Below are 61,781 nucleotides of genomic sequence, written 5' to 3'. Positions count from 1 at the left end.
GCCTTACACTGAGGCAGTGGGAGTTACAAAGTTCTCTCTGTTGGATAGATCTTAGAATAAGAACATTTCTCCCACACAGAACCAGTGTTAAGATAAGGGTGAGATTTGCACAGTCCTCAAAAGCCTAATTAACTCATGATGTTCTGGAAACAGCACCAGTAACAATATATCTCAATTCAGAAAGCATTTATTGAGCTCCTCCTCTGAAGCAGGAGCTATGGAAAGTGCTGGAGATTTAAAGGGCCGTGGGTGACTTCCCCTGCCCTTGTGTGATGATTTAGAAACTTTGGGGCACCAGCCCCTTATCTTTGCCATTATTTCTACAGAAAGGTGAATTCTCAGTCACGGCACACAGGGTGTGGGCCATGTCTGGAACATACTGACCTTTCTTCCTCTGGTTCCCTTTTCTCACCCTCCCATCTGCAGCCATTCCTTTAACTGAGCGCAGCCACTTGGCCTCCTAGTTCCTGCCAAGAAAGAAATTCAGGAGCTTGGCCTACCCAGTGCACTGAATTGAAGCCCTGAGTTTGACTCTTAGATAGCCATTTGGCTGTAGGGCAGTCACATAGCATCTCTGAAACTCAGGAATCAATTACATCCTAGATTACCTCACAGAGTTCTTGGGGAATATTAAATGATATGTATGTGCTTCATAAACAGTAAAGCATTACATAATGCAAAACAATTGTGCTGATCCTCATAGAGTTGATTAGTCGGATGGGGCCTTAGAGATCTCCTATTGCCACCCAATATTTACTGTGTGCCAGGCTTTCTTCTACGCATTTCACATGTAGTAGTCTGTTTAATCTGCAGAGCAGCCCAGTGGGGTAGTACTATTATTATCCTCAACTTACACATGAGGAGCAGAGAAGTTAAATGACTTGTCCAGTGTCACATTGTAAGTAGCAGAGCTGAGATTCAAAGACAGGCAGTCAGGCAGGCAGTTAATCACCAAACCAAGCTGCCTCCTGTGTGCTCTGTTACCGCCCTCTGATACTCCTCTGGGAGCACTCGACAGGATTATGATTGCTTGCCTTAGTGATAAATAAGCTACTGGAAGGCAGGAACTGTACCTCATTACACACACACACACACACACACACACACACACACACACACACACACACACACACACATACCCCCCCCCCCCCCACAGTGCCTGCCACATGGTTGGAGCTCAGTAAATGTTTGTCGAATGCATAAATGTACTCAGGAGAGACACATAGCAAGTCTGATACTATCTACTATGTTTTTCCTTCATCTTTTCTTGGCTAACTATGCTCATTTTCTTCAGCCATTACCAGTAGGAGGTTCTTTGGCATTTCTCACTCACTATCCTAATTGCCCTCCCCTGCACTTTCTCAACTTTAACAACGACCCACCTAAACTGGTAGAAGTGAACACTGTACTTGGAGAATATTCTCACCAGCACTGGGTATGACTACCCTTTCCTGCCCGCACAGTGTATGTTCCTTGTCCTGGACTCTCTCAGGAGCCTACTCCTGCCCCTGAACTATTTGCCTGGGCAGGTTCTTGACCATGAAGCCAAGTGCCCAATGTGAACCTTAAGCCTTTACTGGTAGTCTAGACTGGTAAGGGGAATCCATTAAACGGTACCTCCCCTCTCCTTCCTTCACTTTTCCTTTCCTGGGAGGAGCTTAAGAACTTAGGGATTTCCTAAGTTCTTACGGGAGAAAAGAGGTTATAGCTGGTGAGGAAGCTGGGGCAGGAGAATGCTTCTTCTAATCTGGAATCCAGAGAATTTGTCAATTTTGCTTCATGGCATGACTAAAATGAGTTTTCTTGTAGGGAAAAAAAATCAGCATAATTGGCCTCATCTACTGGACTATATTTAAGGGGATAATGGGACAAGATGTTTGATTTTAGATATGTTTTGAAAAATCCTGTATTATAGTGGACAAAAAATATTTGCAGTGTGTCTGTTGAGTTCCTCAAATTGGAAAAGTACAGACTCTGGTTCTCATCACAGACTAAAAAGACTGACGAAAAGCGAGATTCGATTGTTAGATAAACTGGCAACCACATACACAATAAATTCTCTATTCCAATCAGGGTTTTTATCTTTTGTTGTTTCGGTTAGACATTACTCTGGGGAACTAAGTGCCCCACTGGACACTCAGAGATCTGTTCTTTGAGTCGGGGTCAACGCCACCAGCTCCCAGAGACACTCCCCTCTGTGGGTCCGCGACCCCTCTGCTGGGGAGCGGTGCCGCGCCTGCGGGAGCGCGCGTCCGAGGAGCCGTCGGCGAGTGGAAGTGGAGGAACGAAAGCGACCTGGGGGAGCTAGCGAGGCCTCACGTGCGCGCTCCCGCCATCCAGCCCGCGTGCTCGCGCGCCCGTTCGCCCGCCCGCCCTCCCGGGAAGTCTCGCGATGCCGTAGCCCGGTGCTCCCGCTGCAGGAGGCGCAGGCTGTTGCTGTGGTTGCCTGAGTTGCTGCTGAGGCGGCGGCGACGGTGGCGGAGGCGGTGGCGGCGGCGGCGCTGGTGGAGGTGTCGGCTCTTGGGCGGATGTTGACATTGTGTTGTTGTTATTGCTGACGGTAATGGCGGCGGCGACGGCCGGGACCCCATCTCCTCTGTAGCCGACGCCGAGACAGCCCGGAGTGAACTCCGCGGCCTCGGAGCCCGCGGCAGCGACTCCCTTCAGCCTCCGCCGCCTTGCCAGCCCGTATCCCGGCCTCAGCCCCTGGACAGGCCCCTTCGGGCAGGGGGCCTCGGAGGCTCAGGATGGCGGATTTCGACGAGATCTATGAGGAGGAGGAGGACGAGGAGCGGGCCTTGGAGGAGCAGCTGCTCAAGTACTCGCCGGACCCGGTGGTGGTCCGCGGCTCCGGTCACGTCACCGTGTAAGGCCCGGAGGAGGGCGAGGGCGAGGACGGGAGGTGCAGGGCTGGGGCGGGCCCTTACTCCGCGGGGGCCCTCTCGCCGCGGTGTGCGTCTGGTGTCGGAGGCCTGCGGGAGGAGTAGGCGACCAGGAAGTGAAAACTTGCTTTATTTTCATTGGTTTCGGTCTCTGAAGTGGGGACAGACGCTGCCCTCCCTTCCCCCGCACCCCTCTTAGTAGGCCCTTCGGGCCTGGGCGCCTTGACGGATCCCAGAAGGAAGGTTATTCTTCAGGGTCTGCCCTTCCGGCCACTCCTTCAGCCTTGGGGTGGAAATACGCATTTCTGAGGTGTCTCCCCCTGTTTTCTCATCCAGTTACCCTGTGCTTCTGTCTCCTCGTCTGTGCCTTTAAGCCTAGTGACATATGGCTCAGAGGCCAGATGTGGGCCGGGTGAGACCCCAGTGACGATCGGTAATGAGTGGTTCCCTGTCCTTGTGTATTTCACACACCCACAGGTCTTCCCAGTTTCTTGCAGAGTCAGTTTCTGCGGAACTAGTGCAAGTTCCTGTAATTGTATATGATAAAAAGTATAGATGAACATATATATTTAAGATGCAGAACGATGTATGCTTACACATAATTAAAAAAAAAAATCTATGTGATGGGCACACACCGCTCAGGTTACTGGGGGTTCTCAGTAATCTAAGTCCCTCCTTTGGGCATGAACTCTGGGATGGCTTCTTCATTTGATAAGGGTTCCTGTAAGTCCAACTGGCAGCATTTTAAAAGCGCAATATTATTCAAACAATAAGGAAGGAGAGCTTTCTGAAAGGTCATGACTAATAAAGGAATGTGAAGACTTGAACCAAATAATGAGCTGTCCGGAAGCAGGAAGTTTTGTAATGTTTCTCTGAGAAGTCCAGAGTTTTGTACAACTTGAAGTATTTATACTGTTTTTCATTTTAGATCTCTGTTCAAATCCTAGGTCAAACTTCATGCTTGTCAGATATCTCCCCACTTCACCTTTTTAGTAAAATAAAAGGGCCAGCAAGTCTGAGACTGCCTGGAACACTTTTCATTATATTTTTGGTTTAGGGTGAGTGGGTCTTGCAGTGAATAACTTTCAGTGAAACAGTAAGACTTTTCATATAAGACCGTCAGCAAAACCCTTGCATTTCTCAATACATGATGTGATCAGCCATATTGTTGTTTGGGTGTGCTTATGTAATGCTTTGATTTCTTTAGCACCTGTTAGTTTATATTCAGGTGACTTAACCAGGGTGAAAACGCTGCCTAAGTGCTGTCACAGTGCCATGAGAAGACAATGGAATTTATCACCACAATAACAGTTACTTAGTATTTTAACTGTTATCACCAGCAGAATTAAGACATGTAACCAAATATAGTGGGATATTAAATCTTTTTTTAACACATATCACAGAAATTTTTAAGTCTTCAGAGCCTGCCATTTAAGTTTTGTTTGACTATTAGGACCTTTTTACATTCTTTTAAACCTAAGGAGTGCTTAAAGAAGAGTTTTCAAACTTTATCATGTTGTCTGCCCACCCTGCCCCTTACATTCCTCTTGTCAAAAAAAAAAGCTGGCAATATTTTATTTAAAAAGGTGCAACTATAGTTATAATGTTTCCTCTGTTTAAGGGAAAGAAAAGCTAAGTACTTTCTTGGGCATGATGGAAAATATAATAGGCGAAGTGCTCAGAACCAAATAGGTGATTAGCAAATTTGATTTTAGTTGGCTGCTTAGAGAAGTTAACAGAGTGGAGAGAATTAGTGGTGGTTCTCAATGTTAGTTGCCCATTAGAATCACCTGGGGAGCTTTAAAAAAAAAAAAAGCCGTGTCTTTGCCCCAGTTGAAAGCCAGTTATCTAAGTGAGTGTCCCAGGCTTGCATAGCTTGTTTAAAAAGTTCCACAGGTGATTCAAATATGTACCCAGGATTGAAAACCATTATTCCAGAGTATAAGAGGAACTATATGCCACCAGTAAACAGTATGCCTTTCTACGAGGGGAGTTAATTTTTCTGCGATCTCCCTCAGCAACTTCTCTTTCTTTCCTGTTACCTTGGTTCCAGGCTCTGGGTTCAGATCTATCCTCTGCCACTTTTTGGGTAAATTATTTATATCTAAGACTCTTCATTTAAGATGGGGATAGTTATAGTCCCTCACTGTTAAAATTATTAAGGATTAATTGAGAAAATACATGCAAAGAATTCATCACATTGTATGGTAATGTGCTCAATAGATATTAGCCTTTATTATCATTCACACACACAGTGTTCCACTTTGAGAAACATAGGAGTAAAGCACAGTACTAAGCAATCCGAACTGCCGTTTTCAAACCTAATAGTGATTCACTTTAGTCTTGTTTTTCCATTTCTAGACAATTTGTATGAGGTTAAATTATTGTGTGAAATATTTCAGTGAGGATTAATAAGAATCTTTCTGCATTGAAAACCTAATCCTGTTTTGTGGTGCCATATATAAATATAGTAACTAATGCAAAACTTTTTTTACATGACTCTGTCATACATAATTCACAGGCTTACTATGCCAGTAGGAACCCCGTTAACACCTATAAAGGTTTCTGAAATTGGTGTTTATGGGTTGCTATACCTGTTGAGCATATTCAGTTTTTCTTGCCTTTAAGTACAAATGGGGGGACTTCTCTGGCGGTCCAGTGGTTAAGACTTCGCCTTCCAATGCAGGGGGTGTGGGTTCGATCCCTGGTTGGGGAGCTAAGATCCCATATGCCTTGCGGCCAAAAAACCAAAATATAAAATAGAAGCAATATTGTAACAAATTCAATAAAGACTTGAAAAATGGTCCACATCAAAAAAAAAAATCTTAAGTATAAATGGGAAGAGCTATTAAAATAGTTATAATAAGACTGGTTAAGCTTATCACTGCAGCTGCCCTACCCCCTACCCATTTATTTAAACTAAGGAACTGTTCAGAGCCCTTTTCCCTTGAAAGGCAATTATAGTGTAATGTATAGAATCATCTGTAATACAGATCAATCTGAAAAGATATAGATCCATCCATATGTGTTTTTCACAGATTTCACTTTTGAGTAGACGCTTATAGTTGAATATTTCTACTCTTTTCTCCCCCTATGATTTACTACATCGTATTATACTATTACTCTCATTTTAGACATCACTATATTCTCATATGATGTAATTTGGCACGTCATTATAGTGACGTGAGAAATTAAGTCACCTTCCATTTTCTACTACACAGGCAGGTCTTGGTTAGTTTTGTGGCATAATCAGATTTTGGGAACATAAGTATTTAAAATGTATAATTTGCCTAAACGAAGCCTGCTTTAATGTAGTTTCTAATAAAATATTTTCATGTTGACCCCAAATCAGGCTTAAACTGTGTACCTCCATTAAGATCAGTATTCTTTCTTGATATTCTTCTAGATGAGTATAATAATTTCCTTCATTTTTGGATTTGCATGTAGCAATATGAAACAGGGTGGCAGCTCCAACAGGAAGAAATCTTGTGCAGAAGCATATTTTGAGGAAAGTGGCATTTGAAGGAAGAGAGGGAAATGATAAGTTCCTGTTATTGCATAATGTTTATGTACATGTAATTTAAAAGGCTTGAACTCCCACTTCAATTAAAAGTAGATTTCCTGTGTGTGTGTGTGTTTGTGTGTGTGTGTGTGTTTGTGTATGTGTGTGTGTGTGTGTGTGTGTGTGTGTGTGTATTATTATGTAATGAAGATGAGGGGAAAAAACTGATTAACTTATTAGGTGGTATTGGCCAAATTTGTTAATATTTTTAAATTATGGTGTTCTTTGCCCCTTAGAATAAATTTGTGTAAAATATAATGATCATTTGTTGAAGAGTTTAATTTTTTACAATGATGATAGTGATGTGTTAATATAAAAATTAGAATTTAAAACTGGTTTTAGGCCAGTATTTCCTATCTAAACTATCATTATAACTGACATTAGTTCCTGTCTCATTTCATGCCCTCCCATATCAGAATCAAACCTGGAGCTTTCATAGGGCATGTATAATCTTTGACTTCTAAAATAAGCCCAGTCATAGAGCCAACTTATTTTACTGGGGTTTGTTTCTAATTTCACTAAATTATTGTGTCTTCGGGTACTTTCTTCTGAGGTATAATCTTCCTGTCATGTCCACAAATAATTCCTCATCCTTTACCAGTTTTTATCAATGGCTGTGGGACATCATTCTCTTTGTCTTCATCTCAGTTAAGCTGTGAAAATTGAAAGATTTAGAAATGTGACTTGAAAAAATATGGGAACACTTGGGATACAATAGGATCTTTGCATAGGAGACATCACAGGAACACTTTAGTGTATACTGACCTTTCAGATGGTAGAGTTAAAAAAAAATTGTCTTGAAATGTATTGGACCAAGACTGCTTCTAGATGCTGTGGTTAGCAACAAGAGACCTGAATATGATTTGCCCAAATAACAGATTCACTTTAGTTTAACAGTTTGTTTTAAACTTTATAACTCCCACCTCCTCTCTTCCACCCGACATAATTCCATTTTTAAAGATTAAATTTGTTGTTTGGAGATTTTTGAAGATCTTATTGATATTTCTGCACAAAACTGGATAGTTCTTTGAGGGCAGGAATTATGCTTCTTGGTTTTTATTTCTCCATTGCTTCATATAGTGTCTGGAATGTTATAGGTCCTGAAATGTTCTCTAAATAAATGAGGTGATTGCATACATCTTTGGATCTTGTTAGAATTGTCAAAGGAATAACTGTTTTTTTTGTTTTTTCTGTACCTACCAATGAAGGCAAACAATATTTTACAATAGAACTCTTATGAAATCACATTTATAAGATAAGTGGCCAGTCTTATTTCATTGATTTATTTACTGGCCGTGTTGTGCGGCTTGCAGGAGCTTAGTTCCCTGACCAGGGATTGAACCCGTGCCCTCGGCAGTGAAAGCACAGAGTCTTAACCACTGGACCGCCAGGAAATTCTCTGGCTTCTCTTTTTTTTTTGTTGTAATGTATATATTCGTTTATTAAAAATCCATGCACAACCATATTCATTTTTGTAAAAACACATACAAATGAAAAGATGCATGTTAAATACATTTAATTGATTGCCTAAGAGGAGAGGAAGAAAATACGAGCAATGTAAATAGGAATAAAAGGAAATTAATTCCCATGTCATATACCTATCATTTTAAAATAACAATAAAATAAGAATGCCAGGGAATTGAGAAGCCAGGATACCAAAGGCAGAGAAGAATAGGGGTTGATGCCCAAGTCTGGGCTTCTATTTGCTCCACATGATTCACAGGGCAGGCTGATGTCTTTTCTTAAAAAACAAAGTTTGGTGAATGTGAGGAAATTGTCACCTAAAGTAGATATTTTTTTCCCAGAGAATTTTCTTACTCCGTATAATTTGAGAGGAAATTAGTTTGATTTAGAACATAGCATTGAATGTATCTCTGATAATATGAAGGAAAAAAAATGCTAAATGTTTTAACTGGATTAACTGCCAAAAATTCTCAATGGGTAAACTTTCTTGAAGAAATGAGAAATATGGTAGTAAACTGAAGTTTCAAAATTTTACTGTATTTGAATTTGAAATTCACATGATATTCCAGTCCAAACAGTTCAATGTGGAATTTCTGCCTGCCAACAGATGTGAAATTAACCAGTACTTAAGATTTTATGTGTCTAGCTAAGTGGAATATAGGAACTAAATGGTGGGACGTAAATGATATGAAATTATTTATGATGGTAAATAATCAAATACTAAATATTATTATTCTAAATAACATTACTCTAAATAATAATGTTATATGAGAGCTGCTCTTGAATTCCAACTTGAGTTTATATTCCTAGCAGGTTAAACACCTAGGATATTAGACTAACTATATACTCAGAAGGGAATCTTTTAAGTCTCTCTAGTATCTATGTCTGGCTTAGCTTTCAAATCTGTTATAAAGCTACTTAAGATTTCATTCACGATAAAATTAAGCTTTAAAATATAACAGCAACAGATGCTGTTAGGTATCCTTACTCCAGTATCTTCTGTGTAAGATTTGTTGGTGACTTTTCATAATTTGTTTCAGAATCCACTTGTAAAATCAGATCTTATACCAGTGTTTCCGTGTTCATGCAGTCTAGCTTAATCCCAGTACAATATTTTTTAAACTTGCCTAATCATCAGAATCACTAAGGACATTTTAAAAAATATACATTTCGAGTTCTTACCCAAGACATCCCCAATCAGAATCTTTAGGGGAAGACTAGGAATTTTTATTTTTAATAAGACCTTGGGTGATTCTTATATCAGATGCATTTGGAAAACAATAGATGGTACTGTGGAAAGAGTGTGGTCTTGGATGTCAGGCAGATTGATTTCAGTTCTCAGAAACTTCCTAACTGTAACCATTAACCTTTCTGAACTTTAGTTTTCTCATCTGCAAAAGGGATATCTACCTCAGAGATTAGGTGTGACAGTCAGAAATAATTTATCTGATTACCTGGACCCATAGTAGGCATTCAGCAAATAATTACCATATATTTTGATATTTATCCCTTCATGCATATTTTTTGGTTAATCTTTACTGTTTTCTTGGAAATCAGTCTGAAATGTGACATATGCTTTCCTGCTTTAAAGCAAGATCCTGAGCATAAATCAGAATTATCTGATTGAGTAGGGGAAACATTTAATCAAAAGAAGATACTAACAGATTGGTGCACAGTGATGTTCTTCGAGGCTGTTGAGGTATTTTGGGGTTTGAGGATCTTCTCTGAATGACACTTTCTTTTGAATTTCACATGTGAGAGATTTTACTTTCTGTTTACATTCTTCTTTTCTTTCTAATTGATCAGCTGTAGGTTGGAAATGAGACAACCAACCTTATTAGAGCTATGTGTGAAGTAAGAGAAGTTGGTTCTGAGTGCTAGACTTAGATGCTTGAATTTTAATACTTGGGTTTTAAGATACTTGTTTGCTCAGAGTATTTTTGACTAATCATTATCAACTGTCTTATTGAGGTTTCCTGATAAGTAATTTAACAAGTATTTATTAAATTTTATGCTAAATGTCATGTGAGTCTCTGGGTATATAGTTACGAATGAAACATGCATAGTTCCTCTGCCCTCCTGGAGCTTACAACTAATAGACAAATTATGTCTGAGAAAATTGCTGTGAAGGAGACCATTAGAGTCTCTGATAGAAAATAATGTGATTAGGGAGAACCCCTCTGAGAAGGAAACATTTAGGAAGGGTGAAAGAGTCCTGTGAAGAGCACTGCAAGTCTGGAGAACAGCAAAATAAGTGCAGCTTCCCTGAGGAACTGAAAGGATACTACTGTATTGTGGCTAGAATGTAGGAAACAAAGGAGATAGTGCCTTGAAATGAGATTGGCGAGCTCAGGTAGGGGCCAGAAAGGATTGCAGAGAGATTAGAGTGAAACTAGGAAGAGTAGTTAGGAGCTCTTGGAACAGTAAAGATGAAATGATAGTGGCCTGGTCTAGGGTGATGGACTTTAGATAAAGGAGGTATTTCAGTTCTAACTGTAAACCATCAAATTTAGCAACTTTCCTATGAGGTATGGCAGAACTCTCATTGGCCACTTTTGCCATCTCATTCCCCAATTGTGGTATTTTTTGTTTTGTTTTTGGTTTTTGTTTTGGCTTTGTGGAGGGTGAGGTCAAAGAACTGTGGCTGCCCTTACTGTTGACTGGAGACTGTCTTGATGACATACCTACATTTCCTGTTCTGCTGCCACATGGCAGCTAGTATGCCAAGAGAACAGCATGTGGCAGAAGTGGAGAGGGGCTTTCCCACAAGATCGTGGATTTTGAATTGAGGACCTTTGTACCCTTTAGCTACAAGATGTGTGATGTTTGACAATGATCTGTTCATTAGGAGGAAAACACTATGCTTTTTACATGTTTACACTTAAAACTGAATTGTCTACCTAAGGATTGAAATTTTCTCAAAGATCTGGAAAAATGATTTTCTTCTTCTTGAGCTCTTTTCCATCCTACATCTAGTAAGTGAAGTTTACTTAGGGTAGAGTTGGTTGGACTTTGTGTTAACTTACCTTTGTTCTTTTGATTGATAAGAAGTGAATGTTTATGTGTATCTCTATTTGTCTGTCTGTATGCTTCCTGCAAGAGCACCTTGTTTTATTCTCTTTGATCTTGCATTGTATTGATAATTACAATGGAGTCCTTGATTAGTGCAGTGAAGGAGTTCCTGTGTATCCAGCCTTCTTTCTCTGCCCTTTCTAAACTATTCAATTATAAATGTTACTTGAAATTGATATGTTGGTAGTCTGTACTATAAACCAATTCAACTATATATTATTTCTTAAATGAACATAATTTATTGTATTGCTCATAGTATTTATATAAATATGAAGAATATTCTACAATATATATAAATTAGATATATAAGGTCTTTTTTCCTTGGTCTGGTACAGGTAATGTAAAGTAGTTGAGTTGGATTAGTTGAATCTCTAAATCATCAGACGTTAATACCATGAAGTTTAATCAGTATACATTTACATAACTTTATTGCTTTATATGTAATCGTCTCTTAATACTTGAAAATACCTTAATAATTGAAACTTAGTAAAATTCTAATGCTAGAATATTATAGAACTGTGTATAATTATGAGGTTATGATAGACTGATTGTAATACATGATTTAAATAAATTTTTGATTTCACTAGTTTATGAATGAGATTATACTCTCACAGAGCTGGTTGAACCCAAATGTATAGAATTTGGTCACACAGTTAAAATTTTTAGAGTTATATTATGAGACATATATATGTCTCCAACTCCAGGGGTTCTGTATCTTCTGGGTAAATATAGTACACTTTCAGTTCTATCCTTCCATGAGCCACATTGATATTCAGATGTGTATTAAGGCAGCCAGATGAATTTAAAGCGTGATTTTTATGCTTTGAAATCTGTTAATTTCTTCTATGGTTATGGCTTCATCTCCCAAAATAGCGAAAAAGCTGATTCCATTGAGCTCAGAGTTCAGCATTAGGAAATAAGTGTTGTCTTCACTTGCCATTTGCATAACCCATGTGTTCAGGTTGAATCTGAAATTTCTATTTCATATGTGTTGTCATATCGACAGGAAGATAAAATTCTCTTAGTCTATAGATTTGTACAGGTCAAGTGTCTCAGAGTTCAAAATATCCAAAACTGAATTTATAATCTTCCCCCCAAATCAGCTTCAAGTGCAGCCTTCCCATTTTCAGTTGATGACAGACCTGGCATCCTATTTGCTTAGACTAAAAAATCTGTGACACATTCTTGATGTCCCCGTTTCTCTTTCACTGCCTCTAATCTGTCAAGAAATCAATCTCTCGGCTCCGTCTTCAAAATATATCCAAACTCTGACCACTTTTTACCATCTGTACTGCTGGTGTGAATTATCATTTTCTCTCTTCTGCCTTGTACTCAATACTTTTCTTCCCCCTGCTCCCACCTTTGCCTCTCAACCTTTACGGTCTCTTTGGTACATCTGCCACAGTGATTCTTTTAAAACATAAGTCAGATCACGTCTCTTTTCTGTATCAAGACTCCCTGAAGCTCCGCATCTTCAGAATTAAAGTTCCTTTTAATGGCCTGTAAGACCCTACCTGATCTGGCCCATTTCTCTGCCTTCTACCATTCTTTCACTTGTTTACCCCAGTCTAGGCACACAAGCCTCCTTTCCATTCCCCGAGTTATTCTAGGCACACTTCTGGTTAGGGCTTTGCACTGGCTGGTTCCACTTTCTGGAATATTCCCCTCCAGATACCCAAATGGCTAACTCCTTCACCTTCAGATCTTTCACAATTATCTTAATGCATCCTACCCTACTTTCTACTTAAAATTAAAACTCCTCTACTTCCTCTTACTCTGTGCTTTCTCTTTTTTCATAGTGCTTCCTCTGTCAGAACGTGAGGTGAGCCAGGCTTGGTAGAGTACAAACTTTAGACAACTTTCTCTTGCAAAGAGGAAAACTCTCAAACTTTTTTGACAAGAATAAATGTTTAAAACTTTCTTGCTTTTTTACAGCAGCTGTTCCACCTATAAAATGTGAACCCAGAAAATATTGCCTTTTTTTTTTTTTTCTTAAAAACTTTGAGACTGCATTTGACTTTTGGGCCATAAATGACCCTGAGAAGCATGTTGTCTTACCCGAGGCAAATAAAACCAAAAGGTAGATTTGCTTTGTTGAGATGATATACCTAGTTCATACCTGAACCAGGGTTAGAATTCAGGTATTCTGTCTCTCCATTGTGTTGCTCTTATATTTTCACCACAGTAACTTCTTTGTGCTTTCAAACTTTGTCTCACCTGCCTGGATTCCTGGCCTCATGCTTGTCCATGATGGCTACAACTGTTTAATTTTGCCTGGCTTTCCTGAACCCAGCACCTCTCTATGTACCCTGTTTCCTCCACATTACTCCTGACCTTGACGAGGTTGGCAGAAAGTTGGAATATCTTTGACAGTTAACAGTAGCCAGTTTTATCATCGGCTATTCTATTTGCTAAGCTATTTGAAGAGGATATTTGTGAAGTCATCGAGATCTGGACATTCTCTAATTTAGCATTATCTATAGTGGACATTAAATGATAATATTGTCAACTTTATTAGAAGGATGATAACCATAATAAAAAGTAAGCATACATTTACATTGTTTTATAATAATGAAAGCAGTTAAACATACAGAGTTTATACTGTGCACTGTTGGTGCTTTATGTATATGAACTCATTTAATGAGTTAGGGGTGATTATTATCCCTGGTATATAAATAGGGAAACTGAGGCTCAGAAAAGGTAAACTTGATCAAAGTGACACATCTAGAAAAGGCAGTATCAAGATTTCTATCAAGGCAGTCTGGCTCCAGGGTATTGTTTACTTAATTGCTTTTATTTTATTGAACCAGAGCAACAAACTTAAGCATTCTCTATATTATTCATCAACAGAAACACTTATAACAAAATCCTATACATTTTGGGATTTTAGATACAAATGTGAAAAGCTCAAAAACAGATTTTTTCCCCTAGATCCGTATGAGAATTTTAACATTTGTTATGTGTTAGTTTTATAATTTCTGTTTGATGGAAAAAGTTTTTTCCCTCCAATTCTCAAATATTTTCTCAATTTAGAGTTTCCAGTTCAAGGAGATAAACATTTTCTATGCTTACAGAGAAAGTTATTAGAGGCATTGTCCTGTAGTAGAAATTGCCCCGGGCTTGGGTTCAGGAAAATAAGGCTCTAGCCTAGATCCTACATATTAATTAGCTATGAGACCCAAGCTGTTTGCCTTTTATGCATCAATTTCTTCATCTGTAAAATTAAATGTTTGGACTAAATGATAGTTGTGGTCCTTTCTAGCTCTCAGATTCTGAGATTCTGTTGTGGAATTAGGAATTATTTTTTTCTATTTAATTTTAAAATTCTTTACAGTATATTTAATATGTATTTAAATATACTTTAAAAATCCTTAAAATATACTCTAAAATATACTTTAAAACTAGTAGAATTATCTTGAAATCTAGACATGTCAATTGCACATATATTTCCTTAGGCTGAGTTAAAAGTAAAAACAAAACTCCTTTAATCATCTACTTTTTCTTCAGGTTTAATGCTTTTTCTAATTATAATGAAAAACATAAAGATTATTAAAAATTGGAAAGTAGTACTTCCCAGTGAAGCAGAAAATAAACCATCTATAATCACCAAGAGGAAAAGGTCATTTAATATTTTGGTGTGTTTGTTCCTAGTCCTTATTAAAATATTTTGTTTAGTTTAAAATACTAATATATGTAATTATTGAAAATTTGGAAAACATGAAATTATGAAAATGAAATGTCACCCATAATATTTTTGCCTAGGGTTAGCCACTATTAATATTTTGATGGATAAACTTTTTCTGTTTTTCTATGTATATATAAATATTTTTATTAAAAATTGAGACCATACTTATAAAGTATTTTGTACTCTGCATTTTTCATTTAACATATTGGGAACATTTGCCAATTTATTACAGGTTCTTACATAGTCTGAAACATTAGGCTCTGTTAGATTTCAAAGAACAGAACCACCCAGGGGGCCTTAAGCAGTGCACGTTTTTTGTAAGAATGCATGGAGACTAAAGAAGACAGGAAACTTTGCCATTGTATAGCCAGACTTCAAGGAGACTGGAATATTATTATTTTGGATAATTGAGTGCAGCTCTGGTGATGAAGTTATTCTGTCATTTTTCTCAGCAGCAAGTGTCCTTTGGTCTAGTGGTCTGTCACAGTGACTTACCTTCTTTCAGTTCTAGCTTCTGCTGTTGCAGTTGTGAACTGGCAGATTCCTTTTTGCCTCTGTCTCATAGTTTCTGCTTACTGTTGGCTTCAGCTTATTCTTTTTTTAAAAAATTCTTTTTAACCTCTACTTACATGACTTTACTGTATCTCTGCTTCCGCTTAAGCTTCATGTTACCAGTCTCTTATTCAGATACCTCAAGAAAGAGGATCAGATTGAGTTAGTTAATGTTGTCCAAGTTGGGTAGGCCCTGCCATCCCATATGCTGCTAGCCAGCCCAGGAATTAGCTGTTCTTAAAGCAGATGCCGGTTTGTGGTCTAATTCACCAGAGCTTAGGGAGCTCCTAGTCAGGCATGCAGAGTAACAGGCTACTCTCTAGTGTACATGGTTTTGAGCTGTGTAGTATCTTTCAAATTGGTATATCATAATTAATTTCATACAGTTTTAGTCTTTCAATTGTTCTAAAACCTTCACTGGTAAAAATAGCACTGCAACTCAGAAACAAGGAAAATAAACATAGCACAAAACAAAGTTGAAGAAATCAGGTTCTTGTACTTCTGTATTTAAAAGACAAAATTCAAAATAACAATGCATTAGTGAATTCTAAGAGACATTAATATGAGGAGATACAAGGAACACAGAAAAATTAAAAATCGAAGTTAAAAAAAAGGTCTGGGGATTATGTAGACTAGAACTATAGAAAAGGTTGAAATGCATTCAGGAAAGCTATTGATTAGTGAACCCCAAACTTGTTTACTTATGATAACATACCTAGTTAATGCCAAATAAAAGATTCAAGTAGAAAAAAAATTATATTGATGTTATCGTATATTATAAAATGTGTTTGCGTAGCAATTACTGTACATCTGCTGAAAAACAGATCCTATTTTAAGAAACAACAAATGAAACAAAATGTCTTTAATACTCCCTCACCAAAATAGCACTGCAGAATACTTGATTATTCGTGAACATATCTGTGCCACTGTAATTATTTTCTTCTAATACATTTCTAGAAGTAGAATTATTAGGTCAAAAGGTATGAACTTTTTTTAAGACTCTTTTTACATACTATCAAATTGTGCCCTTGAAAGGTCTTTCATTTTGTAAGTTTTTTCCTTTACATTCTAGATCATATGTTACATGTATGTTTTTGTATTTTCTTTTTATTTAACAGTATATTATATGTACTTTCCATGTTATTAGTTTGCAAACTTCATTTTTAATAGTTGTCTAATATTCTATTATGCTGAGATACTGTAATTTACTTAACATTCCCATTATTTTATTCTTCTCTATTGTGAATAAAGTTTCAGGGAGCTTGTTTATGCATATATTTTTATTCACATTTCAGATTATTTTTTAGGCAGGATCCCTAAAGGAGAAATTACTGTGCCAAAGGTATAAATATTTTTAATGCCAAATTGATTTCTGGAATGGTTGTAATAATTTATAGTTCCACCGACAGTACATGATATTTTCCATCTTAAGACCTTCTTGCCAACATAAAGTGTTTTTTTTAATTTCATTTATTAGTCTTTGTAGATAACTAAGATGCCACCCGTCTTGAATTATATCTTTTAAAATTATTAAGTGCTACTTCTAGTTTTTTGGGTTAACAGAATGTTAGGTTATTAGGTTTGAAGGGAGTTCAGCTTCCTACCCATTACTCTTCTTTCCAGCATATCGAATTATTATTTTAAGAAATTTGACCTTTCCATTACTGTCCAGGGCCAACTGTACTTTGACTTAGAATAAACTAAATTATTATTATTATATTTTAAAACTTTAAACTTGAAGGAACATAATGGATAAAAGGAGTAATTTATAATGCTGTCCAGTTAAACTGAAACATACCTCTCATTTTCATTGCTAACAAACCCCATCTCCCGCCAAACTTAAAAAAACAAAACCAGCACCACCACCCCCCAAACTGGAACTAAGGTAGTATCAAAATTAAGTAACTTAATGTCACATCAAAACCATCAAAGATGATATTTTGTAGTTATATTAACAAACATGAAGTGTGTGGTTTTTCTTATCCATTTAATAAAAAAGGATGGTTTTGTTAAAACTTTATCTGACAGTATTGTTTGGTTGGCACAGCAAAGGAGGTATTTGCTGTAGCCAATAACAAGTAAAAGACTTGCCACTCTGGTACTCGAGCTCTTTGCTAGGAGAAAGCATGCTATATGAAGTGGGACTCACTGAAGAGAGTGTTTTCAGCTGTTCTGTTGAGAGCAGTCTCATCTGTAAAGAAATGTGAATTAAACCCTGGATTGTAGTGGTTTGAATAATGAATGGGAGGTGAGATAAAGAGGTGAATGTGGAAGACTCTTTCAAGACACTGGATGAGGAAGGAGAAGAGATGGATGCCATCATACCTTGAGAGAGAAGAAAATAGGGGTTCAGATCTCAGGCTGGGTAGACTTATGCAGGATTGTAAGCTATGTGTAAGGAGCCAGAGAGAGGGAGAAACGAGTGGATTGCAGAGGAGACTGAAGGAGATGCAACCAGGAGCAAATGATTAGTTTGCCTCCATTGAGAAAGATGGTAAAGATACTGAAAACATAGGTAAATCTAAAAATGAAAGGGAGAGAAGGCATAGCAGTTTATGTTCTTGATCTTTTTTCCTCTGGTTGGAGGAACCATGGTTATCTGCAAAAAAGTGGGTTGGGAGGAAAAGGCTGAGCACATAGAGGAGCAATTGTGAAGTATGGAAAAGGGAGTTGATTAGGAATGAATTGCTATAGCATTAATCTAACTGAAGTTAGAAATAATTTGTATGATTTTTTTCTATTGTAGCTCCAGGCAGTGGGAATTGAGGTGAAGAAAGTAAACATTTCAATTAAATTGGATTGACAAGAGACACTCTAGAGGTGCAGAAAATAAAGGGTTTTGTTGGAGTATGGTTAAAGGATTGATTGTGTAGTTCTGGCAGATAAAGGAGGAAGTGGAGTCATAGGGAGCAGATTTGGAGTAGAAAAGCAAGGAGGAGTGGTAAGGAGTAGGTTACAACCAGAGACAAAAAAGCAAATTTGATAAGGGTGGGAGAAATGAAATGATTGATGGTAGTGGTAAGAGGAGAAATTTACAGTTCAGAATTTCAGAGGTGATACAGTTCCAGATGATGGTGTGGGTTGCTGAATTAAATAGAGGTGAATTTCCTCAGAGTAGATGAGGTCAGTTAATCAGTTAGGTTTTGGTGCTGAGTACTGAATTATTTGGGATGAAGACAAGAGTTCTTGTAGAAAGAAAAAACTGTGATGTGAATGTCTGTGTCATTAGAGAGTGTGAAGTTGTGCCAAAAAGAGCACAGCAGACTTGAGACTGCTATCCTTAAAAAGCCTTGCTTGCTGTGTCGGCTTTTGGTTGGTTGTCTGAGAACTTGGACTTTGGAAGCATTCCCAGTATGCCCAGAATTGATAAGAATGGCTCACTGTGCCTAAACTGTTTGTACAAACAGTATGGTGTATACTGAACACCTGCTTTCCTTCTGGGAGTCTGGAATTTTGGTACATGCTAAGTAGAGGGGGCCTACGTGACTAGTCCATGGTAAAAACTTTGGCACTGACTCTCTAATGACCTTTCCTGGTAGACAACATTATACACATGTTGTGAAAACTAGTTGCAGGAGGAATTAAGCACATCCTGTGTTCTTCACTGAGAAGAGACTCTTGCACGCTTGCTTCTGGTTTCCTCTGGATTTCACCCCATATGCCTTATCCCATTGCTGATTTTGCTTTGTATCCTTTTGCTGTAGTAAATCTAGCTGTGAGTATAGATTTATACTCACAGGACTGTATGCTGAGTCCTGTGAGTCCTCCTAGTGAATCATCAAACCTGAGGGTGGCCTTGGGGACCCCCAACACAGAGGGAGCGACCTGGAAGGCTGAAAATGACGGTTGGGCTTGGAACATGTGGAAATCATGTGTATCAGAGGAAGAGAGAGCAGTGGTGTGGAATTTTGCAATGAGGAGGTAGTGGAATGTAGACATTTCTTCTTGCTTGGAAATTATTTAGCAAATATTTCATGAATATTTATCAGGCATTGGACCAGACATTTAGGATATAAAGATTATTAAGATATCGTGCCTACCTATAACCAACTCATTGACTATCAGAGTAGGGAGTTAGGCTTATGACATAATTATAATGAGATATGATAAGGACTGTGCAAGAGAGAATATAGTCAAGTATTATGAGGACATGGAAGATGGAGTCTGGAAGATGAACTCCAGGGAATGAGCTATAGTTGAGAATTTCTAAGGAAAGAGTGTCATTTCAACAGGATTTTTGGTTAAAGAGAAGATATAAATAGGTATCCAGGTAGCAGATCAATAGATCAGGGGTTCCAAAGTTAAATATTAAAAGAGGTTTGGAAGGGGAAGAATCTATCAGGAAAGGGAAGTTCTGAATTAGATGAAGATTGAGAGTGCAGGATAACAGATTAGTTTACTCTTTGAATTTTGGCTATAGATTTAGGAACGAGGCGACAGTGAAATGGAAGTAAGTGAGTAAAACAAGCCTATTTCAAGATTCCATTTAGATTTAGGTGTAAAGTTGCAGTCCCTTTGCCGAGCTTTACCAGGTGTAAGAGCTTTGAAAATTACCTCAATTTATATAAAAGTAAAAATTGGGGGAATTCCCTGGCGGTCCAGTGGTTAGCACTCTGCACTTTCACTGCTGAGGGCCCAGGTTCAGTCCCCGGTCGGCAAACTATGATCCCGCAAAAAAAAAAAAAAAGTAAAAATTGGCCTCTTACCTGCTTGCTTCCTTTCTTTTTCTTGTTTTTTTTTTTTTGCCGCACTGTGCGGCATGCGGGATCCTAATTCCCTGACCAAGGATTGAACCCGTGCCCCCTGCATTGGGAGCGCGGAGTCTTAACCACTGGACTGCCAGGGAAGTCCCATGCTTTCTTTCTTAAAAAAATTTTTTTAAAGCTATATAAGCCTTCTGTTGTAGGACTTTGTGATCATAAAATGTTACATAGAAGGTGCTCAATAGTTTGATTTGAATGAATTTCTCTTTTTCTCCAAGTACTAGTAGACTTGTAAACTTGTAATAGGTAAAATAGGTTGTTTAATGTGTTTTATCTTCTTGTCATATATGTCATTCTTTGAAAATAGTTTACATCGTTTATCACTTCTAAAGCCGTATTTTAAGAGTGATTAAGGACAAGGTCTTTCATAGGAATAGATGTAGATGTAGCACATGTCTACATTTTTCAGGCATCTAATGGACTGACAGTTAATAGGTATTGAATGGTAAATAAGACAGTTGTTGGTAGCACTTTGCCAACCCTCACTTTCTTCTTCATTTCTTCTCTCCCTCTTTCCTTCTATTTCCCCTTTCCAACTTTTCCCTGTATTTTTCCTTCTCCTGCTTTTATTGCTTATGCATATCAAGGACACCTATTAAAATCCACAGCCATTGCCTATCTCCATTAGTAACATTCAAAGCTAGGAAAAAAAGTCATCTATTTTTTTTAAAATTTATTTTATTGAAGTATAGTTGATTTACAATGTTTTGTTAATTTCTGCTATACAGCAAAGAGATTCAGTTATACATATATATACATTCTTCTTCATATTTTTTCCATTGTGGTTTATCACAGGATATTGAATATAATTCCCTTTGCTATACAGTAGGACCTTGTTGTTTATCCATTCTATATATTAAAATAATATGCTTTGAAGTGAGTTTTAAGGTATAGGTGGTAGCTCAAATTAACCTTTTTGTTTTGTTTTGTTGGTTATCATTCAGCCTCTTATTTATTTTTTTTAAGTAAAGCAAGACTATCACTTCAAGTAAAACAGCTGATAGCATTTGTTGTCAATAATTCCAGCTTTCAGATGAAAATTGGAATTTGGGAAAACTTACATCTGCCTCTGTGAGCTTGACAGCTTCTCAATACTTAGGATGAGATCAGTGGTCATGTTAATGAATGTAATGATTCTGATATCACACAATGAAGTGTGTCAACATTTGGAAATCTGCATAACTCAATCTACCAGTATTTTCCAAGGGACAAATATATGAAGTTATAAAATCAGGTATGGGTAAGAAAAAAAAAATCCATTTAAAATGCAAGATATACAATGGATTTTAATTGAACAGAGTATTCAAAGTTCATTGATAAAGCTTGTTTCCTCCTTACAAGAAATCCTTAATAAGGTAGCACTTACAAGTTTTGTTATAGTATCAAAGAATATATACAATTTTCCAACTACATATCTGGTGAAACTCAATTTTCTTTATAAACATTAATCAAAAGAGCATATCACTACAGATTGAATGCAGAAAGAGATGTGAGAATTCAGTGTCTTCCATTGTGTGACATTAAAGAGATGTGAGAAAATCTCACTAAAGTTTTTTGTTTTGAAAAATACTTCTCATAAAAACATTATTTTTGTTAGCGTAAAAGTGAGCATTTTGGGCTCATTTATGAATAAAAATTTTAAGTGTTTTGGATGTCTCAGTTCTAATGTATAATCTGAAATAGTGATAAATCTAAATCACATAAGCTTAAGCTCACTGAGGTCCTCAAGGATTTAAGAGACCAAAGAAGTCCGGACACCAAATGTTTGAACACCCCTTGTTCACCCAAATGTTTGAATATAGTAGAGTACTATATTCTAAATGGAAATGAGGAAAGGGTGCCTGGGTATCATGGCTCAATCTGCCTATAATCATGAAGTACTTGATTTGAATATTAAATGTCTTTAAACATTTTTTTTTTTTTTTTTTTTTTTGCGGGGCCTCTCACTGCTGTGGCCTCTCCCGTTGCGGAGCACAGGCTCTGGACGCGCAGGCTCAGCGGCCATGGCTCACGGGCCCAGCCGCTCCGCGGCACGTGGGATCTTCCCGGACTGGGGCACGAACCCATGTCCCCTGCATCGGCAGACGGACTCTCAACCACTGCGCCACCAGGGAAGCCCCAGTCTTTAAACATTTTTAAAGCGAAAGCAGATTGCAGTTGGGGTTCACTCCTGTGGCCTGGGGAGACTCCAAGGCCTTCAACAGCAGCATCTTCTTGCCCCTCTTTACAGGTATTCTTGTTAAGCAGGTGGGAAAGAAAAGTGAGGGGAAATGGGGCTTCCTTGGTGGCGCAGTGGTTAAGAATCCACCTGCCAATGCAGGGGACACAGGTTTGAGCCCTGGTCCGGGAAGAGCCCATGTGCCGTGGAGCAGCTGAGCCCGTGCGCCACAACTACTGAGGCTGTGCTCTAGAGCCCGCGAGCCACAAGTACTGAAACCCGCACACCTAGAGCCCATGCTCCGCAACAAGAGAAGCCACTGCAGTGAGACGCCCTCGCACCGCAACAAAGAGTAGCCCCCGCTCGCCGCAACTCAAGAAAGCCCCCGCACAGCAACGAAGACCCAACGCAGCCATAAATAAATAAAGGAAGGAAGAAAGGAGGGAAGAAGGGAAGGCTGGTGGCAAAGCTAAGCACTCCCATCTATTGTGAACCATGTCATTCTTTTGGGGGTGAGATGAAGAAAGAGAAAGGATTACTGTCTGTTGTTAAGACACAACAAAATTATGACTGAAGAGGACAGTGCCTAAAGAATGTCCTTGGAACTGCTAGTTCTTACTCAGAAGAATAACTACTAGCCTGACTTACAAGGAGCCCTGGCTTGCAGGAACAGCAGGGCAATTAGCTGGTAGTGCTCCCTGGGCAAAGCATCAACACTCAGCCTTATTATAAGGAAGTATCCAGGCTTGGAAGAGAAAGGAAATTAAGGTTTATACTCATACTGGATTGCTCCCTCTAAATTAGCATATTACTGGCAAATATAGGTATTTGATAAAATAATCTGTTCCAAATATTTAATGGCTGAAGGTGGAAGAGGAAGATACTTATCTTTAGGAGACTTGGAGGTATCTGGTTGTTGCTTTTCTAAAAAAATTTGAGGACAGGTTGGAAGGAGATGGTTAATTGCAATAATAAACATGGTTGAAATGAAACCTGTTGCTTGAAGAAGATCTTCAGACCAAGGGAGATAACACAAGAGATGGAAGTGTATAATCTAGAAGGTCCAGTATTCTATAAACATTTGTTGAATGGTATCTCCTCTAAGGCAAATAGATGAAAAGGGAGTCCATTATCTAGAGACCTCATAAAACTGTCAGCGAGTACTGCATACCTCTTCCTCATGCTAGGGCCTTTACAGTTGTAGGTGAGTTATCTGTAGGGGCATTTTCAAGTAGAACCACATTGCTCTGAGGCCCCCACAGAAAAAAACAGGTTTAGCTCAGAGTCTTAGAAAGAGAATATCACCAATGCCAGAATTATAGTAAACAGTAATGGTTGCCAATTTACGTTTAGGGTCAAAACTTTTTTCATAAATAGTATTCATTGTTTACAAAGACATATTGATGTTATTTCAGTGCTGCTATTAAGTAATTTTTGAAAGTACTTTAAGATGATGACAGAATGGTCTCAGATGCCACCATCTACATGTTGTAAGGAAGTCTAGATCATGATGCAAACGACAACCTGACCCACAGAAGTGTTGTGATTGACTTGCACAGTATTATAAAGGTGGGAAATTTTGCAGAGAAATCTGGTTTTCCATCTCCTCTTAGAAGAAGAAAAATACAACCTGTCAAAGGTGGGCCTGCATTCTAGTGTGACAGTAATCAGCTGGATCTGACTCATTACATTCACACACACACAAATTGTATACCTCTGCTTGGCTGGTCTCCACCACTCCTTATTGACTGCACACAGCCTACCTTATTTGATTTCTCTCTCTAGCTGCACTGATGGTTGAGTTAGAAACCCTTGACCTGGCCAGCTGTTTCATACAGAATATCTTAGGGGATCCCTCTTACCAGTGCCAGCTACCCAAGATGCAGTATTGTGTATTCAAGTGTTGCTAAGAGAGTGAATTTTAAGCATTTTCTTCACAGGAAAAAAAAAATATAACAGTGAGGTGATGGATGTGAACTAAACTTACTGTGGTAATCATTTCACAATGCATGCATGTATCGGATCATTAGGTTGTACACCTTAAATTAATGCAGTGTTAAATGTCAAGTATATCTCAATAAAACCGGAAAAAAAATTTGGCTCCAGGGTCCACTAAAAGTCATATGTAAGCATCTCAATTTTATTTCCAGGGTGCAGTCTGCTATTACCAATGTTGTCTATGAATGTTTTATTCTTTCCCACTAACTTATGCAAAGAAATAGTCAAGTGCCCAGTCAATCCTCATGATCTTTAAAGACACTTAAAAGCTTAAAGATGTTAAAATGCACTACCTTGGTTTCATTTCTTTGGGGGTATGTGTAGCAAATGTCTTGGTATTTGAAAGTTGTAGTAGCTGTTTTGTTCAGGTGTTTTTGACATTCTGTAGCTGTAATAGCAGTGTAGATATGCTGATCTCAGAAAATGTAATTTGCGTTCTTAGACATGTTATCCCTTTTTTGAGAGTTAACAAAATGCTCTTGACCTAAAGAGTAATTAATAGCAGAGATTTTAGCTTCCTGTTACTTAATTGGAAGAATCTTAGTAATTTTGACAGAATTGGACAGTTCTGTTGTTTTCCACAGTACTATTTGGCTCACAAAGATAGCTCCAAAGAAGTCATGTCTTTGTATATTCTCAGCCTCTTGTATAAAAGTTTTGATTCAGCTGCTAAAATTGCTTGTTACATTTCATAAATTGCTGATGACAGTGTGTCTCAAACTTCCATTGTTATTCTGTGTATAAAGTTGCACTCTATTTACTTGACATTTGATTAAGTTAAATGGTGTATTTGTTGCAACAATGACATGTAATAACATATTTTTCTTTTTTTAAAAAATAGATTTGGACTGAGCAACAAATTTGAATCAGAATTCCCTTCTTCATTAACTGGAAAAGTGAGTGTCAATTATTTAGGTATTATTTGTATGCCTCAAAACTAAAGTCTTTTCCTAACAAATTAGAAAAATTTATGCTAATGAGACATGTTTATTGACATTAATACCGCAGTGTTGTTATTTCTTAAAATTTTTCTTTAGGTAGCTCCTGAAGAATTTAAAGCCAGCATCAACAGAGTTAACAGTTGTCTTAAGAAGAACCTTCCTGTTAATGTACGTTGGCTACTTTGTGGCTGCCTTTGTTGCTGCTGCACACTAGGCTGCAGTATGTGGCCAGTTATTTGCCTCAGTAAAAGAGTAAGTTGAATTATATATTTTAATTTAAATATAGAAGTTGACAAGCCAAATCTTGCATTTACCTAGTTTTTATTTTTTTTATTGAATGCGTCACACTATTCTGAATACTATACAGAAATAATTTGATCCAATAGAGGAGTGATTAAGTTATGTCCACATGCTGTTAAATAGCAATCTGAAAATTATAATTTTTATGACATAGGACATTACGTTAGGGTAGAATATAGCGTTCTCTATGTATACATTCATGGTGGTAATTGAAAATTTGGGTTCAGGTCTGCCACTTATCTCTGACCTTCTAGGCATGTTTCCTAACCTATTTATTTATTTGTTTGTTTGTTTATTTCTTGCTGCATTGGGTCTTTGTTGCTGTGTGCAGGCTTTCTCTAGTCGTGGTGAGCGGGGGCTACTCTTTGTTGCGAAGCTCGGGCTTCTCATTGTGGTGGCTTTCTCTTGTTGCAGAGCATGGGCTCTAGGCAGGCAGGCTTCAGTAGTTGTGGCACGCGGGCTCTAGAGCGCAGGCTCAGTAGTTGTGGCGCACAGGCTCTAGAGCGCAGGCTCAGTAGTTGTGGTGCACGGGCTTAGTTGCTCTGTGGCATGCGGGATCTTCCCGGACCAGGGCTCGAACCCACGTCCCCTGCATTGGCAGGTGGATTCTTAACCACTGTGCCACCAGGAAAGTCCCTTCCTAACCTCTTTAAACTGTAGTTGACATATTTGTAAAATGGCAATATTTACCTCCCTACTTGAATAGGACTGTTGTAAGGATAAAATAAAATAGTGTTTGTAAAACTTTTAGTTGAATAGTTCAGAGCAAGAGTCTAATATATGTTGATTAATAGCATTATTACTGAAATGTAAGATAGTACCCATAGAAGAAATAAAATGGTAATAGTGCTTATTTTTATTTGGTGAAATTATGGGGAATTCTGTTTTCTTTTTTTATTGAAAGAAAATTTTTTTGTTATTTTACAAGTTTCCTGTGATGAGTACATAATAATCCTGTAATCTGAAAAAATGATCTAAAGTGTAATAATTTTGACTGCTTATAATAAAAAATTTCCAAGATGTGGGTAGAGATAAGGCAAATTAGTATAGATTGAATGTGTTATATTTTTGTTAAAAAGCTTTAAAAAATTGTGTAATTAAATGTATAAAAATGAAATACCATTACATTGAAATTGAATGTATAGTTTTGTGTGGCTACATTTCATTTTGTCATCAAATGATAGGAAATATGGAAAAGCAAATTTTATTTGTCCTTTTTTGTTTTACATAATAAGATATATATTTCTACTGGAAAAATATTTAACTAGTGCATTTTATTAATAGGAAGTAGATATTGCCTTCATAATAAAATTACTATTGTAATATTTACTTTTTTATATTCCAAGAATATCTTTTTTCCCCCCCCATAGTTCTCACCAGATCATCTTCCTACCATAGATTAAAAGGAAAAAAAAATATGGTTGTACCTGCATCCACAGTTGAATTTGTAGCTCTTATAGTTTAGAGCCTCTCACTCCCTCCTACTGTTTGGGCATTTCCATTGTTTAAGTGACTGCTATATCTTACTTGATTGGCCATTTGCTGTTATTTAACCCAAGGAATCAGAGAGTTTTATTACTGTAGAAACCTTTGTGACCTAGTTATTTTTATTTTTTTGAGGTTTTGAGATTCTGTTTTTTACTTTTTAAATGAGTAAACAAGACATTGCAATGTGCACACAGTGTAGGATTTAGAAAACAAAAGTAAACTTCCTACCCTTCTCCATGAATTCTTAGTAAGAAGATCATATTTCAGATGCTTTCATTAAATTCCTTCTTATTTGAGACATAAGGTAGATTGACTTTTTAGGTTATTTCAGTCTGTAGTTTCAGAAAGTACACTTCATTCAACTGTGTATTATTACGTTTAAGGTCTTTCTTGTATTTATATGATTTAATTTTTTATGGACTCTGCTGTCCAGTGGGCATAAAAAATTTGACTACTGCTTAAAAAACTGTTCATTTCCCTGTCGAGGGTTTAAACTATTATATAATTGGAGAGAGGGACCCTTCATGCATGTATGAAGAGTATTAGAGGCCCTGAAAAAAGGGGTGCTTTGTAAGATGGGGGCAGGATGATTTGGAGCAGGGATTTTTAACCTTTTATTTATCATAGACCCCTTTGATAGTCTGAGGAAGCCTATGAACCCTTTCTTAGAATAATGTTTTATTTGTGTTTGGAAAGGTTTAATGTATCTTAAATGTGTTTTCAAATACATTGAATTATTGAGGAAACCAATTACATAGTTATCAAAATACTGAAACCTCTCAAATGTGTGCTTTATAAATATTTATTAATGCATGCAAAATAAAATAGCAGGGGACTCATGGTAGTATGATGTTATAGGAAAAATCGGTGATTTCTATGAGTGATAAATATACAGGTCCTATTTAAACTACCAGTTAGTTGCATGCATTCATAGCCTAAGGAAATATACTACATTTCAGTTAGAGGTTAGTGAAATTAAAGATGAATTTTTGTTCTGTCCACTTTCACAGACTGCTGGAATTCTATCTAGGTATTCCATGTTAAGAACCCTTGATTTAGAGGTACTAGTATAAATAAAAGCTAAAACCCAGCCTGATTGCCAGCCTCTGAACCCCTCTGAACCTCTGCTTTGTCCTCGTTTGTGATGTGGAATCGTCTTATACGGTTAGAATTGTCTCACTCTAAGGCAAATCAGGACCAAAGGCATACTCCATATGCAGCTTAGCGTTTTCACCTTCCTAACATTACTTAATAGTTTGAATAACTAGATTTCTGCCTTGTCTTTGAAACCCATCCCCAAATGAGTGATCCTTTTTATGACCTGGCCATGTTCCAGAGACCTGGTTTTTAATCTGTCCTATCGTTATTATTTTTAGGTCTTCCAAATTGCCTTTTCCTTTTAATTTTTTTTAAAATTTATTTATTTTTTGGCTGCGTTGGGTCTTCGTTGCCGTGTTTAGGCTTTCTCTAGTTGCGGCGAGTGGGGGCTCCTCTTCGTTGTGGTGCACGGACTTCTCATTGCGGTGGCTTCTCTTGTTGCAGAGCATGGGCTCTAAGTGTGTGGGCTCAGTAGTTGTGGCTCGCGGGCTCTATAGTGTAGGCTCAGTAGTTGTAGTGCACGGGCTTAGTTTCTCCGGGGCATGTGGGATCTTCCTGGACCAGGGCTTGAACCTGTGTCCCCTGCACTGGCAGGCAGATTCTCAACCACTGTGCCACCAGGGAAGTCTGCCTTTTCCTTTTAAAAAAATTACCTTAGCCTATTTTTGAAAATTATTTAATATACAGTAAAATTTTCTCTTTTTGATGTACAGTTCTATGATTTTTGGCAAATGGATAGAGTTGTGTAACTACTGCCACAATCAAGATACATTACAGTTCTTTCACTTCAAAAAACTTCCTTTTTCTGTCCCACTGCAGTCACACCCTCTTCGGTTTTTAAACCCTGGCAACACTGATCTGTTCTCTATCCCTATGGTTCTGCCTTTTCTAGAATATTGTATGAATGGAAGTATACAGCGTATATAGCCACTTGAATCTGGCTTCTTTCATTCAGGTAGTGCATTTTAGAGTCATCTATTTTGTTTCATGTATCAATAGTTTATTCTTTTTTATTGCTGAGTAGCATTCTATTGTATGGATGTATCACAATTTGTTTATCCATTCACCAATTGAAGGACATCCCTTGTCAGATATATAACTTGCAAATATATTTTTGCAGTCTGTAATTGTCTTTTCATTCTCTTAATGTCTTTGGCAGAGCAAAAGTTTTTTATTTTGCTTAAGTCCAATTTGTTAATTTTAAAAAAATTGATTGTGCATTTGGTGTCATATCTAAGAATTCTTTGCCTAAATTAGGGTCACAACATTTTTCTCCTGTGATCTCTTCTGCATTTTACTTTTAGGTCTATCACCCATTTTGAGTCAGTATTTGTACAGGTGTGAGTAGATCAAAGTTCATTTTTTGCATATGACTTCAAGTTTTCCAGGGTGATTTGTTGAAAAGACTATCCTTTTTCCATTAAATTGCCATTGTATGGGTACATTGTCAAAAGTCAATCAACCATATATATGTGGATCTATTTCTGGACTCTGTTCTGTTCTATTGACTTGTGTCCATCTTGATTTCAATACCATGTGATCTTATTTATAATATTTTATAGCTGTATAGTATATAGTATATATATATGCTATAGTGCTGTAGTACCTACTATAAAACTATAAAGTACTATATACAAGATACATCTATATATATGTATATATAGTATCTAGTGTGTGTGTATATATATGTATACATATATGTGTGTGTGTGTGTGTGTGTGTGTATATATATATATAGTTTAGTACCTTATACCTTCATAGTAAGTGTGGAATCAGGTAGGGCAAGTCTTCCAAACTTCATTCTTCTTTTTCAGGATTGTTTTGGCTATTCTAATTTCTTTCATTTTTCATATATGTTTTAGAATCAGATTGTTGTGTCTAAAAAAATATGCTGGGATTTTGATGGATTGAAATTATAGATCAATATGGAGAAAATAGACATCTTAACAACAAGTCTTCTAAACCATTAATGTGGCATACCTCTCTATTTATTTAGGTCTTCTTTGATTTCTTTTTCATCAGTATTTTGTAATTTTTTGCATAGCATACAGATCATGCACATATTTTGTTAGCTTTATATGTACTTATTTCTTTGGTTTTGGTGCTATTAATGGTATTTTTAAATTTTTGATTTCCAGTTGTTCATTGCTAGTACATAAAAAATACAATTGATTTTTGTATATTGACATTGTGTCCTGTGATCTTATTATATTACAGGAATGTTTTTGTACATTCTATGGGATTTTCTACATAGATAACTATGTTGTTTTATTTCTTGATTTCTAATCTGTATACCTTTTATTTCTTTCTCTCTTTTTTCACTGAGTAGGATTTCCAGTAAAATGTTGAATAGGAGTGATGAGAGTGGACTCCTTTAGGCCTGATTTTCTCTATTTTTCTGTTTTCAATTTCACTGCTTTTTGCTCTTATTTTTATTATTTCTTCTTCTTGCTTTGGATTTAATTTATTTATTTCTAACTGCACTGACTAGAATCTCCAGAAAAACACTGATTAGAAGCAGTGAGAACATATGTCCTTGTCTTGCTCCTGATATTAGGGGGAATGCATTCTCACTTTCATCATTCCATATCATTATTAATGACAGGGTTTTGTAGATGTCCTTTATCATCTGAGTAAGTTTTATTCTACTAGTCTGTGGAGAGTTTTTATCAGGAATAGATGGTGGATTTTGTCAGATACCTTTTCTGCTTCTTTAGAGTGGTTATATGGTTTTTCGTTTTTAGTTTAGAAATATGTGGAATTGATTGGATTTTTGGACGTTAAACCAACCTTGCATTCCTGGAATGAACCTCACTTGGTCTATTTTTCTTTTAATATTTTTGTTGGATTTGATAGACTCTAAGTTTGTTTAGAAGTCTTATATCTGTGTTCATGAGGGATATTTTTCTGTAGTCTTTTCTCGTAATGTCTGATTTTGGCATTGGGGTAGTGATAGCCTCACAAAATGAGTTGGGAAGTGTTCCCTCCTCTTTAGTTTTCTGGATGAGTTTGTGCAGAATATGCGTTATTTCTTCCTTAAATTTTAGGAGCACTCATCAAGGTTCCTCTGTGTTGTAATGTGTATCAATTCTCCATTCTTTTTTATGGTTGAATAATATCCCATTATGCATATATATCACAGTTTGTGCTTAACTTCTCGAGGAACCAGAGCAGTGTTTAGTCTAGGGCTGAGCACTAGTGAGGCAAGACCTTCCTGGTTACTTTACTCAGTAGCTTGTTAATTGTGATGTTCTCTAGTATGGCTCATGGAAAGAGGCTTTGTGCTGGATATTTGTCAGTTTGGGATACTCTTCCTGTAATCCTTTCTAGTAGTTCTTTGCTCTACCTTTGGTAGTTTCCTTACCCATGTGTGCTGCTCAGCACTCACCTTGATACTCAGTAGAGACTATCTGCAGATCTTTGGAGTTCTTCGCAGCACTTTCCTCTCTGGTACTCTGTTCTGTGGCTTCTAGCTGCCTTGGTTTCCTCAGATTCTCAGCTCAGTCTCCTTAACTCGGAGTTGCCGGCTTTGTCTGGGCTCTCCCTCCATTCACTGTGGCCTGGAAGCTCTCTGACATCAGTAATCATGGGAAAGCATAGGGCCTTTCTCATTTGTCTCTGTCTCCCAGGAATTCTGGTCTTTCCTTGTCTGTTGTCCATTGTCTTGAAAACAGTTTCATATGCTTTGAGGGGTATTTTGGGTTTTTGTTTGTTTGTTTTGGTGGTTTCAGGCCAGAGGGTAAATCTGGTGCCTATTGCTGCATCGTCGCTGAAAATGAAAGTCTGAATGTCCTCTTTCTATAGAAGTGTTTTGACAAATAACTACTGTGCTGCGGATTGAAAGATTTATATTAACGCTATACTCAAAGAGCATGTAGTCTATTTGGAGAATTGGCTAGATGAGTGCAGAGATAGTTTAAGTTTGTAAGTACTTGTCATGTTTTTCATGAGGTAGCTCTAATAACAAAAGACAATAAATATATGTCCTTAGGGTCTAGAAATATGAGGTAGCCACCTCCAATCACAAAATATGTTTGAAGTCTTGTGTTACATCTCAGACACTCATCTGAATTTTACATTCTATTACATAACATATATTTGTTTTAATAGAAAATGTTTAAAATGACTTATTGAATAAAGTTGATACTCTTAGAATATAAGCATATGTGTCTTATGAAATTGCTGGTTTTAGCTACCACTTCTTTATGCTGCTAGTATGCCATTCTCTGGAAGTTACTTATTCATTAATTCAATTAATATTTCTAAAGCTGCACTGTGGACTTGGTACTGTTTAAGCTGCTGTTTAGATACTGTTTAGAGGTTATATGTTTCCTCTTGTAGACTTAAAAAGTAGACAGAAAGCAATGAGGTAATTACAGATAGTGATAAGTGCTTGGAAGACAATAAAGCAGAAAACCTCAGCCTTTTGCTGTTCTTTGTAAGAGCTTGAGGAGCTTACAAGCAAATAAAATGCTTCAGCTTCATTAAATAGATCTTATGACCTTTACTTTGCAAAAGCTTATTTTCATTGATACTTGTGATTATACTTTGCTTTTTGATTGTGCCTTAATTGTAATATTATAGTTTTGAAAATTGATGTCTAAGTAAGTGAACTCTTTATGACTTGTTTTTCTTTCAGCCTGGCTTATTTATTGAGGAAACAAGTTTCATAATTTTACTGTATGTTGTGTTACAGTATTTTTTGTTTTAGCTTGTTTTCCATCCTAAAGTAACTATTAGTTTCAGTCTTCTAAGATTTTGCATATATATATATAAAATATCCCACATTTAGTGGTTTTATAGACTTTGTTTATATATGCTCTCAACCATTATCCTTTCTGACTGAAGAACTCTTAAGTTTTAGAATGTTTATACACCAATTTCTTTTTTTTTTTTTTTTTTTTTTTTTTTGGCGCAGTACGCGGGCCTCTCACTGTTGTGGCCTTTCCTGTTGCGGAGTACAGGCTCCGGACGCACAGGCTCAGCGGCCATGGCTCACAGGCCTGGCCGCTCCGCAGCATGTGGGATCTTCCCAGACCGGGACACGAACCCGCGTCCCCTGTATCGGCAGGCGGACTCTCAACCACTGCGGCACCAGGGAAGCCCTCTACACCAATTTCTTAATCTAATGAGTTGTCTTACCTCCTTTTTTTAGTGCTTTAATCTCTCTCTTACATATGATGACCAAAATTGTGTGGCTTTCTAAAAGTGCTCTCTGTATGGATTTGTTGTAAATAGTGTATATTTCCATTCCCTTTATACTTTTATTTGTATGTTGTCCTGTATCAGGGAATCATTTCTTTAGGAATAGGGAAATAGGCTGCAACATGTGGTAGCTGGGACCTGCACTTTGGTGCTAGAGGAACTGGTTTGGAAAGTGGTACTTACTCAGAATGACTGATCAGTTCACTCTCTCTAAACCTCAGTTTTTACCTCTCTAAGATGGCGTTAATCTCTTCTTTGCAGTGTTGTTTTAAAAATTAGAGCAAGTGGGCTTCCCTGGTGGCGCAGTGGTTGAGAGTCCGCCTGCCAATGCAGGGGACACGGGTTCGTGCCCCGGTCCGGGAAGATCCCACATGCCGCGGAGCAGCTGGGCCCGTGAGCCGTGGCCGCTGAGCCTGCGCGTCCAGAGCCTGTGCTCCGCAACGGGAGAGGCCACAACAGTGAGAGGCCCGCGTACCGCAAAAAAAAAAAAAAAAAAAATTAGAGCAAGTGCATGTAGGGTACTTAGTATAGCATTTTGGCTATAGTGTGTGCTTAGTTAACGGCAGTTGCTATTAATATCATTTTATTATTCTTCCCAGTGTCTGTCTTGCTAACTACTATATCCCCAGTGCCTCTCACAGTGCCTCTCGTCTACTTTATGTTCAATAAGTATTTGCTGAATGAATGTACCTTTTGGCTTTTGAAATTTGTGAGTAGTAAGAACGTAACATTTCAGAAGATATAGTCCTCACTATTCAAAATAATATTCCTAAGTAAATAAAAGCATCTTGTCTTTTAGAGTAAATAACATTTTTTTTTTTCTGCAGGAGCAGTGTGATAAAGTATAAACAATAGTAAATTACTGTTTGAAGCTGAGTGACTTTGAGAGAGTCGCTTAAAACCTCTCTGAGACTGGACTTTCACCACCATCCCCCGCACATCTTCTTTTTCTTTTAATCTCAGAAGAAGAGAGGCTGACTGATCTCTCTAGGTACTCTCCAGCCCTAAAAATCTATAATCCTTTGAAAATTGAGCTGTGTAGGTCTACAAAACATCGCTATTTCCAAGCTCTAAGTAAAGAAGTTCTCAATATTGATTTTTATTTCAAATCTAAAGATTTAACATTTTAGTAAAATATTTTCTTTGTTTTTTTTTAGTTTTCCTTTTACTTTTTTGGCTTCTCTGAGTTTTTTTTGGATAATTGCTATTTAGTTTTGAAACTTTGATTAAAAAAAAAAAGGCCTGTATCTCATCTGTTTTACTTTAAGTTGTATTATGCTTAGATTTACTTCTAGATATCTTTTCTCTCAACCTCAAGTTTAGTTATCCAATAATTGTGAGTCACTTTGGTTGGGGTATAGAAGGGGTGGAAAATCCAAATGGAAGAGGTCAAGAGTAGAGGGTTTTGAGTGAGAATGCAGCCTTGTAAGACTTAAAAAAATTCAAGGGAAAGTGAACCTAGGACAGTCATAACCAAAGAGCTGCAAATATTTGTATATGAGAGGAATTTGAAGTATACTTACTCAGTTATACTAACAGTATTAAAAGTTACCCAAAACTTTTAGTACTCTAATTTACTCTGTGTTTGGGATTTGAGCATGTGTATTCAGTAACTCTGAATCATAAGATGAGAATGTCAGTGAACCTTTGGATGAAGAATTAGATAAAGAAAAATGCTAACATGTTTCAGGTAATGAAAGCAAAACAAACTTAAAAACATCATAATGAAATTTTAGTGAAGGGCGATCTTGAAAAGTTTCTGGTAAACAAAAGAGATGATGAGTTAAATGTAGTCTTATGACAATCATTATTATTAATTGAAAGTATAGGAAAACCAGTGCTAACTTTTTTTTAATGAATGCTATCCAATTGCTTTATTTCTATAAATATAACATATTTATAAGGGCTTTCATATGTTCAAGATAAGTATACATCTGTGAAACCAACATTATAAGCGGTGCTGTAAACCCAACCATCACCTCTAATAATTCACTCCTTTCCTCCCTCTTTTTTTGTGTATGTATGTGTGACAAGAACATTTAATGTAAGATCTACCCCATGCATTCTTCCCCCACCCCCAGCTTTACTGAGATGTAATTGACACATAACATTGCATAAGTTTAAAGTGTATAACATGATGATCTGATACACATATATATTGCAAAACCCAAACGTTCTCTTCTAATCTTGAGTGTTCACTTTATGCCAGGGTCATTGAGTTAATCAATTTACTTGTACTGTGTCATTCAATCTTCCCCAAATTCCAAGAGTAGGCATTCATATTATTCCTATTTTAAGGATGAGAAAACTGAGGCTCAGAAGTTAAGTAATCTGTTTGAGATCCCACAGTCTACAAAGCTAGGCCATAATTTGAACCCCAGGCGTAAAGCCTCAGATATGCTTTTTTTTCACTCTTTGATAAGGATACAAAATCAAGCTGTTTTTTATTACTTATCATAATTTAATTTTATACCTGGAAGCAGGGGGATTTTAGAGGTTTGGAAGAAACTTAAAAGATCATTATTTCACAAGATAGGAGATTCAGGCCCATTGAGTGTTGTAAGTTTATCCAGTTGATTTATAAATGGTAACAGTGTTCAAGCATTTTATATTAGCTTTTGCAGTACTTTAGTTTTTCAGCAGATTTAGCTTTCCAATTATTTTTTCCCTAATATTTAAACAAATTTGTATTTTTTTGTGTGTGTGTGGTACGTGGGCCTCTCACTGCTGTGGCCTCTCCCGTTGCGGAGCACAGGCTCCGGACGCGCAGGCTCAGCAGCCATGGCTCATGGGCCCAGCCACTCCGCGGCATGTGGGATCTTCCCGGACCGGGCCATGAACCCGTGTCCCCTGCATCGGCAGGCGGACTCCCAACCACTGCGCCACCAGGGAAGCCCATAAACAAATTTGTATTTCTTGAAAATACAAACTAACAGTAAAGGAAGGAGGCCATAAAGGAGATAAAGATGCAGGAAAACAGTATATTTTAATCAGATTTTATACAAAGTTCTAGTTGGACAACTAAGAGTTGATATATTGCTTTTGCTTCTGTTTTACTTTTATAAAAACAAAAATCAACATCCCTGTCTTTGAAAAATTATCAGGGTCTCACTCCCTAATAAATAAGTACACATTATTTCTGGTAAAGTTTTTTCTTTTTATAATATTACACCCTTCCTTAAAACTTGTGTATTTACTCTTAGAGAGACTGAGAATGTCATGTAAGGAGTTAATGCAAAGTAGGGGGGACAGGGACTCGCACTGAAGGTAGAGTCCGGTATTCTAACACCCATCTATCCTTAAGTGTTCAATTTGCAGTTTCTTGCCTCTTTAGTATCTCCCACATTATAAGGATAAATAGGTTTAACCTCTTTCAAATCTTACTTCAATTGCTGTGGAAAAGGGATCTCATGTAAAAAATTTCTTAGGACCAGAAGAATATATTTATTGCTGTTTCATTTTAAAGAATACTTTAGGCGTGAAACTTAGAAAACTGATTCTTACATAAACTAAATAAATTACTTCCGTTAGTGTGAATGGCACTGATGATTTGTTTTTAGCTGGAGTAAAAACATGTTACTAAATTAAATTCTCATTATGAAAGAAGATATGCAAGAAAGAAGTGTAAACTTTGAGTCTTAAATGTGCAGAGATTGCACTGGGACTTTAAAGATGTGTTCGACTCCTTTAAAATGTGTTTTGCCTAGAGCTGGCTGACATTCAGTTCCCTCTGAATATTTAGAACATAGTATTGGTGTGGTGGTTTATAGAAAGATTTGCTCACCTTCTTCAGTGTCCAGTCTGCTGTTACCCCATGCCATGAGTTCTTAATTTCAGATGGTGTATTTTTCAGTTCTAGAAGGTCCATTTGATGTTTTTATAGAGGCTAGTCCTCTTTTGAAATTCTTCATCTTTTCACCCATTTTGTCCGTCTTTTCCCTCTATTTAATTGAACATACTAATCATAGTTAATTTAAATTCCTGTCAGCTAATACCAATACTTGGATTATCTGTGGATCTGTTTCTGTGGGTTTTTTCTTTTGATTATTGGTCATTTTTTCCTGACTCTTAAAGTTTTAAATTTTATGGTAGATGTTATAAACAGAATGAAGTAGAAACTCCAGAAAAAATCTTCCAAAATCAAGGGTCCCATCTGTTCTATATTAGGCAGGTAGCTTGAGGAGAACGATCACTTTGATCTAATGAGAGATTGAGGTGGATTGGGCTGGGTTGCAAGTTTAGTAGATTCAGTCCATCTCTGGTTTTCTATTTCTTGGGTATGACCCTTTCAGACTTTTGATTGAGGCCTGGCAGGTCTTTGTCTCCTCTCCTCAGGAGGTTGTATCCTTCGGATATTTTGAGTTTAGCTTTCCATCTTGTGCAGGTTCAGGTGTTTTGAGGGGGAGACCAATCATGAGTTTGTTGCAGATCCTCCTCCATCTAGCAGAATTTTGTCTCCTAAATACTAGGAGACTATGAGTAATTTTTCTCTGCCTTTTTGTCTTGGTCCCCCATCCTTCCATGCTGCCCCAGAATTCAGTAGTGTCTCTAGGGAAAACTGGCTTTGCATTTTAGGGTACATCTAATTTCCAGTCCATTGGGCCAGGCTGTACAACCTACAAAAGCTCTGTTGATTTCCCTTTTCCCTAGTAGAGTCCCACTGGTGCCAAGCCTAATCCTCAGCTGACCTCTCTAATCAACAAAGAAAGAAAATGGCCAGTACATAATCATCAAATGATTTAGAAAGCGCTCTTTCCTTCTCTGGATTTTATTTCATCTAGTCCTTGTTGCTTCCAGAATTTTCTGATGTTTTAGAAATAATGGGGTTTTTTTCTTCTTCAGTTTATCCGTTTCTATTTGTGATGGGAGTGTTGGCTTGAGTTTGACATCCTACACAGAAATATAAGTCTCTAGTTACCTTGACTTTACATAAAGATTATGCTGTTCTTTGCATGTTGGGAAGGAAAGAATGGTGTGATTATCACTCTCTTGTTTTTTAACATTTTGTTTGAAATTTCTTCGTGTTTGGAATTGAAGAAATCGTATTTTAAGGACGTTGTATTCATTTTATGTTTGTGCCTTGATTGGGAGGATTTATAAATTGATGTCTCTTAATTCAGTTGCAAGTAAAAATAGTTATGCTTGCTGATCCCAAGTAAAAAGAATGTTGGGTTTAAAGTTTAGAGATCTGAGTTTGAATCCTGTCATTACCCTTACTGGTTGTGTGACCTTGGGCAAACTATTTAACTTCTTTAAGCCTGTGTACTTAATCTATAAAATAATAATATACCTCAATTCATGTTTTGTTGCACAAAGCAAGATATAAACAAAAACAAAATACATTTTGGATAAATCTCATTGAGACTTAAGAATAAAGTAGAATGAGTACTTCTAGACCTTAGAGCTGGAGAAAATTTAGTTTTAGATTAGGTTGGCTGTTCAAGGCCGATAGCCTAGTTAGTGGCTTAAGATACCTTGCGTGTCATAGACATGTTATTCAACAAGTTACAAATTCTTTACAAATTCATAGTTCGTTGAATAATGGAGAGAGCATGATGTTGAAAGCCATACAATCCCGGTTTCAAATCGCAGCTCCACCATTTCCTAGTGTAGCTTTAAGTTTCTTAACCCCACTAAGACACAGTTTTCATATGTAAAATAAAAGTTATACAAGCTGCCTTCTAGGTTTATTGTGAAGATTAAATAAGGTAACAAAGGGAAGACACATGGCATGGGGTCACATCCAAAGTGAGGATCAACAAATACTATTCCTTACTCCTTTTTGTTTCTGTTTCTCCAGTTGTCCATTATAATTAATCAGCAGTAATTTTTTTTTAACCCCACCTGTTGGTTCTAGCCAGTGATTCTTCCTTGTGTAGTTATATAGATTTTAAAAATCCCTGATAGTAATACATTTGACTCTGTTAGCTTAGTGAAATTCATTTGTCTTATGAATAATTTTTCTAATTTTCTGCTGTCAGTTGAAACTCAGTTTTAGTTTTTTGATATGTTATCAGTATTTTCTGAAAAGTTATCAGAGGTTTGTGGATAACCCCTTAAAATTGCAACATTTTACATATTGGTGCATAAATGCTTTTTTCATCATTCACAAGGTAGTCAGAGTAACCTTAAAAAGTTAAGAACCACAAGCCTAGTCATACACTCTTTTTTTTAATATAAATTTATTTATTTATTTATTTTTGGCTGTGTTGGGTCTTCTTGCTGCATATGGGCTTTCTCTAGTTGCGGCGAGTGGGGGCTACTCTTCATTGGGGTGTGAGGGCTTCTCACTGCGGTGGCTTCTCTTGTTGTGGAGCACGGGCTGTAGGCTCTCGGGCTTCAGTAGTTGTGGCTCGCGGGCTCTAGAGCGCAGGCTCGGTAGTTGTGGTGCACGGGCTTAGTTGCTCCGAGGCATGTGGACTTAGTTGCTCCGAGGCATGTGGGATCTTCCCGGACCAGGGCTCGAACCCATGTCCCCAGCATTGGCAGGTGGATTCTTAACCACTGCGCCACCAGGGAAGCCCTAGTCATATACTCTTGATTAAATTGTATTTAAGCATACCTTGTTTAAGATTAGTACCTGTAAGTCACTGCTCAGTACTAAGTTAAAAGGGCACTTTTGATACACAAAATATTTGCAGTTGTTTAGTTTATCTTCATCTAAAAATAGTACTTTTAACAAACAGTATGAAAAGGATTGTTCTGAATATACTTCAGTGGATATTTAGTTTAGGTTACTTAAAAGTTAATATTCACATAAAATTTTTAAAAGCGGCCTTTAAGTACAGGAAGGGAATTTGTTTAAAAATCCTTTTGAGGAATCTAATCATATTCTAGTTTGTCTTTTGGTGAATATAGAGTTTTCATGTATCATAATACTGAGATATGCCATTTAATTTTCTGCACATAACTGCAGTATAAGATTTATATTAATCCAGAACAGACAGAGGTGAATCAAGTAATTTTCTCTTAAGTTAAAATAATTATTTAAAATTTTGTATGGTTTCTTTCTAATGACTTATAACTAAGAACATTTTTGTTTCACTTATTTTAATGATTTGAATTTGCACAGATGTCAAAAGATAAGTACAGTTTTTATTTGAAAATACTTAAAAGTTTAAAAAATTATGAATACATTCAAAGCATTATTTTAGCTAAAGCTTAATTAATGCATTATAAACGTAGGAGTTTAAAACTAAAACTTGTTTTAAATAAGACATTGAACATTGTGATGTTATGAATAAATCCTGTTCAAATAAGCTTTAATTTTAAGTAGTTGAACTTTTACAAATAGTTATTAGTGAGCTACCCTATTTATACATTTTGTTAACATATCTTAGCATCTTATGTTCTAAAGACTGATAAGAATGCCATTTCTTTGAGAAAAATTCAGAGAAATTTTGTTACAGCTTCCACATTAAACGTTTTTCCTTTGGTTTTAAGTACTTTAAAATCTGTGAAATTTCTATTGATTTTATTAGCAAGTTCTAGAAAACTACTTCTTTGAAAAACCGTTTTTTCAAACAATTGATTGTGAGTAAATGAATCGTTGGTAATGAGTATGCTGTTAAGTAATAGTGGTAACAAAGTAGAGAAGTAATACATTGAAGATTTGCTAAATGATTTCTTGCTGTCCTGAAAGACTTATTTATATCTAGTGGCACATAATTTGTTTATAGGGAATAATAACATATTCCTTAGAAAGTATGATATTAGAAAAAAATTACAAAAATGTTTCTTCTAATAATACGTCAAATTTGAATTTTCAGGAAATCCTGATTTTCAATTGCAGTAACATAACTTTATTTAGGTGTTTCATATGTATTTTTCTATTGTAAGCTTACTCTAGATGCTTCTTTGGAAATTGATAGGGCTATATCATACCTAATATTAATTGTTGATTAATCATTATTTAATTAGCCTTTTATGTGAATTATCCAGGCTATTTTACCTCTTTTGCAGTTGGCATGTTTTGACTTATTTCCACAATTCTGCCAAAAATGTAAAGGAACCAAAGGAGTAAAAGCCAAAATTTCTATCCTCCTGTTATTACTACTTACTACTCAAGTTGAGTCTATTTAATAAATAAGACTATTTATAATTGTAATGATGTTTTTAAACCTCTATTATTTTTTACTTTAACATTGCTGAACAGCTATATTAGAACTAGTTCACCAGTGAGAAAAATAAAATTAGCAAGGTGCTGAAATGAGGAAATGTGTTAAAAAAAAAGTTAAAGTGAGAGCTCTGTGATGAGGGAGATGGGTAGGAGTCCAGATGCTTGGAGCAGTCCTTTTCCCAACCAGGTTAGTTGACATGATGTTATTCTCATAAAAAACTTGTTTTGATTACATGGTATGAGTTGATGGTCTTGGTCCTTTTAATTAAGGATAAGAATCCATGATAAAACTAGATTTCTTATTGATCATCTTATGCAGAAGGACTGAGGATTCATTGGTTAAGAACCACTAACCTGTCCTCTCGCCCCCAGGGTGTGAGCACTGAAAAGGATTAAGGCCCACTGTAGGGAAGCTTGCACTGAAGCCTGCACTGCCCTTTCCCCTGTTCTTTCAGTTAAATAGAAGATTTTTAGTTCCCATGACTGTCAGTCTGGTGCTTTTCACAAGCACCAAATTCTTTTAAGAAAATTAAGATGACTTATTTTTAGATCCACTGACCTAGAATACCAAAAGATGATATATTTTTTTGGTACTTCATGTTGACAGACCTTATACATATTGTTTTTTTTTCTGATGCATATTAGTTTGCTTTAATTTATGTTGAATTTGGTGATCGATACAAACTTTTAAAAATCAAGGACAGATATTTATATGGTTAAGTTTGTTTGTCCAGTAGTAATCACAGAGTTAGGCAATGTTAAATCTTATATTTCATTAGAAATAGCTATCTGACAACCCTGTGGACATAAACTCTTAACTTTTATTTCTAGATTACTGCAATAATAAGGTACTTTCTTTTCATGTTTAAAGGCTTTAAATAGCTTTTATAAATGCTGAAGTGTCATATTTTTTTCAATATCTGCCAAATTGGTATTGTATTTAATTGTGAAAATATATTTTGATTTTGTTAACTAAAATAATTGCAAAGTATTAAACATTCTCAGTAGTTAAAGCTTTTTTTCCCCCCATTTAATTTGAGCTTTTGTTGTTACTAACAAATAATTTGTGGCACAGTTTCTTTTCTTTCTTTCTTTTCTTTCTTTTTTTTTTTTTAATGACTGTTACAATCTATATACTTGTCACCTTAGTGTGCTAGAAATGTTCCACTCAGATGAAGGGTTCCTTTCTGGTTTTGTATGTTCTCACCTGCTCCTCACTGTAAATCATTGAGATGTCAAGTGCAATGATTAATTAAGCTGCACGTGCAAGTGCTTTTTTTTTCACCTGTCAAGCAGGAAAGAAGTCTTATAGCAAGATTAGATGGTGTTAATTCACAGCTATTACTCCAGACTGTGAAGTGTGTAAAAATATTTTATATTTAGATGCTTACTTAGAATATGGCATACCACCGTTTGTTTGGTTTAGAATTCTTAAATATTGTAAGATATAATTATTATATCATCAAACCTTGTCATTAAACTTTCAATTAGAGGCAAAGGATAAATTCAGAATTCCTACATGAATATTTTGGAATTTAAGGTTCATACTTTATAATTACCTTTTATTCAAATACTGGTAGTTGATTTATTTAAAGTAAATATTTAAGTTTCTAAATTTATGTGTGTGTGTATGTATGATATACACCATGAGATCCATTCATAATGAGATTTGTTCTTGTTATAATATAGTATGGGTTTAAATTTGTGATGAAACGATGATTGTGGTAACTACCCTTTTTTCTGTGAGTAATGAATATTTGCAGATTGTAATGTCAACCTTTTAATTTTTATACATTAATATGAAACAAGAGACTTGGAAAGCTTGTTCTCCCCACCTTACTTCTTTCATACCCCCTGCCCCCTTTTTAAACCATCAGTAAAAAGTAAAACCTCAAATTGTATAGTAATCTTAATCTATTATTAAAAGGTCCTAGAAAGGAAGATTACAAGGTAGATTCAGGTTTTGAATCGGTTTTGCCATTGGTTTAGCAGCGGGTGGGCAGGCAGATGCCTGCTCAGAGTAGAACCTATTGCCATTTTTCACCATTGATAGAGTAGCCTTTCAGAGTCAATGAGCTCTGTCAATGTGAGCTTGTCAAGGCTACAACTTCATAGACCTGAGAGGCGGTTTGAGAGGTCAGCCCTTTTCAGGTTCGCTGTGATGCAAATGAACTTTAATGCTTAAACAACTATTGGAATTTTTATGTCTGCTCCTTGTTCTTTTTTCTTCACAAAGTCATTGACGAGACATTCAGTGCTTTTTAAATTGGAAGTTGCATTGTGCTAAAGACCTAGTACAGATTTACGGAGGGCTGAAAGCAGTTAGATCATGTTCTTTTCATGGTGCGATTAGAATCAAATCGATTTCCCTACAGCCTTCAGCATTCAGATGGCAATTTTAACAAAGCTTGGGGGCTAGACAAGGGACAAAACGACTGAACTGAATGTTAATTACACTCTGCAGCCTTATTTTCTTTTGATTTGGGGCTGACTGGCAACTAAATTAACAAAAAGTGTGACCATAACTGCTGCCCTATTTTCATTTAAAAGGAGAGCTGCCTCTAAAAGGCTATCTTTACAAAGAAACAAGTGAGGTTTGCTGATCATTGTTAACAAGGGCACTTTTTTCCTTTAAAATTCTTGCCAAAAAACTGTTCAAAAAAAGTAATGTAATAAATTAGTCATTGGCATATTATTATCCAGGGAGTTAGTTGATTTTCTGATTTTTATGACATAAGCTTAGAAAATGTAAGGCAGTAAGTAGTAGTTATGAATTATAATTGGCACCTCTGTGACTGTGGTGTCTTTAGCATGTTTAACATGCTAAGAGGTAATATGGTAACTAAATTATAGTAGGTACTTTAAATAAATATTAAACATTTTATTATGTAACATTCAAAACCAGCTTCATCCTAACAGTTTTTCACCTAGCTCATCCTTGTTTGACATGAAGATTTTCGTATTTGATGATTAGTACTTATTTAGCTGTGCCACATTAATGGAGCTGTATGCTTTTCTCCTTTCCTTGCAAGGAAGCTGCAGCTGCAGCAAGTTGCAGTTGCTTCTTGTGGCAACACTGTCCTGTTTGCACCTGCATCTGTGTCAGTCTCATCCTAACACCTGGCACCATGAATTATCCTCCCCTTTTTTCCTCCTAAGCAAGAAACATTTCATGCTGCATAGTATATATTGCAAAAATCAAGTGATCTTAAATATAAATTTCTTAGTTGGTTCCTTTTACAGTAGTATTGAATAAAGAGTTTGATTTTCAAATAAAACCAATTTTGTTTGAAAACCAACAAAAATGATTGGAGACTGAATGAAGCTGCAGCTGCAGCAAGTTGCAGTTGCTTCTTGTGGCAGCACTGTCCTGTTTGCACCTGCATCTGTGTCAGTCTCATCCTAACACCTGGCACCATGAATTATCCTCCCCTTTATTCCTCCCAAGCAAGAAACATTTCATGCTGCATAGTATATATTGCAAAAATCAAGTGATCTTAAATATAAATTTCTTAGTTGATTCCTTTAACAGTAGTATTGAATAGTTTGATTTTCAAGTAAAACCAGTTTTGTTTGAAAACCAACAAAAATGATTGGTTTAAATGCAGTTTTGCCTCTGTTGGAAAATCTTTATCTGTGGAATAATAAACTAGCTCTTAAATTTGGACATTATTTTTAAGTATGAGGTAAAAATTAGTTTGATTTGTTAGCAAATTGATTTTTTTATTAACCTGTAATTATTTCCTTTTTAAATTTACTGTAAAGGCCCTTTTCATTTCATTAACTAATGTAAATAACCTTTGCTTTAAAATATATATATATATTAAGGTATTCTCGTTTTACTACTTAAGTATTACAATATTTTTGAAAGAAATGGGGATTTAAATTTGTGTCATTTGGTAGATAACATTAGCTGTTTAGACTTTGATAGTTTTAATCAGAGGCTAGTAAGTTCGAAACAGTTAAAAAATACAATGCCAAAAAACAAAACCATATCTTTATCAAAACAAAGTACTATTTCTGTTCAGGCTACAATTTAGTGCTTGAATATTGATAGTGTTATAGACCACCCTATACTCAGTCACTGTCTTATACCTCTTTCCTTTTCACACAAAAAGCAGCTGCAAAACAAAGTTTTTCTAAAACCAGTCAAGAGTAAACTTTTTTCTCATTTGTCTTCCAGACACGAAGATCGATTGAGAAGTTATTAGAATGGGAAAACAATAGGTTATACCACAAGGTGAGTACCACAGGGAGCAGCTTCGTACCGTTGGGGTCTGAATTGCACAGTATGGAAACAGATGCTTTTGTTGAACTAAAAATATGAAAGGTGGACAAATGGGTTAGTCTGTGTGCTGCAATAAAATAGAGCTCATTTTTCTTCTTTTACTCTCCTTCTTGTCTAGCTGTGCTTGCACTGGAGACTGAGCAAAAGGAAATGTGAAACGAATAACATGATGGAATATGTAAGTTAAAGGGCTGTTTTGTGAGTTTCTCTATTAAATGATCATTTATTTTGCTTCTGATCTTATTCTTTCCATGATTATTAATCAGCAAAGGTGTCAGGAGCTTAATCTCCTGAGTGCAAGGATTTTCTACGGTTCACAGATGCATGGTTTCATGTGCAAGACTGATTTATAAAGTTATGAATGACTTGAAAACAAGGCTTCACTGTGTTCTGAAAAATAATAAATTAATTGCCAAGATAAAATAGGCTGAACATGTGTTGATGGAGTGTGAAATTTTAGATGCTGTATAAAGAATAACCACAACTTTGGTTACGCAGCAAGTCAGATATGGCTTTTTTATATAATGCTAATCAGATTTCCAAGTATGGAAGAAAACCTTTCAGTCAAGCCGCTGGAGCTTAAGAAACCTTTAGCCTTTATAGATTTTAACTGCCCATACCTCAGTGGCCTTTAAAGAGTCTTTTAAAGTGTTATTGGAATATTATTTTGTAAAAATTATCTTAAAAGTAAACAGGAGATGAGATGTTGCTCATCCTGTGTTTATTCTTTAAACGACGTCTAATGGGCCTGTATATACAATGATTTTAGAGCTTAGAATGGGATTTAATTTACTGACTGCTTGATTTACTTGAACAGTTTTTCTCCTTTTGAAAAGTTCAGAATACTATAGAAAATTATGAATCTTTATTCTCCCTCGAGCTTGGGTGTTTTATTTTAAATATGGAAAGGTAATATACAAAAATAAAAAGATCTGAGGAAGAGTTAACTATCTGACACATCATTTCTGACAAATTTTGTCTATTCTTTGAAATAGTATAGACATCATAGGTTTTGTGTGTGTGTGTGTGTATGTGTATAAAAGATTGATGAAAACAGTGCTTAGATACTGGAAATAGTTGGAAATTATCATAAAATTTTTTTCTCTGTAGCATTTTCTCTTTCATTAGCACAATCAAATCCCATTTCTAGCCTTGAACATAAAAGATATCTTTAAAATGTCTCTTCTTTCATAGAATATCTCTATTCAGTGAACCAAATAATGTAGATTTTATCATTATCTATTATATTAAGCATGTTAATTTATGATGATAAAAAGACACTCGATACTTCTTTATAATAATAAAAGCACATTCAAATAACTTGTTTTGAGATTGACCTATGAATATGCTAGTCTTATATTTTCATCATAGATGGTGAGAGAGTTTATGTATTTTGTGAGGAGGGATGGATATGTAAGAGATTTAAAGGATTTTGTGAAAAGAATATTTGCTATATTTATAAACCCAAACACTAAGCTTAAAATGGAGCTTTTTATTTATTTATTTATTTTGCACATTTCTAAATTTACTTTGGAAAGCAAAACATAAAAGTTATTCCCAATACTGTTATTTCCAGATAGAACTATAAGAATGTCATTCATTCATAAAATATGCATATTATATTCATGTTTATTTTTATGATGTTCTATTATTAATTAAAACAAAATAATTTAATTTAACCTTCCAAAACATTCTGAACTTATGTGCTGTGTTTGTAAAATAGTTCCCTTTAATTATCATAAATTTTTAGATAAACACTCTACTAAGAAGAGTAGTTTAAAAAAATTGCTTAAAAAATGTATTTTTCTAAGTTTTCTTGGAGAGAGAGAGAGTGTGTGTGTATATGTGTATGTATATGTTTGTGATAGTTGAATGGGGGAAAAACATAATTTAAAAAACCCCCTAAAAATAGTTTTGAAAAGTTAAGATAGTAAATAATCTACCATATATATCTATTTGACCTCAGATTTTATTTAACTTACAGAAATTTCATTTGTTAGTTAAAGGGAAGTAATTCTCCTCGATTATATTTTGAATATTGGAGTAAATCTATGAAAAATACCAACTTGTACCAACTTTTTTTTATTGAGATACGGCAGAGCAGTATGATCTAGAAGAAATGAGACGAGTGGTTAATTTTTATGTGTGGCTTCTGAAGGGAAAAGTTTGTAAGAGATATTCTTTAAAAACTAGTAATAATTCAAGTATAGTCAACGATAGCTTTTATTATTCATTATGTAGTATATACTGTAAAATGTAATTTAATCATCAAATTTTAGAGCTACAAAGAATCTTGTCATCTCTCCAATCCCTTTACTTTATAGATGAGGAAACTGAGAAACAGAGGAATCTAGCTCAAATAAAAAAGCTGGATAGGAAGCTAATAAACATTTTGTAGGCAAATAACAGGTCAGGAGAGTGGCCCAGGGGGCACCAAAGGATAAGTCAACTAGGAGAGGAATGTTTTGGAGCCACGTATAGAAATACCTTCTTTATTGAGACAGATCAAAAGCCAGAACTGAAGAGTGAAAATGAAGGTTTCTGGCCCAGATGGCTAAATGTAGAAGAGTATCCAAACCTGGAGGTCATATCAAGACACAGTTTCTGAAAAAGAGTGAGGAGTTCATCATTTAGCATCTATTCCATATAGAGTTGGAACAAGAGGAAGAATTGATTGTAATTTAAGACAGTTCCAAGTTTAGAATAAAAATCAACTCTGGTCAACTTGTGTCTTTCTGTGTTACTGTGTTTTGTATTTGTTGATTTTCCTTTAGTTTTCTTGTAAAAAGTCTTTTGGAACAAATTTTAACCTTTAATTTTGCTAACTTAAAAAGAAAAGACTTTTTAAAAAATTAAGAGAAAGACAACCAACTCTTTTTCTAGAGATCACATATCCTGGTACAATAAAATGAGAACAACTCTAGGTAAAAGGGAGGAAGCCCGAGGAAGTGAATATTGGGTCAGCTGCAGCCACCATAGGGCAGTAGAAAGGGCAAGGCTTTGGAGTTAAGACAGTCCTTTGTTCAAATACTGACTCCACAATCCATGGTGTTACACTTCTCGGATCATCAGTTTTCTCATCTATAAAATGAGTATGACAATACTTGCCTCACAGAAAATTGTTGGGATTAAATAGATCCATATAGTGTGAAACATTTGGTATGTAGTTAGTTCTCAGTAAATGGTAGCTTCCTTTTCTCATTCATTCATGCATGCACTCTCCTTCTGTCTGTCAGAGGCACTATCAAAATCATTTTAAGTGATGGAATATAACTGAAGTTTTTTTTAAGATAAAATTTTTTTTAAATCTTTTTAAAACTTTTTTTTCTCCTTCTACAGGTCATCCTCATAGAATTTTTACCAAAGACACCGATTTTTCGACCAGATTAGCATTTACTTTATTTATAGAGACTTTCCAAGTATGTTGTCTTTCCAATGGTGCCTTGCTTGGTGCTCTCCTGGTGGTGACATAACATTGGTTCTACAGAATCGTGTGGTGTTTTTTTCCGTTTTTGTTTTTTTAAATAACCGCATGTTCTAAGTGTGCATTTTTGTCAGACTTTGCAACAGTTATTTCATACAGATGTTTAATACTTAAGTTATTGTGCTCTTTTATGTTATGTATTCTGATTTTCAAGGATTACTTTTTTGTATTATCAAAAAAATACATTTGAACTTAGCATAAAAAGTGGCCAGCCTTTTTTATTTTACCACCAAGGTACACACAGTCCTTTATTTATTAATTCCTTAATATAGAAAAAGACCTTTGTAAGGCTCTACTTATCTGTTCTAGCAAGCACCCTCTTTGTATTATTTTCTTGCTTTTTAAATTTATTGTCATTATTTTAAAATAGTAAATTTTCTTTCATAGCTTTTTGAACCCTAACATATTTTCTCATACAATTCCTAATGCTCTGTTTACAGCAGAAATATCTGTAACATTATGAAGACGTATCAAAAAGTTTTGAAGGTATTTCTGTCTTCAAAAGTAGTAAGGCAGGATTAAATTATTTTCATTAGAATAGACAAATCCCTGAATGGTATGCATGCATCTAATGGTTACTAGAGCTCAGGATCACAAAATATAGTAGCATTACAATCTGTATATTTTTGATCAAGATGATATTAATAATGGCCTTATTTGGGTTATTTTTTATTGTTTATCAAATCTTGTATACAAAAGTATAGAAATACTCCTTTAAAAAATTTCTAAGGAAAATATTTGTCCCAGTCTAACACAGTTGTAGAATGGATATGTGTTTCTGAAAAGTTTTTGAAAGAAAGCAAAAGTTGTAGAATTAAAGTAAGCTGGTGTTTAATACCCCATTAATATTTAAAACAGATTATTACTAAGAAATGAAGGGCATATTTAGTACCGTTTTAGTCCACTAGTTTGCTTTCAGTCCAGTTATGTATACTTTTTTGATTGGGAGTGTGACATACAAGTTTGAGTCAGATCAGTTTGTTTCTTTCAAATATGTACAGACATACATTTTTTTCTCCTTTTGGTTGTACATATCTCCATGCATTTTAAAACTTTCTAAATTTCTAAATGGCCTATGTATAAATTTTTGTTTTTATAAACCTGAAATTATACAAATTTTGTGTGTGTCAAGAACTTGTTCCGTACAACTGTGGTATCGAGCAATAATGTGAATAACTTTTGAAATTATATAAACTATGCTTAATTTGTATTAAGAATTGGTACCACTATATAATACTTTTTTTCCTTGTATTAAATCTTTTAAATACCAGTTTCATTAATTTATATACCTGTATTTTTAAGAAGTATTTATTTATATTTCTCCAAAGTACTATTATTCTATGTAAATTTGGATAGTTGAATGCCAGTATCTTATATCCTATATTGGACATTAGGAACTGTCTTAAAAACTAGGATTTTTTTTTTTTTTTTTTTTTGGTCTGAGATTTATTTGTTTCCTTTGCCTCCCAAAACACCAACTTGAATTTATATAACACTTTTCCTATGAAAAGCTCAAAGTACAAAGGATTCATACACTTCTCACTTTATTTACCTTGTGTCTTGGGTGTGTCCTGTCACCTTAAAGTAGTGCAGATTAAAAGGTAATGCTGTTCGGAAACTCTAGTATTCCTCTTTGGTTTCCCTGTGACAGATTATTGTATGGAGAATGCTAATTCTGCCTCAGGATTCCGAAAGAACAGAAAAATATGATGACTGTGTAGACTATGCAACACAGTTTTCCAAATCTAAAAGTTTGTAAATTTGTAAAGCACCATATTAATCAGCTTTATAGGAAGAACTATACCTATTTAGGCATAATTTTTTCTCCTATTATTCTTCTATAAATTGTAATTTTGACATTATTATATTCCCATAAGAATATTGTTAACAGTAAGATAGTTTTCATACTTGATAATGTTAAGTATAGGATTTTTAAAAACTTTCCTAATTTTATTGAGAAGTATTAACATGTCAGTTGCTTAAGGATTCCCTAGAAATGGGCACTCATGCTTCTAATGAATATATAGAAAAGAGCTGTCAATGCTTAGTATGTGGCATTACCATAAGCCAGTGATGCTTTGAGGAGTTAGATTTTCACGCTTGGGTTTTCATTAGTACCCCCCAGTGTAAGCCCTCTGGTTTACCTTTTCTTGAATCATGAATTTAAGTGCCCATGTTACTGGAAATTAGGAATGTCAGAGATGCCTGTGTTATATGAACATTAGTCCAAAGAAAGTGTTTTAAATGATGATCTTTAGTGTCTGTTTTCTGACTTCAAGTTTGTGAGACATGAACCATAGTACTTGTAAAACTGGCCAAGGAAAGGTATTAGCAGAAAATCTAATGTTTAGATTTTACTTATGATCTTTGTTCATATATTACTGGCATTTTACAATTAGTCCAGTATCCCTTTGTAGAAACATTCCTTTATCAAATAATGTACTTTGCAAACTTTATTATATTTTAGTACATGACTTTTATATACCTAAGTTAAAATATGTAGTCCAAAACCTAATGACTACAGTAAAACTGAAGTGACACATTTAGCTTTTAAGGTATATATGCCCCTCTCTCACAACTTCACCTATATCAAATGGTCATCAGATGATTTTTTAAGACTTTTTAATGACTAGGTTTCATCCATTTAAAATATAAACACGTAATTTTGGCCTGAAATCAACAAGTGTTCAAGCTTGAATACTAGTAAACAATGATATCCTTTTCTTACTAGAGAACTAGTTTTGTAACAACTTTCTCCATGGTTGTATTTTCAGTGTTGTATGTAGAGAGCTTCTGATTGCTTCTTTATGTTAATAGACACAGGCTAACCGTATATAAAATCTTGACAGCATTCCATATCAATCTTGGTTATAAAAAATGATATTAAATAGTAACATGTACAGTTGGATCCATAGTTGCATGAGTTCAAACTACACTGGTTTAATATTTTTGTATATAGACTGTTTCAACTTTTATGGTATTTGCTTCACAGTTATAACCATTAGCTGCTTGCCTGATGTTTCACTGTAAATATTTGCTTTGGCTCAGCTCTTGGTCAGTAGTACTAAATCATAAGTACCTTGTGTTTGAAACTGTCTTTGACTGAATTCCAGCATCTCGTCCTGGACTCTGTTTCCTTCTCCTATCCCACTGAAGTACTGTGGGTGCTTTTGCTGCCCTCCTGATGTCCAGAGTCTTCACCCAGGCATGGACATAGTTCAGAATTGCCTTTCTGTCTTCCTTCTCCAAAGCTCCCAGTAAGAATGTTAATTTTTTGGCACTCTTAGCTAGGTGTTTAGAAAGCCAGTTAAAGTGAGTCAGTCACATTAAGTGATGAATGGCTGACACACTGAATTCTGCTAAAGTGGTACTTGCATTTTTAAAAGGGAATTTTTTAACTTAAATTTCCAATTGGTGCAGTGGTACAATTGGTGTTTTCCTTTTCAATAGACCCTATCAATCTGGACTTTCCAGGAAGGGAGTAATAGAATGGTTGCATATGGGGCTTCTCAAACCACTATTTCTGAAGAAAGTTGATTTATGTTAGTATTAAGGTGGAAAGAATAGGCTCAAGACCAATCCCAAACCAAAATATTGGTTATCCCATAATAATTTGTGTTTAAATAAATACCCTTTTTAAAATAAATAAAACAACTCTTAATTTTCCATGGATATAATAGCCAACTTTATGTTGTTTTTAGGATCATACCTTTTATATAAGTTGAGATTTGAAGGAGATTTGTCTTTAAATCTTGAGTTACCTTGTCTGTACTTTTACAAAGATTTTTAGATAGTAATTTAGGAGAAACTTAAATATTGTTTACATTATTAGTCATAATTTTGTGTACTTGTTTCTGTTCGAGGGAGCAATAGCCCCCCTACCCCTGCCACCTGCCCATGGTAAATTGAAACAACAGAGGTTGTTTGTAGCCTTAATAGACAGTAATGAAAACGGAAATTCAGATTGCTGATTCTGATTTTGAATTGATTTCTGATGTTCTGCAAGATCATCAAGTTACTTGGCATCTTTGCTTTTCATTTCCACAAAAGGAGGATACTATGACTACCTCATATTTTTTAATCATTTATTTTGCTGTTATTAAGTCCTATATAGAAGTTAAGTAGCTAGATGTTTAATAGTAATGACTGAGTAGCTTTTCTGACTTATTTACAATATCGGCAGCAACTTGAGTTATTATCAAATTTTGCTTTTAAAATGAAAGAGAGTGAGTACTTCCTATATATACTTATAGTAATGCTTTGCTTGTTTAAAAAGTCAGGTAAACATTAAGTATAATATTTGAGAAAAGTTTCTAATAAGACCTTTTAAAATATAGTTACACCTCCAATATTAAAGTAAAATTACGCCTTTCTTTTGGTTTGTTTTTTAACATTTACTTCATAAACATGGTGCTCTGAATTTGAGAATTGACTTTTTTCTCCTCATGCAAAATAGACAGTATATTGCTTTCTTAGCTCTTTATCTCAGAAATAGTTCAGTGAACTAACTATACCAGGTAATACTTAATTTTGGCAGATAAGCTATCTATTCCTTTTTTTTTTTTTTTTTTAAAGAACCATAATGTCAGCCAGCCTTCAAGAGAAGATAAGTAACAGGTTGGTGTTCTGGCTGCTCTCCTCTACTGGCCCATGATGTACCCTCAAACTGCAGATTTTTCTCTCTCATTATTTTTCCTACTGGTTCTTAATTTAGTAAAACTGGTTCCAGTTCTTCTCAATATAAATGCTATATCGATTTAAAATGTTTTAGAAGAAAAGCACATTCTAGTTCCTCAAGAAACCTTTTGTACTAAATAAAAGACCACCATCTCTTCCTTTTTTTCCAATAGCAGTTTGTTTAACTAGGTAATTACTACAATCTCATTGCATTACCATGAAGTCTTCATAAACAGGAGTTTGTTTTAACTGAAGTTATTGAAGCCCTTTAAAGTCACTTTCTTTTTACATTTGTTAGAGCTAGTGACATTTTGACCTCTCAGAAGAGTTAAGCATTGTAAAACTGGCAGTGGAAAGCAAGGTAGACATGATTTGGAAAGCAATATGCTGAAATCTACTGTTGGAGAGAAATAACTGCATTGTTATCCTGCAGTTTGGTTTACAAAGGGGAAAGTTATGCAGTGGTCAAGAACTGCGCACAGCTTTCTTTATGTATTACAATGGAAATTATTTTTTAAAAGAAAAATATTGTTCTAGATAGAGTTTTCCTCTGCTATATAATGTCCTTTGAGAAGATAGGAGGCTACCTTGAGTACAGTATTCTTCTATTTATTTTTTATAATTTAAGTGTGACAATTTAAAAAAGTACCAAATAAAGGATTTTAGGAATTTGTTCCTATGTCCTTGATGAGCATGGAATAGTTTACAAATAAAATATCAATAATTCATCAGAAATTTTTGATGGGTGAGCAGTTATGCAGACCCAAGAGGTCCCTATTAATTATACTTTCAGGTAATTCTAATTACATTCAGCTAAGTCTAGTAACATTAAAATAAATGAATACAATTTTGGTAAAATACGCAGTTGAATTTTAAAGGTGTGTATTATATTTTTCTTTCATTATTGAGAAATTAAAGCCATTGTCAAATGAATATCATCTGTTTTTGTTAAGATGAGATTTTTCTTATGGTTAGATAAAAATTTGTTGGCTTTTATAATTGTGAGGAAATCTGTATTTAAGGTGGCTTCGTTTTTGTTCCAGTGTAGGTTGCAGTATATTTAGTCTTGCAAAATTAAACCTTCACTGACATGGTTTTTCTAGTAAACAAATGGAGACCTAATTTGAGCTACAGGATTTTTTGTTTTGTTTTGTTTTTAACTTTTACTTTGCTTGCTTGCTTTGCCTAGTTGAGTTTTTATTGTTCTTAAGTGAGTCTGTTGTAACACATGACTTCAACACATGATTACATGCTCAAAACTGGAATATGGGCTAATTCACAGTATTTGGTCTCTAAAGACTATAATATGTCAAATAAAATTTTAAGCCAATTTAGGTGAAGTTGGAAAAGGGAGTCTGGAATTTAGAGATCAAATCACTTTAAAAGAAATTGACCAAACTTAATAATGTCTGTTGAAATGACCATGTGAATGAATATACATACACATATTTCTTCTGTAGACATGACCTTTACAAATATCTGGGAATAAAATATTTAACATTATGAATATGAGTTTAGGAACTATGAGCAATAAACTTATTAAAGAAAATTTTATATTGTGTTCATGAACTTGCTTTAGAGTTGGAACAAAGAAGAGGAAAAAATACAACTTACATATTACCTTTTTTTCCTCCAAAGATCTTATTTAAGTTGTCCCTAAATTTTTAAAGCCAATACAGCTATTAAGGTTTAGCAATGGTTTTTCAGTTTTTAGGGGGAGGCAGATAATTCTAATCACTATTCCTGTAAATATACACATTTAGCATTTAGCTAAAGTTTATCTGTTGCATTGTATCAAATGACTATTTGTCGTACAGACTTTTATTTTTTTCATGTTACTTGATTGACCCAGGTTCCATTGCAAACCTTTAAAAAAAACAGTTCCATATATATGGAAAAAAGTGTATGTGTGCATATATACACACACAATTCTAAGATAAAGTAATTATAACTAAGAAATTCACTAAGACATTTCTGCAGTAGGCAGTAGAGATGCTTTTAACACTAAGACATTTCTGCAGTAGGCAATAGAGATGCTTTTAAATCACCTGGATTGTTAGAGTTAAAATGCAAAATGACAATTGAGTCTACTTGAAACATTTAAAAACTAAGGGAAATTTTGTGTTTGTGGATAATTTTTTTTGTTTCCTTGAGTCATCTCGATATTGTAGTTTTAAAAGAATTAATTTCTTATTTTCTGAGTTTTTATTCCTTTACTTATTTTTCTTTTCATCCTGACAAGAAAAATGCAAGGGTTCTCAGCAGCATATTAAGTTTCCCTTTTCACAGGTGGAGACCTAAGCAAAAATGCCATTACTGCTTGCATTAGTTACTATCTTAGAATCCATCACAGAAAGCCCAAAAGATAGCCCAACCTTTTGTACCTACAGTCTTAGATATTGTTAGATAGCCATTCAGTTTTCTTTACATTGTGTGTGAGATGAATATTTCTTGAGACTTTTTTGTTTGCTTTACTAAAGAAATCAACGAAGGAAAAAAAAAAGTCCAAAAAACAAAACAAACAAAAAACACCCTGTAACTCATGTGAAGCATGCATGGTGTTGTAATTTCAGTTTGCAAAGTGGTGTGATACAATGTTGCTGAGCCAAAAGCACATGATAGATTTAATGTAGCCAATTGTGTACTTTTGAAAAAAAGAGTAACTGTTCCCTGTGAGTTAATTTTGGATTTTTTCAAAATCTCTCTTTTAGGCTTTGTGCTGGATTCTTCCAGACAAATGCGTATTCCATGTGGGCCACTGTTCTGCTAAATGCTCTCAGTTCTCCTTTTGCAATCAAGATTATGTTGCTAAGGAGATTTTGCTTTTATTGGTGCCATTGATTTGTGTTAATACGTTTTGAATACCTCTCCGTATTCTTCCATAGACAAGGCCAAAAGAAAAACTTCCCCGAGTTTCCCAATTTACATTACAAATGGAGCGGTGGTGTAATGAAGCCGATATAAAGTGGGCAGTTGAAAGGGAACTAAAGAAGGGCACTCAAGTGAGAAATGAAGAAATGTGCTGAGTGTAGTCTGTGGGCTGCCTTTGGTCCAGCTGCAGGAACTGGCTCCGGCCATAGGTAGAGTGAGTGAGCACCTCCCTCTGCAAAGACCACCCACTTTTTGGAGCCCAAGCTGGCATACCATAGATTACCTCATTGACTAATATAGGGCCATTTAAAAAGTGAGAAACTCTTCTGAGGTGGCAAAGAGATTATTCTGTCTCACCCCCAAATCTCTCTTTGAGTCCTTCCTAGAGCATGACTGAGGCTAGACTTCCTATACATTATGACCTTAAGTTATCCTTTAAAGGAAGCCTTATCGATGATTGTGAGGACCAGCATATTCAAGTATTGTTGGTATGTCTCTAGGTGAGAAGGATGTTAACTAGATTAAATTTAAGGTTTTAGTTATATGCTTCTTACTTTGTATCATATTCTAGACTCCAAAGACCATCTTCTTAAAAAACTCAAATGTTCTGCTGTGAATGGAAGGAGAATCCAACTTGACATGTCTTGACTCAGTGATTTACTTACAGTGTAGTATCTGAAGGTGCCAAAGAATACCTTTGTGGCACAGTCATACCTTTTAGTGGTTTACATTGTTCAGTCTGGTGTTAACCCATATGGTTTTGTTCTGTTGGTCTTTTAATTCAAAGCACAAATACTGCATGGATATAACCTGAAGAATTTTTAGACATTTTAAATTAGAAATGTCAATATATTCGAAACTATGAAAAAAATTGCTACACAAGTCTGAAGAAATTAAGAATTGATCAGAAGGAAAGCATCTCAAGTGTTAAAAGAACAAGCCTGCATTATTTAGAGGTGAAAAATGCCTTGTTTCTGTCAAAATAATTTATTAATTACTTCAGCAAAATAAAAGTCTAAATTATCAGTCCTTTAATGTTGTATGATCTGGCCAAAAAGCATAAATTGCAGAGGCATTCTGCTACCAGTGGGAAATAAGAACTTTATAAAAACATCTGAAAAGGAAATCTTTAATTTCTATATTTATAGTGTCTCCTCAGTAGGTTTTTTTCTCCAAAAGATACTTGTCAGCTACTGTGCTTCATGGTTAAAATCCCAGTTTTCAGACTAAATGTGGTAAGAATTTTTGTCATCTATCCCCAAATCTTCATGTACTGTACTTCTGGGGGTTTTTTGCCTGTAACTTTTTTAAAGCTTTTAAAATTAACTACAGCTTAAAGACTAAAGTTGAAAAATATAGGGATGAATTTATATTTTCAACCTGGTATTTTTGGCTGTATTTGTCAATTTCTATATTAATGATACCATTCTTCCATGGTATAATCTTAAATTTAAGAATTGTATTATAGGTAAAAGGTAATGAGACAAGTAACACAAATATTTCTGTACTATATATTGAGAGCTTTTTTTTTTTTCCAAATTGGAATTTAATCTATTGAAACTGACTTAAATTACTTCAAGCTTATGCTTGGAAAGACTGACCTGACGAGGTGGGCAAACCTGTTTGTGTACATAAAGCATAAGCAGTATAGTTTTACTCTGAGCATCAAACATGTAACAAAAACTAATGAAGCTATTTTGCAAAGGTAGGTAAAGTTTACCAGAGGCATTCTAAGATTTATGAACTCTGAAAAACCAGCTCTTCATAGTTTTCTGTTTATAACATTCTATACCTGCTGGAAGGTATTTTTGTAAAAGAATGTAAGTGTAAGAAGTCAACCATTCTGCCCAGATTGACCAATATTTCTTATATCTACTGTTTAGAGCAAAGATGAGTTAGATCTATAAATACATGGTGAGTGTTTAAATACTATCAAACCCATTGACAATTAATCTGCACTAGGAGAGCCTTGCAGAAAGTATGTGTGTAGGAAAGCACTATCTTCTTTTCCAATTTTGTCAGCACAGGGCCTTGCTCTTTAGTTATAGAGACCACATACATTTTTAAAAAGATAGAATCTCAGAGCTGGAAGAAACCCCAGTGGTACCCAATGGGGATGTGCCTTGGAATCAACTGGGGAGTTTTTTTGTTTTGTTTTTTTCAAATACACTTGTCTGTACTGTCCCACCCCCTACCACCCCCATTAGAATTGAGAGGAAAGTAGAATATGTATATTTTGAAAGATTTTTCTCAATTATGATGACATCGTTCTTCCCCATTCTAACCTTATAATGACCTAAGGAGTTTGTCATTTATCTGTGCTCACAGATTGTTAGTGACAGAGCTTATGTGTGTGTGTGTGGGGGGGGGAGTCTTTCCTGCATTAAATACTATAAATAGAATCTTCCTTTTTGCAAACTTAGCAATTTTTTAAAAATCCTAAAAGCTGTCATTTGAAATCCAGAAAGTGTTACCAAGATTGATTCTTTGCAACTGAAAGACTATCACCTATGCCTAGAGCACCTAAAGGCAAATTGTTGAAGAGAAACAACCCAAAATTGCTTATCTCGCTAAGTGGTGAAATTCTAGCTCTATCTACTGTCCAACCTGAGAACTGTGACTTAAACATTTAATTATTTATCGCTGGTCCGTGTGAAAACATTTAGAATGGCTGGCTGGCAGCCTACCAGACCCTGAGTTAAACATTCTACAGCCTGACTAGACTGCTGGGTAGCCAACTTCACATCAGATTAAGCACATTCTCTTCATGATGAATAGCTTGGAACCCAAAAACTTGATTTCCTTACAAAAAAATGCAAGGGGTGTGTTGTTTTCTAAGTTAAAATTATTTTATGTTTTACTGCCACCGTTCTATTTGTGATTGTCAGAAGTATTTTCCTTGGTGGTGGTGAGATAGAAGAGAAATGGACAATGACGGGCTTTTGGTACTAATAAAATTCAAAAAGGACTCCAGCAAGGTTGGACACAATGCAGCCTAGAGGTGAACATTCATGCATTTTGCATAGAAAAAATTTACATTTCATTAACATTTTAAATTACAAAGGCAGGTCTACAAATACCGATTTGTGTGCATGTGTGTTCTCATTGCATTTTCCAAGCAAATGGTGAATAATGTAATGTTAACTATATTGTTTCCTTACCATTAATTTCCCTTTTTATTTTAAAGTGTAAGCTAACTGTAATGTGTAGTAACATTAATTTCAGTGAGCCGTACTTTACGTTATCTATGGATCTATGCACGTAAGCTCTGTGTAATGTTCGCTTATGTAATAAATGCTTCTTTGGGATAATGAAGGGTACTCTGAGCATCATTGCTCAGCTATGTAGTAAACCAGTTCTCCACAGACTTGCCATTCTAGTTCTGCATCCACATGAATAGAAATCAACTCTCTTGATAGTGAATGACAATATGAAAACGTAATATTTGATGATGAACTTTCACTAGATAGGATAGAGTTCAACTCCAGTTGCCATTCTTTCAAATATGTTTTTGGGAAATTTATGCTTCGGGAAAGTGGGAAATTACAAAGAATCTGAAAGGGTTACAGAGGAAATGGTGGCTAACTATGTAATGAATTGAAATGTTGGAACTAAGAACTGTGCTCAAGGGAGCTGTCTGTCCAGCAGGCTGCCAGTTGAGAGTAATTGACAAGCAGGTGCCTGAAAAAACGACAGGAAAGGCCTATTTTTAGTTATTGGCATCAATAATAATGACATTATGGCTTTAGGCCATGATTGAAGAAGATTATTTTCTGAGAGTAAAGTAGTGTATCATGAATTTAAAGTGTTAGCTGTTCAACTGCAGGAAGTTACAATGTCTAAAATTTTTTAATGACTGAAAACCCTTCGACCAGAATCTCTCATTTAAGAACGTGTTCTTGCGCAGTTTGAAATTTTTAGCAGCTTAAAAACAAAATTAGCTTTAGATATATTTTTGATAAAGGAAAATTGTAAAATATACTTTAAAAATCACAAAATGTTTACTACTTTTATGAATGTGTTTTTTCATTTATTGAATGTTTGGAGCACTCTCAGAAACTTACATAGTTTTGGAGTTCTCAAGGAACCAGCCATTAGTGAAGAATATTGATATTGCAGGATTACTGAACTCTTGACAGTTACCTTTCTTACACTTCTTCTAGCAGTATGGAGTCCCTATAACTATGCTGCAAATGTGCTATTATTTTTAAATGCCACATTTTCAAACATGAAAGTGTAACTATGAACAATTTCTTGGTTATCTCCTTTGTTTCCCCATTGAACTACCCTGATTTACTCATCAAAATTGCATTCTTGAAATGAATTTGTATCAAGATCACAAATGAAATTTATTAAACCATTCACAATCAACTGGAGAATGTTTTTAATTAAATAAGAAGATGAAGTACAGGAGTTAGCAATGTTGAAACCTAGATTCTTAAATAGTATGTTAAAATTTAAGTATGCTTTTGGGGTAATATTTAAATAGATTAAAACAAAAGGAATAAAAGAAAAATGATGTTTGCTTTTAAATAATTCAAAGTATTGGCCAGAGATAGAAAGTCAGTGGTAGTTCTGCCTTGAAATAATGCTTAGATTTCAAAATTTGAGTTTTATTTTTATGTTTTTATTTTTTACAGAAAGGTTATTTTGCTTTCTTCACAAGAGAGTGTTTAAGACTTTGAACTTTTTGAAACTTCTAGATGTAATAAGTTTTTAAAACAAATACTGTAGAAATAAAGAGAATGTCAAGTATATTTCAAACAAGATAGAATTTACTATTATAGCAAATCTGTTTACTCACAAAATGGCATTTCAAAGATATCTCTTAAAAACAAAAGGGGAAAACAAATTTTTTAAATTTATTGTCATTTTAGTGCCACTTTAAGCATATGTTTTGACCCCAATTTTATTCTTCACAATTTAAAAATAGATGATGGTAATCCTTTTCCCTTCAATAAAAAGGAATCCAGCTCAACTTCTAAAATCTGTGTTTATAAGCTGCCCTGTTAATACACACTTTTCTTCATAGGATTGTCCATCACATTTAAGTAGATAAATAACTTGCCTCTTAATTATTTCATACTAGCTATATGACTTTATTTTCATTACTTTCAACAATTACAACTTTAGCTTTAAAGAATACTTCTATCAGTTTTTTTGCATCAATTCAA

The 61,781-nt window shown here is 35.4% G+C and overlaps 1 protein-coding gene across 2 annotated transcripts; it reads left to right on the top strand.

Moving 5' to 3' along the window:
* Positions 1-1,933: 1,933 nt before the first annotated feature.
* On the top strand, positions 1,934-53,278 carry CHIC2 (cysteine rich hydrophobic domain 2). Of its 2 annotated transcripts, none has more exons than XM_079920252.1 (6): positions 1,934-2,866; positions 24,978-25,032; positions 25,174-25,329; positions 45,471-45,527; positions 45,694-45,753; positions 48,080-48,886. In XM_079920252.1, exons 1-6 carry the CDS (start codon positions 2,748-2,750, stop codon positions 48,095-48,097), a joined length of 465 nt encoding a protein of 154 aa, XP_079776378.1. In that variant the 5' UTR covers positions 1,934-2,747; the 3' UTR covers positions 48,098-48,886. The 2 variants fall into 2 exon arrangements, with proteins under 2 accessions (XP_079776378.1, XP_079776377.1); XM_079920251.1 differs by lacking the exon at positions 48,080-48,886 and adding an exon at positions 48,915-53,278 and having other exon boundaries at positions 1,943-2,866.
* Positions 53,279-61,781: the final 8,503 nt, after the last annotated feature.

Source organism: Stenella coeruleoalba (genome assembly GCF_951394435.1).
Source record: "Stenella coeruleoalba genome assembly, chromosome: 4".
Taxonomy (NCBI): Eukaryota; Metazoa; Chordata; class Mammalia; order Artiodactyla; family Delphinidae; genus Stenella; species Stenella coeruleoalba.
The sequence above is the reverse complement of the archived record's forward strand: the minus strand, read 5'-3'. Positions and strand labels throughout refer to the sequence as shown.

What these genes read in the sequence shown, in the direction of transcription:
- CHIC2 (XM_079920251.1), top strand. Translation starts at nt 2,748, where the DNA reads ATGGCGGATTTCGACGAGATCTATGAGGAGGAGGAGGACGAGGAGCGG. An exon ending in CTTCTTCATTAACTGGAAAA is followed by an intron (nt 25,033 to 25,173) that starts GTGAGTGTCAAT and finishes ATTTTTCTTTAG; the next exon opens with GTAGCTCCTGAAGAATTTAA. An exon ending in CGAATAACATGATGGAATAT is followed by an intron (nt 45,754 to 48,914) that starts GTAAGTTAAAGG and finishes CTCCTTCTACAG; the next exon opens with GTCATCCTCATAGAATTTTT.